Raw genomic sequence first — 72,089 nt, 5'->3', positions numbered from 1 at the left:
CAAAGTAAACGATGCCTAAATGATCGCTTGCAGGAGCATGCCCTCAAAGTAAAAAATAACGATTGTTCTTCCGAATTGGTAAAACACCTACAAGTCTGTAGAGGTTGTGCGCCCAGATGGCACGAAACCTTTGTAATGTCCAGTGAAAGTGACAAAAGGCTTATGAAGGAAACGCTGTCCATTATCTCTGCTGGAACTGTGTCAGCAAGCCTTCCCTGACCTTCCCGTTGGTTTTGGGGATGTTCTTACGTTCTCCTCACCCTTCCTTCTCACCCACTTGAACCCTTTATATGTTTGTTCTGTTAAGTAAACTTTCAGCTGTGTTTGAGACCTTATCTGTGTTTGTCGTTTTTTGTCCCCTAGTCTCGGGTTTTTAAGTTATGGAAACGGAGCATGCAAGCTTAGGGCCGCTCACCCAAAATGAAGCATTTGCGCCTGTCTCCTCAGTGACGAGCAGAAAAGTGCCCCGGCATTGACGACCTCCCAGTTGAGTTCAACAAGTGCTTCTACATAGAGTGTAATAAACTCTTGCATGACTCGGGTTTTTAACATCTGCTTTGCTCAGGGGTTGCTATGCCCTAGCATGCACATTGGTGTTGTTGTCCTCGAGGTCAAAGACAAGTCTCAAAAACTGGACCCAGATGCTTATCGATCGATAACCATCTGGGCTCAGTTTTTCAGCGACTACACCGTTCCTCTTCGTGAGCGACTACACCGTTTTCACATCTCTCGCTCTGACGGTTGCCCATCTTGCGGGATGTGTGTAACCGCAGAGCACTGTTTCAGGCGTTGTCGTGTTCCTCTTTTGCTGTAAAGCAGAGTAACCCAGATATTTCGTCTGTCGCCTGGGCCACCGTACAGTTCCTGGAACCGTTGCCTGTTCCGCGCGTTCAACGTAAACTGTTGGCTTTATTAATTACCGAGATCAACTTTCAAATTTGGATCCGTCGTTGCCAGCTGGCTTTCGGTGGCCTAGACTTCGGGAGACGCAGCTATATTTCAGGCTGTCAGGGCCGGGCTTCGTAGCCACATTGTCCGTGAGCAAGCACTGTATGGTCTTGTGGAGTGCTCTCGCCGCTGGCTGACGTCTACTCGTCTTTTCCGTCACGTTCAGGGTGAGTGGCATATCATGTTCTAGCCAGCTCGCTAGGACCGTACTGCACTCCGCAGCGGCTCTCCCGTGTTTGGATTGTTCGCTTGGTATGGTCAGTACAAAAAGCACTCTCCTAGAGAGTGTTGTTACCTAGCTTGTAGGACTGTAACGTAAGGTTAGTGTCTGTCCAAAGGGGACTACCTCCTTACGTAGCTCTCCTGCTTGATGACAATACACATGATGATGATGATTCGTGTTTTAATGGCGCAGCGGTAACTACGACCATAATGCGCCAAGACCACGATTGTTAGGGTGAACTTATGCTTTATTTTTAAACGAGCACATGGTTACAGAATACACCTGCTTGCGCCATCTTGTCCTTCTTGATGTCGCTGTCACTCTTGCTTCCGCCTGTAGGCTGTTGCCCTAACAAGCCCACTACAGCGTTGAATTGTCCTCAATTCAATTGTCACTGAGGTCGTAGTCCTTCAAGTGCTGGGGAATTTTTCGTTGGCGTGGGGTTCTTATAATCCCGCTGGCTGGAGGGATGGTTGATGGTACCCGTTCTGCATCCTTGATGTCTGTGCATTCCTCGAGGTTGGAATCTGTACCTGTCATCTCTGGTGATGTCGGCTGGTCTGATTCCATATCTCTAATGGTTGTGAAGTCCTTGAAGCTGGAGTTGGTACTTCTGTCGCCGGTGGTTTTGCAGGTTCCAATCCCGCTTGCTCCAGAGCTCTGCCTATAATTGTGTCTGTCAGTTCAGGCGCATCAATATCGCGTTCAAAGCAGTGCTTCATCTGCTCCAGGTTCACGAGCCTTGTTTCACCTCGTCCAGGGGAAGACACAATTCTCTTCACTGTTGCGGTATTTTCGGATTGAAAACTCGCAATCTCAAATGGACCTTCAAAGTATGGGTCCAGCGAACAGCTTCTTCCTCCTATGGCACAGTAGACAAAGTCTCCCACCCTGAAGCAAGGGCGTTTCTTACGGCTATCATACCGAGATTTGGCTGTGTCTTGGCTCGCCGACAGACTGTCCTGTGCATCACAACGGTCTTTTGCCAATTGGTGCAGTCGGTCTGCTTCACTCAAGTCCTCAGAGACTGTCCCGATGTTGAGCTCTCCGGACAACCTTGGATGGTACCCATGCATTAACCAAAAAGCACCGAAGCGTGAAGATTTCTGTGTACTTGTGTTGATCGCAAATATGGCTGCAGGAAGTACAGAATCCCAGTTACGCTCGCTGCTAACTGTTTTCCTGATTACTTGCTTGACAGTGGCCACCATCCTTTCAATGAGGCCATTGGCCTGTGGCCAATACGGTGGCGTCGTCATGTGAGTGATCCCTAGTCTATGATGGATAGCAGCTGTCCTCTTGTTGATGAACCCACGTGCCTGGTCTGTGATCACGACCTCTGGCACACCAAAACGTGGTATCCAACGAATTTGCAGGAAGTTAATGTAGTGCTCTGCGGATGTGGTCGGTACTGGGACACCATCGAGGTACCTTGTGGCATGATCAATGCAGAGCAGCACATGACTGTTGCCGTTTTGCTCGGTAAGGGGTCCAAAATGGTCGAGGGAGACGACACTGTTCGGTATCTCTGGCACACGACGGGGCAAAAGGAGCCCTTCTCGCAGTACCGTCGGTCTGTTCACTTTCTGACAAGTGTGGCACGAGCGAACAAAGTTTCGAATGTCTCTGGACATCCGTGGCCACCAATATCGTCTTTTAACTTGTTTGGTTGTTTTCTCTACATCCATGTGGCCTGTCTTGTCATGACACATGATCATAACAGTTTCTTGAAGTACCCTAGGTACAACGATCCTGGGCACCTTTCTTTCATCAAGGTTCATGAGTCGTACCAGAATTCCGTGTTGCACGTCGTAGGGGCTGTCGTCGTCATCCGCCAAGGAAAGGAGTTTCTGGCACGTTTCGTCACTTTCTTGAAGGCTGCGTAGACGCGAGTCATTGCTTACGATGACTGCTAAGCATAGCTGAGGAGCCTGCCCCGCTGTTATCATTTTGATGTCCTCCTGGACTCCAGTCTGCCCATTTAAACGTGACAGAGCGTCAGCGGCTCCGTTCAGTTTCCCGGCACGGTGGACAATGTCGAACTCGTATTCTGAAAGGTCGAGAGTCCATCGTGCAAATCTTCGGTTTGTTATGCCGTACCTGGCAAGATAAGTCAGTGCTATGTTGTCTGTAATGACAGTAAATCTTGGACCGCCTTTGAGATAGATTGAAAACTTCTCAGTGATGGCCCAGTGTACGGCCATGCATTCCAACATGTTGGAATGTAGCATTGAATCGTGCGCATTCAGAGCCTTGCTAGCATACTCTATGACCCTTTCAGTGTCATCGTGTTTCTGTTTCAACACAGCACCAAGTCCTGATTGACTGGCATCGACGTACACGAGCGTCTGGAGACCGTTAGTGTAGTTTGCAAGAACGGGAGGGCTTTGCAGTGTCTGTGTGAGGTCGTTGACAATTTTCTGATGGTTATCAGACCATGTGAACGCCTGGTCTAATTTCAGCAACTGACGTAGTGGGGCCGTGATTATCGAGAAGTTCTTGATGAATCTTCGAAAGTGGTTGGCGAACTGCAGAAACGAGTAAAGATGTTTTCGGTCTTTCGATGGCTGGAACTTGTTCACTGCTGAGACACGTTCAGGATCGGGAATCCGTCCTTCCTTCGTTATTACATAGCCAAGGAATGAAATCTTGGATCGAATGAACTGGCATTTTCTAAGGTCCATGCGTAGACCATTTGTCACAACACGTTGCAGTGCCTGTTCGAGTAAACAGAGAGCCTCGTTAACTGAGGATGCACCTTGGCCAACATCGTCCATATACGTTGCTGTCCGTGGGAGCCCGTCGAAGCTTCTACGCATCACGGATTGCATGGTTTGCGGTGCCTTGCAGAATCCAAATGACATGCGTTTGTACTCGTATTTGCCATCTGGTGTAACAAAGGCAGTCTTGTGTATGTCGTCGTCCTTGATCCTGATGGTGAGGAAAGCAGATTTGACATCCGTGACAGTGAAGTATACTGCTCCATTTCGCATCACATCATCAATTACATCCTCCATCACAGGCATAGGGTACGGAGTGCTAATCGTCTTTGCATTTAAGCGTCTGTAATCGTGGACCATACGTCTTGGGTTTGTTGGGTGCTGAGGTTGATCAACAACGATGGTTGGAGCGGCGTATTCGCTTTCACTTGCGCGTATAATGTCCTTGTTTAAATACTCCTGTACCTGTGATCTGATGAAATCTCGATCAGCCGGGCTGCATCTGTACGGTCGGGATGCAACAGGGATGTTGTCCCTGAGTTCTATGGAATGCTCTGTGTGAGGGCATGCACCAACGCTGTCTTCGGTCGTTGCAAATGCTTCGTGGTGGGTCGTCAATAGTTCTCTTAGTCTGTTTTGTTCTTCTTCCGTCGCGTCGGGTGTCATATGATCAACTGCTTTGTTGATTTCAGACTGAAGAGCAGGATCAGGAGCGTTGCGTTTGTGTCGTATGCTGACAATGTTAGTGTCGGATGACGAGTGCATTGGCAATTCACGACTGCAGAAGGAGGCTACCAAAGCCTGGGCGGTTTTAGACTGACGAAGTTCACCTTTACTGGATGGGGAGTCACAAATTGATGTTGCAGCACCGTCTTCCAGCAAATGCACAATAGTTACGTCGTTTGAGTTATGGAATGTTACGTCAACATTAGCAAGTTGACGCCAGTCTGATCCCAAAAGCAGGTCAACGTTGTCAGGGAGAGGTGAGACGATAATATTGGGGAGACGTGTTTTCGTCGTACCCACAATGATGTCCAGTTCAGTCACTTTGTCTGGGATTAGTTCTTTGTCGATCACGGTTACACGTTCTTGACTTGACCATGGGGATGTCGCCACATTTGGGGGAATAACACTAGATTTAACGACGGACACATTTGCTCCTGTGTCTATGCATGCGTTCACCAGTGTGTTTCCGCTGATCATGGCCTTGATGAGAGGCAGATTGTTTGAAGTTGTATTGATGAAGCAATTGACTCGTGAAGTGTTGTGCGTGGTATCTCGTCGAGGCTGATGCTCGTTACTGGGTCGCCTTCTTTTTACTTCGGCTCGTAACGTTGCGGCTGACTTTGGCTTTGGGCAGTGCCGAGATATATGTCCGAGCTCCGAACAATTGAAGCATTTTGGTTCTTGTTGTGAACGAGTTTGTCCGTCACTGTTAGGTCTCGGCTGAGAAATGTCTGGATTAGTTAAGTTTGGTGTTGATGTTCGCGATAGATGTACATTGTCTCGATGAGTCTGTCGTCGGCTGTCAAGAGTCGCTGCTCTGTCGATAAGCTCAAGTACTGAAGTGCAACGCTGTGCAGCTAACGGAACAGCCCATCTATCATCTTTGATGCCGTTTATTATCAGGGAGATCCGTTCTTCTGCTGCGAGGGTATACGGGGCCTTTTCAAGCATGGCATTCTTGGCGTAGATGTATTCTACCATTGTTTCGTTTTGTTGTAGTTTCCGCTGAGACTGGTATTCTATGAATTCTTGCAGCGTGAGCTTTCGTTTGAAGCGTTCCGAAAGTGCTATCTTCCAAGTGTTCCAATCATGAAAACGTGTTCCATACACCCTCTGCCAGTTTTGGGCGGCGCCCCGAAGACGTGAAAAGGCGCTGAGCATCGTCAACGATGGGGTCCAGTGCGCGTGAGAGGCAACAAGTTCGACGTTTTGCAGCCAGTCCGTTACGCTGTTGTGTGGATCACCATCAAAGGTCGGGATAGCGTTGGCAGTGTCATTGGTGGAGTGGACTTCCAAAGGCCGTGAGGCTTGAGTAACGGCATCGGCAATTCGGCGCTGAGTATCCACAAGAACCGTTAAAATATCGGTCATCGATGGGGTGAACGCGCTGGCGTGCGTTGGCTCACCCGGCGTTGCCGCGAGCAGTTGTCCCGAAACCTTGGGCTGCTCAACGTTCACGTCGTTGCCAGGTGGTCCGGTTTTGTCGTTGGTCACATTGCAGTCGTTCGTGGTCTCCACCGTTACCATTGTGTCCGAGTTAGCGCGTATATTCAAAGCGTCCATCAGCTTTCGTATCTGCGTCTTCATTTGAGCGATGTCGTTGCGTACGTCGTCCGTCATCTTTTCGGGTCTGTAGCGTGTCGAGTGTTATTTAGGGAGGTTCCACACACCTTCGTTCTGTTGATCCAGTTGCGGCTGCGCCATGTTAGGGTGAACTTATGCTTTATTTTGAAACGAGCACATGGTTACAGAATACACCTGCTTGCGCCATCTTGTCCTTCTTGATGTCGCTGTCACTCTTGCTTCCGCCTGTAGGCTGTTGCCCTAACACGATAAAAAGCATTAACAGTTTAAGAGAAAATGGTCTAGTGATTAATTAAAGGGTATAAGGATTCGGTTAAAACTAGCGCATTACCAATCAAATGGTATAAAAGAAAGCTGTAAAACTAGAGTGCATTTAAAGGACCACTATTTTGGAAGAATTTAAGAACCTGTTCAAATGGTACGAAAGCTTCATCCCCTATAGTAAAAGGGAAGGATGGAGAGGTAAATGGTATGTGTAAAACTCGTGGAAATGACGATGTCGGTGGGTTGTGATGAGAAAGTGAAGGACGGAACTGTATACGCCACACCGTGTGCGAAACGGGGGATCCTCCCTACGGAGGAGGTGACCGTGTGTCAAATGGGTGTGGCCAATTGGGAGCCTGGCGGAAACAACTTCATGCAGGCGATTGCTAAAAACAGACGTTGGTTTCCCTACGGCTGGTTTAACTAGATGGAGTTTGTTTTCATGATGTGTATCCCAATGCTGCTGCCACTTGCTGTTTATGCTTCTGAGAAGCGCTAGGCGGAGGTCATGGGAGGGTACATCAAAATTGATTATTTCTAATGAAAGGGCAACTGTGGCAGCGAGTTCGTTTCCGCGTATACCAACATGACTGGGTACCCAGCAGAAGGTTAAAGAAAAACCCTTTTCCATCACTCTACCGGCAAGGCACTGTGCCCTGCGCACAAGCACATTTTTTGACATCCCCACGTTGCCTATTGCTTTCAGACAACTTAGAGAATCCGTGTAGATGACTGGTGACTTGATATGACATTGTAAGATGTAGTTCAATGCAGTTATGATACCATATACCTCAGCACTAAAAATGGAGAGTACGTGAGGTAGACGATTTGAAAGTGTACATCCGTCGGTTATCATTGCACATGATACGGCGGTGTCTGTTTTTGAGCCATCTGTATAAAAAGCACCGTGTTTGCCAAGACTTTCCTTTAGGAACTCGAACTCCTGCTGGAGTACGACGGGTGGGGTGTCCTGCTTCTTCCACTTCGTCAAGGTATAATTAAAACGTGGAGGAGACTGCCATGGTGGAATAAGTGATGTAGCCTGTACTACCCTGTACTACCGTGGAATCGCAATGACGGAAGTTATACACCTCACATCCTTGAAGGACACGCATGCTGAATGGAGGGACAACGGTGTGCTTATTAAGAAATAGCTGTTTGTAGCATGTGTCTTCGACACAGGGGATGGCTGGGTTATGGGCGTATCCTTTTACCCTAAAAAAGTATTGAACGGACAGGTAAAACCGCCTCCTTTCTAGCGACCATTCGTTGCTTTCAACATAAAGGCTTTCCACTGGTGATGTGCGGAAAGCTCCAAGTGTCAGACGCAAGCCTAAATGATGCACTGGATCAAAGACCTTAAGCACGGATTGCCGGGATGAACCATAAGCAACACACCCGTAATCAAGCTTGGACCGTATTATTGAGGGTAAAGGGTCTGACGGTCCGCACCCCATGATCTATGGGACAAAATTTTGAAGAGGTTCATGGATTTTGTGCATTTGACTTTTAAGTGTTTGGTGTGGGCAAGAAATGTAAGCTTCGTGTCAAAGATGACTCCCAGGAACTTGTGTTGGTCTTTTACCTGGAGGTCACACCCATATAGCTTAAGTGAGAGCGGGGGAACTAATCCTCGTACCCTCGAAAAAAGAACACAGATAGTTTTCTCGGTTGAGAAACCGAACCTATTTTGAGTGGCCCACCTACTCAGCTTGTTTATAGCGACCTGCAGCTGCCTCTCACACACTGTCAAATTCGTCGAGGAGCAACACATTTGGATGTCGTCTAAGTACAAAGAATATGTTATGGAAGGAGGGATAACTTGTGTGGCATAATTTATTTTCACAAGGAACAGGGTGACAGTGAGAACGGAGCCCTGTGGGACTCTTGCATGACCGAACGCGAGAGAAGTTCGCCAAGCCGGACTCTTCTTCTATGTTCTTTTCTGCAAGAAGTCAGCAATACATCTCAAAAGACGACCACGTATTCCAAGGGAATAAAGATCATGCAGGATACCATACCGCCACGTGGTATCTATCTTGCCTTCTACCGATATCTTGGTGTCCACGATTGGTTCCAAGTGCTCAACGCAACAAGTGTTGACAATGCGGTCAATATGTTGACATTCATACCGACAAGTGAAAATCGCCGATAGACGAGGTACCCTGCTTGGTTCTCTAAAGACTTGAAGTTTTATCTACGTAAAAGGGTAACATTTTTACCGCCTGTTTAGGGCCAAGCGAGATGTTTTCTCGTATCGGAATTACAGCGTGTGTCGCGCATTTGTGAAAAGGTTATACGCTCGTGACAAGAATGTACATGTTAGATTGGTGGAAGGCTCCTTGAATAGTGAATCTAAGCGTTTTTGGTCCTTTGTTAAGGCCCACACATCAACCCACAAAAATGTCAACGCTCTAAAGTGTGGCAGTACCTTGTGTACTGACCCGGTTTCTGTTTGCAATCTCTTTGCTGATCACTTTGCCGCTTCCTTCATCAAAGAAAGATCTGGAGCCTGCTCTGGAAATTGTGATATCGTCGTATCTGATAGCATGTCGCGCTGCGATATTGTTATTGACGAGATACTAGTGGCGCTAAAAAAATTGAAATCTAAGATTACTTGTGGTATTGATGGCATACCTAGCTTTCTTGTGAAGGGTTGTGCCGATATCCTTCGTCCAGTTCTGTTGCATATATTTAATCTGTCACTTAGAACAGTTGTGTTTCCTGCTGTCTGGAAGCAGTCCGTCATTGTACCAGTGCTTAAAAGTGGTGACCTTACTGTTGTCGACAATTACCGGCCTATTTCATTATTATGTAACTTTTCAAAAGCTTTTGAGATTGTCATGCACGAACGATTTTATGCGTAGTTTAGAAGAATAGTGGAAACGCAGCATGGTTTTGTGAGTGGAAGATACGTGGACACAAATCTGTGTTCTTTTTTAAATTATTGCTCGCCTGCAGTTGTCAATGGTGGTCAGGTCGACGTTTTGTACTGCGATATGTCAAAAGCCTTTGACCACGTGTCTCATGTGCGTCTCCTTCAGAAATTATCTCGCACTGGAGTTACAGTTACGGGAGCAAATGGATAAATGATTATTTAACGAATCGCACTAATTTTGTTCGCTTCGGCAATTGTCTCTCGTCGGAATAGACGTCTCTTTCTGCTGGGGGGGGGGGGGGGGGGGTCCGCGGGGCTCTAATCTCGGCGCTTTATTTTTCTTAATATTTGTGAATGATTTGTCGTTGGTCGTTCAACACTCGCAGGTGCTACAGTATGCTGACGATGTTAAAATGTATCGGGTTATTTCCACAGTGGACGACTGTGAGCTACTCAAACGGGAAGGTGTTGACGATAAGCAAAAAGAGAAAGCCCACGCATTTTTCTTATGTTGTTGAAAACATTGATATCCAGCATGTGCCCTCTGTTCGTGACCTTGGCGTCATATTGGACAGCGCCCTTTCCTTCGGCCCACATGTGGACACCATTGTGAACAATGCTGTCAGGTGTTAGAACGCAATTTACTCGTGGCTTCACTGGCCCTCGGTGCTTGTTAGTACTGTATATGAGCCATGTCAGGAGCAGACTCGAACATTGCAGTATTGTTTGACTAAAACGCAGTCAGACCAAATTGAACATGTACAACGTAAGCTGGTTACTACTGTTTATGGCAGATATATTGGTAGGAGGTTATACTATGACTATGAGCGCATTCTTGATTATATAGGACTTCCGTTATTGTCGCGTCGAAGACGATGTATTGATTTGCGATTTTCGGAAAAAGTAGTTAACGGTGAAATCGACTGTCTTATGTTGTTATCATTCGTTATATTTTCTGTGTACAACAAGGACAAGGGCACGAAATTTGTTCTACATTAGTCATTCAGACGTTGCTTCTCCTTTGTCTCGGTTACTGAAAGTGTATAATGATTATGGTTCTGATCGTGCGACATTTCGATAGTATAATTTTCTCTTAATTTAGTTATCCCGGAATCATTAATGAGCCAGCATTATGCATGTGTAGTTCCCTGTTGTATATAGAGTATGTATTTTGTTTCGTGCGCCACACTAAAGGCCACGGCTGTTTGTGGGCACATTAAATAAAATCAATCCATCAATCAATCAGTCTTCAGCTATGATCAGGGTGAGTGGCACATTCTGTTCTAGCCAGTTTGCTAGACTTGTACTGTCCTCCGTCGCGACTCTGCCGTATATCATGGATTGTTCGCACGGTATAGCCCGTACACACAGCAATTTCCCTTAGGAGAGTTGTTATCCTGCCTTTCAGCATAGTGCGATACTAGTGTTCCTGTTTGTGTAAAGAAGCCTACCTCCATAGGTATCTCCCCTGCTTGATGACAATACAGCGAGGGACATTGTCTGCGAGACATTCGACCATCCGGAACTCAATTTCATAGACACCGGCTACCGCCATGTGATTATGGAAAGGAAGTCTCGGATGCCAAACTTCATCCGCGTTAGGCCAGAGTCACACTGTTTATACATTATACAGGAGCATCCCGTCATACGTGTACGACGAACGTGTATAGCAAACATCCCTTAAAGGGACTGTCTGGAGGCTATCATGCAAAGTTTGTGGGCGTTGTTACACGATTTCTTATGGTCCCAGGAGCCATCATGCGAAAGCTTTCCTTTGGATTCGGCTCCGGGAATTTTTTATTGAATTTTGAACTTTGGACATTAGCCCCCGATTGAAAGCCGCAGTCTGATCACTGCTGACGTCACCGGTGTCGAGTTCCGGTGTCTCGGAAGTCTGTCGCCCGTCTAGCTGTCGCCTGTCTAGCAGTCGCCAGTGGCATTTCGTACTTTCAGTATTTCAACGTGCCACCTTTTTGCTACTTCGACGTCGCTGAACGCATTGGTGGCAATGAGAGGACACAGGTGTTGTTTTATTCACTGCAAGAACAACAGAGAGAACACAACAGGAGTATCGTTTTTCGGTTTTCCAAAGTGCGAGCGTCTAAGACAACTATGGATCGCGAAGGTTCATCGCCCGGGATGGCAGTTCTACAAATCAAGTACCCTCTGTTCCGAACACTTTACCGCGGATTGCTTCGAAGAGTCTGACAGACTTCAGCGGGAGCTCGGCATATCTCGTCCAGGAAAAAGACGGAGCCACACCTTGAGATCTGACGCCGTACCTCCAGTTTTCAGTGATCTCCCCGTTGGTATCAACGCACCATCAACTTCTTCGAGCTGCGATAACGTAAGTCCCTAACTTTCCTGATCATGTAACTGGTTCACATATTGTTTGCTCCACTTCTTTTATTGATGCGCAGGAGCAAGGCCGCGGTGCAGTGTCACTTCCTTTTGAAGAGACAAGTGATTACGGTGAAGGTCAATTTTCTGCTGTGTAAAAATATGAAAATACGTATTGAGCCGCAATATTTGTCATCGGCACATTTCCTCAAATTACGTGCTCACTGCCGAAGTGACACTCATGAGTTTTCCCGATGAATTGGCGTAGTCAAGATCGCAGGTGAACTGCATAAGCAGTACGGGGAAATCTGTGCTGTGTTTTCTTAGTTCAGTTGACGGAAGGAACATGGAGGAAAAATATACAGAAGAGACAAAGCCAGCGTGCACTGATGTGTTTTGTTTCTCTGTTTCCAAGGTGTACCGCAACCCTCTCCACCTGCTTCCCCAGAGTCTGGTGTGCATTACTCCGCATCTTCAGGTGGTGACAGAGGTTGCTCAATTTCTGTTGATACTGCATCATTAGGTTTGAAACTTTCGAAAGACCCATTGAACATCTTGACTGACTACAATACATTTTGCATTCCGGCCGTCAAATGTATGTTCATTTCACCCTTGCATGTTTAACAATTTTACAAGTGCAACGTGTGCCCTGCTGCGTTCAGCCAAAGCTGGAGCCTGCTGCATCACAAGAGGACACACACGGGGAGAAGCCCTACAAGTGCGATCTCTGTTCTGCAAAGTTGAACCATAGTTTGCACCTGCTGCGACACAAGATGTCAGACACGGTTGAGAAGCCTTACAGCCTTGTTTATTTGTTTACGCACTGATGTTGTACACGTTGTTCATGCCATCTCTGTACCTTATCACTGTGTTTCTGGCGTCCTGCAGGGGTCAAATTTAGGACTTTTATTGTTCAACCTGTTCGTCGATGACATATCGCGTAATGTGAGATATTCAGAGTGTTTACAATATGCGGATGACCTGAAAGTTTACAGGAAGATCGAGCAGACCAGCGACGCGCTATTATTACAACACGACATTAATGTTATTGAATATCGGTGCACTAAAAATGGGTTGCGACCGAACACAAGCAAAACGAAAATGATTACCCTAATGCGAAAGAAAGGCGCTGCGAAGCACGACTACTCAGTAGGTAGGGACAGCATTGAGAGGGTATGCGCAGTGCGTGATCTCGGAGTGTTAAGGGATTCTGCGTTGAGGATGACACCGCATGTTACAAGTATTGTAGCATCAGCAAAGCGCTCCCTTGGGATTATCTTCTGTGTTGCCAAATGTTTTAAAAACAAGGAATGTCTGTTAACACTCTATAGATGCTTAGTTCTAAACTAGACTATACTAAACTAGGTAGGTCTAAACTAGAGTTCGCTTGTGTTGCATGGAACTCCTTAAATGGTATAAACGGTAAACTATCAGCGAAAATCGAAGGAGTTCAGAGACACTTGGTTCGGAAAATGTATGAGAAAATTTTTGATAGAAACTGTTTCTATGGATATAATTGGGTACTGTTCAAACTTGGAATAACCACTCTACGAAGACTTGGGGCTGAGTTTGACTTATGCTTTTGGTTTACTTTTGCTTACAACTTTGCAGAACAGGGATAGCACTTGTAGGGCTTCTCACCCGTGTGTGTCCTCTTGTGATGCAGCAGGCTCCAGCTTTGGCTGAACGCAGCAGGGCACACGTTGCACTTGTAAGGCTTCTCACCCGTTTCTGGTTCTCGTTTGGACTGGTTTCTCTAAAGAACCCTACATTTTTTATCTTGCTTTTCGTATGCAATACTTAAAAAAATTACTGAGGTCCATCAAATCGACATTATCGTGTTCCGAAAGCTGCAATGAAAGCTGCTTTGAAAGCCACAATGAATACGTTGAATTTATTCGAGGGAAACGGCAGGCGTTAGTGAAGAGGTGAATTTAGATGTCCGACTTGAGTGCCATATCATTTCCCAATCTTGACCACTTCGCTGCTCGGAACCCAACTGTCGTGCTCTTTGTCATAACAGAACCAGTAAGCCAACGAAAAACTTCACGTTCTTCTTTTTCAGCTTTCTTTCATTTTTCTTTTTCAAAAACTTCAATACCTGCCACGGCTTGTCAGAATTTCGTTATCCAGGTTGAAAAACATCTGTCCACTTCCTTGCTCTGGCCATCGATCTTCCAGATAGACAATGGGTGTCGCATCGAAGAAAAGTACTCCGCTCGCGTGTTCCGTAAACTTTTGTCCCAACCTGTACTCCTTGGCGGTCTTGTAGAATTCCCCTGCTCTGTCGCAGAAGACATGCCTAGGAACATTACCTCTCAAAAAAGCTACTTCATTCTCAAAGAAACCCTTCTCATTTTGTACATTTGGTCTTTACAGGGAGGGCGCGCACAAATCGAGGCGTGGAATCTGTTAACACGTAACAGTAGTCAGCATTGAAAGGTCGGCAAGGTAAATTTGCCAGACGTCGTGTACCTTGCTGGTGTCTTGACGCGTCTTCGGTTAAACCTTCTCCTCACCAGATGGCAAAAGAGTTGATGTGTCCAAGGTTCTGAGAACGACGAGAGCCGCCTTTTCCTCAAATAACGCAATTCTCAGCAATGTTTCATGTCTTCGAGTTCTCTCTGAGGTTTAACATACCTCGCACAAGCCAACCACGCCATTGTGACTTACCGACGCTAGCCAGATTCAGCAAAAATTAGGTGCAGTAGTTTCAAGGCCTTGTGAAACCGGAACGTTTTTTTTCTCCGTCTTACGTCGCATGAAATAAATGACGAATTCGTAAACGAAGAAGTGCCTAATGGGATTACAAACATGAAGTCAGAAGAATAAAAGGTACTGCCGGGTACACAAAACACAAGAGTAAGAACCAGGAGTAGTGTACCCGAAAGGGGAAAAAAGTGGGAAGACCATACTTAGGATGCTTGTTGTTTCGAGCGGACGCTCTTCATCAGAAAAAGGAGAAAGCTAGTGTCAGAAGATGTTAAACATACTGACCAGCCCACTAGGGGGTGCCCAAGAACGTGTGAACTAGGCCAGCATGTGTAACATCGGTCGTGAGTTGATTAGAAGCCTAAAACCAGCCTTTCGTTTAAGCCCGTTGGACAAACGGGCCTAAACGAAAAGCATCGTAGGCATCCTAAGTGTGTGTTTTCCCTTTTTGGGTACACTAGTCCCGGTTTTACTCTCGCAAACATGGAGATTGCCCCTTTTTTCGTCCCAGGAAATGACCTTTTTCAATTCCATCATTACCCTATGTGCTTCCTCTTCGTCGACGTCTGAAGAATGGAATGAATAGTCAGTCATTTGTAGTGATGTACGCTCTACAACTAACTGCTCACCTAGTATTATATGATTTCTTTGCCCCTGGATCCAATGCCCTCTGGCCACATCCTTCCACTCAGCACGTAATTTGTCTTATTTTATTTGTTTACTTTCATAGTTACTGGGACCAAATCCGTACTCCTTGAGTACACACTAGAGTGCCCGCTGTATGGTTCTGACGTTGACATCTTCGCCTTCCTTCGAGGTCGGGATGTTACCGATAGAGGGAGGTACTTTCTTCGGCATTGGATGAAGCGCATATGATCAACACATCCTAAAATCTAGGACGGCAACAACCGACGAAAGAACGCTTTGTTCTCGCTGCTGCGACAAATAGCACTTCAAATGCCAAGAATTCTTGTGTATCTTCTAGTTCGCGAGCCATCGTAGAAAGCGTTTGTGCTTCTTCAAAGGTGGAAACGTATCTGAAGCCAACGACGCGTTCAGTAAATTCATGCAAATTTTGGAGAGGTGTTTAATGTCGGACGAGGATGAACATCTCAAGATGTCGTGACGACGTGGAAGGTGAGCATGGACAGTATCTTGACTAAGGTGAGACGAGAACATCGTTTCATTTCAGAGCCTAAATATATTGGCGCTCGTCCAGAAAAAAACACCCGCTGTGTAGCCTGTAATTCCCGCGCATGTAATTTTAAATATCCGCGTGTAAATAAGCGATGATATTGCTTCCTTATATGTGTCTAGTAAATAGTCCAATCTTTTTCTACCAAAGATAATGCTGCTGCACGAAATGTTCCATCTGGTCAATGCTGCAAACAGTGCGCCACATCGCGATGCAACTGGCCTTGTAGGATATGGTTCTAAAATTGCTGCTTTTGAAAAAACGTGCGAACCAGTAGGAATATCGATGTATTTTTAATGGTGAGAACCCTCAATGAGAAGACCAGTATCCCCCTTCAAAGAATTGGCACCGTTCACCAGGGAAGGATAACGGACATATTTTGGTTACCGTTTCTATTTTCGTTACTGCTATATTTTCGTTTCCGTTATCTGTTTCTGATACCGGCCCTTCAATTTCGTTTCCGTTACGGTTCCGTTACTGTTTCCGGTAATGGAACGGTTGTTACAGAGCTGCGAGAGGACAGCCCTTGCAGCTCTGTCAGCACCCTGTTTTGCCCAAGTGCCTTCGGTGTCACGCGTACACACTACATAAGTAATTTTACGTCGTTGGGATGCGCACATTTTGCAAAATGTAGGAACATGTCTTCAGTCACTCGGAGTCCAGCAACTCCAGATGGGCGTAACCTTCATTCAGTGTCGCATTCATAAGCAGACGCTCTCAGTAGTAAATGATACTATCATGGCCACGGTGAAATTAAAAAAAAAAGTACAAAATAAGTAACTAAATAGTAGGCTGTCATCCACTTGCTATGGTGGAGTATAGTCATATGTTGATGTCATGGAATTATGAGGACTGGGACGATGTAAGCGACAGATGAACCCTCGAGATCCACTATTGCGCTTTCCTTCCATGCTTTCGTGTAGTATTTAGAGCATTACAGGGAATGGAGTCATCAAAACAAAAACAAAAAATGAAAAGTCACTCAAATGTCATCGCACAACAGGAATAGTCATTACCCGAATTCAATACCGGACGATAAATTCGTTTCCGTTTCTGTTTCCGGTAATGGAGGACCGTGGTATGCGTATCCGTTTCCGTTATCGTTACCACCTCCAATTTCGGTAATATACCGTTTCTGTTTCCGTTACCATTACCGTTACCCTTCCCTGCCGTTCACGTGATAACTGACGACGGTGAATGTAGCAAGTGACACATCCCACGCGCGAAGTAAGTCTTTGGTATATTTCACTTTGTCCCAAAATTCGTCCTGCTAACACGGTGTAGCATATTTCTGTACATAGAATATTTAACAGGCAAAAATGGGAGAAGTCTAGCACTCGCAAGTGAATAAAATAAGTATTTATAAAGAGATTGAAACATTTATTTTACTAAAAAACAAGCTTTCAGACAGACTCCGTCCGAAAGCTTGTTTTTCAGTAAAATAAATGTTGCAATCTGTTTAAAAACTTATTTTATAGAATATTTAATACGTTGATCTACTACGTCGATTAGATTCCTGAGTATGTTCGCTATACGAGGGTGGATTCACGACACATGAGGCGGTCACTTAATATACAACTAAAAGAACGACACAAGCGTTCAGGGGAAGACATTGCATATGTGTGTACACTCGTATGTGTGGAGAAAGTGGAAATTCTCGCTCTTAGAGAGGACAAAATCTTTTTATTTACACATAATCCTCTGCATCCGAATTGCGTTCCCAAGACCGATGTCTGTCAGATGCTAAAATGTGGTCGAGCACCTCGATCTTGTCCATTTCTTGACGCACTTGCAACCATTGCGGCCAATGAAGTTAAAGTTGAACTCCTCCATGAAGATGTGAAATATTTGCCAAGTTCCTCATTTTTCATCTTTTTGCACCGACGAGAAAAGCAGGAGCAAAAGCCACACGTGGTGTTTCCTACATATTCGGTAAACCACGATATCGAGGCATTGGCTTGGCCTCCCTTTATATAGCACTTACAAAAAATTGCAAAGAATGAGACTCGAAAACGAAACATCTCCTTCCCAGGCGGCAGGCTTTCCGAGCGTGCCATAAGCAAAAGGCATATGCTTTTTACTGCTCTATTCGCGTTCTTTTGCCCTTGATTACCTTGTCTGCGATAACCAGTGCATGTTTGCGATAAAAAAGTGTATTTACCTTGTTCTAATTACCAGGGTGTCTGTGTGTGTTCACAATCAGCTTTGTTGCGATTAGCAGAGTGTTTGTGATTAACTTATTGTAATTCTTCTCCGTGCTTGCCTGCACCTGTTCGCAATTATCTTGTTGCGATAAGAAGCGGATAGTTGACGTTTGCCGATACATGTAGGATTACTATTGCAATTATTGTTCATGCACGGCCGCCACCAGCATTTTTATCTGCCTTCCACGATAGCCACCGTGATGACGAGGATGCTGCCCCCTAGTGTGATGCTTTGAAAATATGGCGCCACACGGTGTGACACTCCACAACCATCAAGACGCTGGCTGGCGATGAATATGACTGATGTCGCTGCCTTCTTCCGAATGACGTCTTTGATTTAAATAAATTAAACCTTCGTGTCCACTCTGTCTTGTCTGTCAACTGACCGCTTGTATTGACTCACTGTATGATGCAATATCTTTCAAATTTTAAATGGGCTAAACTGATGGCCAATAACTACTACTGTGCGCTAAGTCGTGGGAGTATGGTACGCTAAGAACAGGCTGCTCAGACGTAGATTGAACAGAGGTCTTCCTTTTTAGCGCCAGAAACGTTTAGCAATAGTTTGAACTTTTAGGTAGAGTACCCTTCAGAATAAAGTCTGCCTAGTTGGAATATTGTACATGCTCTCTGCGCACAGGCACCCACAGGATTTGGGAAGATCCGAAGACAGACTTCACTATACTGTCCTTGGGTCTTTTCTAATGATAGTTGTTGCAACGAGCTCGTCGTGTAACATAAACCACGTTGGGAGACTTAGCTGGAGACGCAGACCGTCCTCGACCGTTTCTTGTTGCTTCGACACGTTCAAAGTCAACCAATATGTTCTACATTTTCTTGCATAACATTACCTGATTTCTTTATGGATTTCCCTCTGGATCTGATGCCCTCTGGCCACATCCTTCCTCGCAGCGCGACTTACCTCAAGTGGGTGACGGCGCTTCGTGTTCACAACACTTAAAATAGACAACTACTCCAGAATAAGAGCGTCCCTTTGCAAAATAAAGCTGCCCGTCCTTTTCGTTGCCTTCAGTGGGTCAGGTGCACTGTCTCTGCGCTAAGTAAGGTTTCCAATCTCTAAATTTTAAGCGGGCGGCATTGAAGGCCATTGACTTCTCTCCACCTGTGTTCCCGAGTAGCAGTTGTTTAAATAACACATTCATCGACATTCTGTTACTTTACAGTGTACACGCACTGCAGTCGTCGCAGACTGTACCTATGCACTCAAATTAGCAACACTGAATTTAGTAATCTCTCCATGTGCCGTTTATTTGTGTGGTCGGTTGACACGAAGAAAAAGAGCAAAACGTCATTTCGAGCTTGGTTACCAGGTGCTTTTATTGTCGCTCGTCACCCTGCAAGATAGAGGTTACAGACTTTAATTTGGACAGGTCGTGCAGTACACGGTTGTAATACAATAATCATGGACGCAATATAAAAACACTTGTCATAGCATATCTAGCACGCAATATTAAAAGATACAAAAGCACACAAAGAAATACAATTTCTGTTACACCGATGCCCCTGACGACCGGATGCTTTGGCATCGACTGCATTCTTTGACGAATTAAAACTGGAAGCCTTTTCTGTGTTTTCCAGCGCTTTATCCCGGAGTGGACGCATACACACATTCTCTCTCTCTTGACAGTACACCGTGCATTATGATAGTTGCTTCACGGTATCAGCAGGGCGGAATGACAAAAGAAGTAGCAGGAGTAGAAGCAGCTCAACTATGGTAACTATAAAGTTGTGTTCAACTTAAGGAAGCACTGAGGTGACGCCTTTGTTTCTTTTTCGATGCAGGGTGTTTTCCAAGGAATAAAATGGGTCCCCGCAAAAGAACAATGAACGCATGTGACCTACGGAGCGAGCGGTAGGACTCTGTACCGCACACCTTTGAAAAATCGTTCTCCTCGTGAACAGAGCGCTTCGCAGAACGAGAGCACGTTGTGACGTATGCTACTCCCCTCACGTGACCAGAAACGTACAGCGGCACAGCTCAATGTATAAAGGTTACGTGAGCTGCGAAGCAAAAAGAAAGAAACAAGAGTCGCGTTTACATGAATACGACACAAGCGTATCGTATCCAGTTGTCGAATCAAATCCACCCATGTAAACGGTTCAATTCGCTAGGAGAGCGTGTCGTATTCAATTCGCTAAACAGAGGTGGATGAAGACACTGAATGCGTGTTCAGATTGTGCATCCAAACAGACGATGCGCATCGAAGGAGGAAGGGAGGATTATGGGAAGTGGCGTTCAGCTGCGGGCTAGCTGTGTCGTCTTCTACTCCTAGACAGGATGACAAAGCTGTGATATTAGGGAGTTCCCAGCCACGCTCCTTTTTGGATATGTAGGCTAGTCTATACTGACAGAAGCAGCAGGGCTTGCAGCCGTAGGGCAGATTTCATTCTGAAATACGCTTGAAAATGGGGCGTAGATGCTACGTTTTCGACGTTTTAATGTTTGGGGCGAAGGTAGCGGGACACCGGAAACAGCAGTAGTTGAGGACAGGGTGTCGATCCGAAACGTTTTTCGTTCCGGTTCTATCATAAACGCTCCGGTACCGGTTCTGCTCCGGAGCAAAAAAATAACGGTTCATACCGGTTGTAACCGGTTCCGCTGGTGGACATATTCTTTCCAGAAAAAAAAAATCAATGCTGCAAAATGTAAACCCGTTTATATGCATACATGGTATTTAATATTAATAGGCAGCTGTGAAATTGGTAGCTCCTGGCTCCTACAGGTGACTGTCTGTTCAAATAGGCATTCTCCTTTCTTGAAGCGCATGATACAGACGGACTTTGTTGTGATGTCATACGTAAAGTACTTTCTTGCTCGATTGGTGCGATCGCGTCCCATCCGAATGCCTGTTTCTGCTTCCTCGCCAGCAAGCATTACCGCACGAGTACGGCGCAAATCGAGGAACACCTTCACTCACAAACGCGCTCGACGGCTCCATTTCCTTTTCTTCGTGTCCTGCCCACAAAAGAGGCGCCACTTCGCACGCGCTTGCCTCGCGGATACGTACATGTATTCAACTTCGCTGCTCTCAAACAAGGGACATGTTACGAGAGATTACCGATAGAGAAGCCGTTTCGCAGCCCCCTTGGGTCGCACATTGATAGAGAGTCACAACCGGTCACGTGTACATCTAAGTCTATGTGCGCGAACGATAAAATGTTACAAAGGGAGCCTAAGGGTCATACTCTACCGACGTACATTGCACCATAACCGTAACCCTCGTGATGTGTCCATGACATTACTTGAGAACACACGACGACTGTTTCATTCGCCTACTCGTAGTCCAAACCGGCGGAGTTTTTGCTTGGACCGAAAACCGTTAAATAAATTTTTTGGTTTCCCTCCTGAGCGAAAAAAACGTATACGGTTTCGATTCCGTTCCGGTTCGCACCAAAATAGCGTTTTTTTTTTCGGTTTTCGCTTCCGGTTTTCGATTCGCTCCGACACCCTGGTGGAAGTGCACCTCTAACTTTCCAATATGACATGGCGTGGCGCCACCTCCGGTCTGGGCTCGATGCGCATCCATGTAAACGGTGTCGCATCATCTTCTCGCCTGTTTGAAGTCGATTCGATACGCTTGTGTCGTATTCATGCAAACGGGGCTAAGGCGTGGAACCTCCAATACTACACGCGAGAAACGTGTCGGCCGTCTGCGGCTTCTGTTTTTTTCCTCTTTTTTTCTTTTTTTGTAAATTTGATTGCCAACCTATAACGCACCGCAGAGAGAAAATATTTTGCATGGTAACTCCTGGTGTGCGGCTTGACAGAAGAGGCAGAATTTCGAACGACGTTAAAAATGTCACCTCACTGCTAAAAGGAAATCTAGTCCGCGTCAACTACATACGCCTTGGAGATAAGGAGTCGAAATAACGAGCCAGGAGAAATACTCCAGCACCACCATGTGGCGTATAGTGTCGTGTGGCCTGTCTTAACAGCCAATACGGACGCTGAGTGAGTATAATGGGCTGAAGAGTGAGCGTGACCTCTCTGTGTCCAGCCATCCTATTTCCAGCACAAGAATATTTTGAGAGCTGACTGGCTCGATTTCTTTCCCTTCTCAAGTTGAGCACGACTCTAGGTTGCGGTTGTTGTAGGTGGGTACCTCTTCTCGAGCAGAATATGACCTGTGCTTCCACAACGGGGAGTCCTTGTTGCGTCTAGTGAGGAGAAAAACGAATATGCTCACCTTTGTGGCCTCTTCTCTCAGCATAGAAAGCAGCGACCTGCTCCCGCGAGTGGAGTAAAAAAAGTGACTCGGAATTTGTTCCACCACACACGTGATGCACTAATAATTCCCCAAATACGCCTACATTTCGAGGCGCTGCAAAAGAATGCACTTGCAATATTTCCTCACAACCCAACTAGTAAAAAGTCAACTGCGGGGACGTTAATATTACAATGACATAGGAGGTCAGCGTTTCTCGGGAGAGATATGCGAGGGAATAATTTCTTGGAGTATCGTCCTTGGTCAATAGGTGGAATCTGTAAGGGTAAAAGAAAACGGGAGAAAAAAACCCAAGTGTGTCAGCGAGTTTAACCTAGGTCATGAACCTGGGCTGCGCATTGGCGACAAAATGGCTGGGTATTCGTTGATCGTGAACTGAAATTTGTGGATTAGGTATGATTTACGCTGTTGTCTGCTGTGGTAGGAAGGGAAAATCGATTGCAAGATGAATCGGCTGGAGTATTAAAAGAATGGCCAGGTTCAGAAGAATTGGTTTGTTTTGTTATGTCCGATTTATTGTTATTAAAACCAATCCTGGAAAGTAGTTTCAGTTTGGTCAGTGCATTGTGCTTTACAGAGATTACATTGAATATAGTGCAAGGGCACATTCGTATTCGTTACTAAAAAAGGCACACCCGCGCTAAAACATTTAAAAAACGTAGAAATTCTCATTTCGGAACCGGTCTGCTTCCATTATCTGAATCAACTGTCAGGGCTGAGCTGCATGTTTATCTTTAATGGCCAGTAACAATCCGAGATTACAATAACAACAACAACAGAGATTACATCCTAACAAAAAAAATGTCTTTGCTTGAGTTGCAGTCGAAATCGTCATTAACTTTAACTCAAAATTTGTGCTGTGGTCAGTGCCTATGGTCTGCATCTGCGTCCCTTGCGAGGCTTGAGAGGGTATATTTATTGGAGTGTAATCTCTGCGAAGCACAATACATTTGCCAAACTGTAGCTACGTTTAGAATTCGTTTTAAAACCCATAAATGCGACATAATGAAGAAAGCAAATGTCCCCATCTCTGTACACTTGAATGAACACCATTCCTTTAAAGTCATTTTGGTATTAGCTTTCCCTTCCCAGAACAGCAGCAGCGTGAAATCATACCCAATCCACAAATTTCCGTCCACCTGTCAACCAGAACCCTGGGGTTTTGTCCACAGTGCGCAGCCGAGGTTCGTGACCTACAGGTTAAGCTCGTCGACTCGCTTCCGTTCTTTTATCTTAACAGATTCCTCCTGATGACTAGGGACAAAGCTCCTGGCATGACAAGCGCCCTACCGCGTGCACAATTCTTATATATCTCACTGGTGTTTATACAGGGTGTTTTTTGTTAGGCGATACAGATTTTTCTGATTCTTTTTCGATACAGATTGACCCCACGACAAAGGATATCTTGACCCTCTGCAGCAGCCAATGTTATATTTCTTTTTGTCCAAGGTATGCCGGTATAACTCATAGATCACTCTATTCCACATGACGACATCTCGGCCCTTTTTTGAGTTTTCTTGGGGGATGTCCAGCGGTTTTTCTTTCTGTTTTTCTGTGGATCGCGTCCTCCTCAAACTGTACAGGGAAACACGGAGGGCATGTACACTCTTAAAATGAACTTCACCGCACAGCACGCTCCTAGCCAACCATAATCTCAAATGATATCGTTATCTGACCTGATTTGTTGAAAACGGGAGGCGTACGCCTTTTCTGTGACAATTATGAGCAGCGTAAGTGTCACAAAAAAGGCGTACGCCTCCGTTTTCAACAAATCAGGGTAGATATTGATATCATTCGAGATGATGGTTGGCTAGGAGTGTGCTATGCGGTGAAGTTCATTTTTAAGAGTGATAGATCGTCTTATTACAGGGACAGCTGTTTTTGCAGGAAGATAGTTGTACGCAGGAACATAGTGCGCGAGCAAAAGTTGCGTCGCAAATACATCGAGGAAATTCCGATTTCAAGATGTTCACGTCACCAGACGTTCGCACGAGTAATACAGATGTCTGTTCCGCAAGGTGTGTTGCCTGAGAGCACGGAGTACATGCTCCGTGATGCTCCGTGCTCCGGAGTTCTTACTCCGTGCATGACAGTAAGGGCTTCTGTAAGACAGCTTCTGATGCTTTTCGCGAGTATATGTTTTCACAGCAGTAGCTTTTTCTTCAAATTTCTTATGTCTAACGAGGCGAATCTCGTCTCTGAATCTCGTAAAGTCCCCAACCCTGTTACAAGCGCAGGCGTCGTCGGTGAATGTCCTGAAGGTCGAGTGCAATAGGGGAGGACGGGAAGGCTACAGACTGGTGAAACTAAAGAAGGTTCATAATAAGAGAACTGATGTTCTTGGGCTGAAACAACGTAGAAAGTACAAATACATACAAAGCCTCAAATTGCCTAAGAAATTAACGATGAAAGATGAAAGTCACTGAAAAGGCTAAACAGCTGCAAGACTGGAACCCACATCACTGTTCGCTTAGCTCAATCGGTAGAGCTTGAACCGCGGTAATCCAGAAGATGTGAGTTCGAGCCCTATAGCTGGCTAACCTTTTCAGTGACTTTCATCTTAGAGCGTTGAGAAGACACATACCATCCACACCTATTACACTCGACTTTCAGTGCATTGTGCTGCTTGGAATACCGCATTCGTTCGTAAACCCCTTGCTATAACGAACCCGAAGCGACTAAGCACGTCCATCTTATTATTGGGCAAGGGAAAGGTGTCTTCCGCAAGCGGACCAACCATTCTCCATGATAGTATTGTTTTCCTATCTTTGACTACACTGTTAAAACAGAACTTCACCGCATAGCACGCTCCTAGCCAACCATCACACCGAATGATATCATTCTGTGTCATGATTTGTTCAAAACAGGGGGAGGCGCCTATCTGGGACAAGATAATCTGCCCCAGATAGGCGCTTCCTCCCATTTTCGACAAATCAATGCACAGAATGATATCATTCGGAATGATGGTTGGCTATGAGCGTGCTGATGCGGTGAAGCTCTGCTTTACCAGTGTAGGGTTATCGCGTCTGATTCAAAGAGAGAGGTGGGCGTACGCCTTTTTGTGGCAATTTGGATACATGAAAGTTGTCACAAAAAGGCGTACGACTACCTCTCTCTTCAAATCAGAAGCGATAACCCTATCATCCGTGGCAATGGTTGACGCACAGCTTGCTATGCGGTGAAGTTCTTTTTTTAGAGTGTGTTAAAAGCGCAGGCGGCGGCGTTCGCAAACACTCGTTCGTTTATATTGGATTCTCTTTTGGTTTCTTATTGGTTTCCCTTGCTAGGTTGTAACGAACCTGAAGCGACGAAGCACATCCATCTTATTATTGGGCAAGGGAAAGGTGTCTTCCGCAAGCGGACCAACCACTCTCCATGATAGTATTGTTTTCCTATCTTTGACTACACTCTTAAAAATGAACTTCACCGCATAGCACGTTCTTAGCCAACCGTCATCTCGAATGATATCGTTATCTGCCCTGATTTGTTGAAAACGGGAGGCGTACGCCTTTTTTGTGACACTTATGCTGTTCATAATTGTCACAGAAAAGGCGTACGCCTCCCGTTTTCAACAAATCAGGGCAGATAACGATATCATTTGAGATGATGGTTGGCTAGGAGCGTGCTGTGCAGTGAAGTTCATTTTTAAGAGTGTAGAGGAGACCTGTTCTCGTCAAAGGTAGTCGCCCAGATTGCATACACCCCATCCTCAACGTCACCCTCAAGGTGGAGCGTCACGCTCCGTCCACGTTGCTAGAGGGGCTTCGAAGCAAGCTCCTGTGTTCACGATGCGTCTTGCACTGCCACTGCTCACTAATGGCGGAAAAGTGTTATCATAAAGGTAGCCAAAGTTATGCTGTGGTTACTTTGTGCTGATTACATTATTCATTTCGAGTTTTTTTTTTTTCTTATGTCCTAAATTACCAAAAGGTACTCTTCGTGTTTTGCAAACATTGCAAGTTCTGCAATATTTACCTGGCTGAATTTGGGCTGTAGTATCTGATTGGCTAACGGACATAGTTTGTGGTATGACCAATAGGTATACACGAAAACGATTCCGTTTCCTTCAAGAGTGTTCAGGAACATGGGGAACGTCATTTTGACATCTGCTGTCCTGAAGCAAGTCTCATTCGTACAACATATTGGATGTCGTGACAACTCAAAGAGGAAGAGACGTATCTTAGACTCGAAGAAAAGGCATCGTCCCTTGATCCAGATTTATTTCGTCGTCTCTTCATCCAGATTACCATCGTCATCCTCATCTTCATGCACATAGAGACACTGACCACTATCGTGAGACCGACTTCCATGGAGGAAGGAAAGAGAGGAGGAGTCCTATTGCTCTGAGAAGTGAAGCCGAGATTGGGGACAGTGACATCACCGCTCGTTTTCCGCTTTCGATTACACACATCTCTATGAGAGACCTCAACGCATAGTTTTGGAATACTTGGAAAGGTGCGGTCTAGCGCGTCAAAGTGCCCCCCAAAGTGTCGTATGCAAAGCGACCCTATTCAGGTAACGTGACCCCCTCGTGCCCCCAAAGAAGCTACTGCTCATGTCCCATCCTCACCTCACTTGCCCCACAATTCTCTTTTCTGAAGAAGAGCATTTTCTTATTCTTTCCTCCATGGCAACTTCAGTCAGCGAACACAGCACCACCACCGCTTAGTCAACGCCACACAGCTGCATGTAACCTAAGACCCTTCGTTCTGTGTTCTCAACATGAGTGTAACGAGCACGCACCACCCTTCTTTCAATGTCCTAGGTTTTTAATCTAAAGGTCGAAGGATCTCTTCTCAGATCCATCATCACAGACACAGAGGCCGTGCCGGACACGATGACGGTGTGCTGACCCTTGTGGTTACCCCGCATATCAGCGTTCGCTACGGACACTAATCTGATGTGGTGACACGAATGTGATAATCGTCTTTATAGCAGGAGACACATTCGGTGTTGATGCGTTGAGCGTTTTAGTGGATCTTAATCTAACGCATTGCGTGGGCTGTGACAAGATGAGTACAACGTCCGACGCAGCAAAGATGTGATTGGTGTAAGCGAAGGGTGGAGTCAACAGACTGAGGTACTTGCATTAAAAGTTGTCCAGCATATTACTATTATTCAACAACAATCGATGCGTTTTGGGAGAGTAAAATGACGTTCTTACCGGGATTCTACGGGCGCAACGAAAAGGAACGCCTAGTCCAAGGTGATCAATTACCCACGATGTAAATATACGAGACGTGAGTAGGAACAACATGGTCTAGTACATCATAGGACAGTCTCGATCCACATCGAGAAAACGCGAGACGGTGCGGTATGACTGTTTTCCATTATTTTAAATAGATAAGTCTGCTGGATAACTTCTTATGGAGCAATCTGTGCTGACTGACTACCCTCTTATGTTGTAAATCTAAAACCACTTGGATATTTCATCGATGATGATGATGATGATGATGATTATTATTATTATTATTACAGGGTGTATACCAAACTGCAGCCTTCAAATTCCATGACTTTTCCAGGTTTTCCCTGACTATTTCAAGCAAATTCCCTGAGAAAAACAAAAGGAAACTTGGTGTGCCTGCTCCTACGTTTTGATACAGATCCATCACAAAAACAGACCATTTATTGAGGCTTTCCTGCCTTTCTGCCTCAGAGCTTGTCGTGCTGGCGAAAAGCTAGTCGGGATAACGTTGCTGCGGCATTGCCGCTCAACCACCGGCATCATCCCGGCACTAATCCGCTGTTTTCCCTGACTTGAGCTTCTTTTTAGCCAAATTCCCTGACAATCCCCTGACTTTGCCAGTAACATCAAAATTCCCTGACAATTGGTGGTAGACACCCTGTATTACCCAATGAGTGTCCTAGACCCTATAAAGGTGGAGTCAGCCGACTGATGTTGTTTCATTAAAAGCTGTCCAGCATATTAGTAGTATTCATCGACGATGGATGTGTAAAATGATGTTCTTAGCGGGATCAGCACTTCTACGAGCCCTCGCAGGCACGTAATAAGCTGCTGCCACTGCAACAGAATTATTACAGCATCGTAAACTTTTGGAAATGTTTCGGAAACGTTGACATGGATACTAAGCGCGATGTAAATACACGGGGCATGGGTAAGAACAACATGGTCTAGTACAGCCTAGGACAGTCTCGATCCACATCGAGAAAACGCGAGGCGGTGTGGTATGACTGTTTTCCTTTTTTTTTTTAATACGTATAAGTCTGCTGGATAACTTCTTATGGAACAATCTGTGCTGACTGACTTATGTTGTAGATCTAAAACCACCTGGATATTTAATCGATTATTATTATTATTACCCAATGAGGGTCGTAGATGAAAGATGAAAGTCACTGAAAAGGTTAGCCAGCTGCAGGAATCCAACCCACATCTTCTGGATTGCCGGTCCAGGGCTCTACCAATTGAGCTAAGCTAACACGCTTTCTCAGCGGCTTCCAATGGTGCGTCATCTGAAGGGAGAAGCGAGCCACTCTCTCTCACTCATCCTCCTTTCACTCTTACATTTTTGCTCACTCATACACACGTTAATACGACGGGATCGACGCAGGCGGAATTGTTGAACATGAAAGAACTGATGTTCTGAGAACTGATGAACTGAGAACATCAGTTCTTTCATGAGGGTCATAGAACCTAGAAAGGTGGAGCCAGTCGGTTGATGTTCTTTCACTAAAACCTATCCAGCATATTACTAATATTCATCGACGATGGATGTGTAAAATGATCTTCTTACCGGGATCAGCACTTCTACGTTTAAGAAATTCTTCCAGCACTGCAACAGAATTATTACAGCGTCGTAAACATTTGGACATGTTTCGGAAACGCTGACATGGATACTAAGCGCGATGTAAATGCACGGGACTTGAGTACACTCTTAAAAATGAACTTCACCACGTAGCACGCTCCTAGCCAACCATCATCCCGAATGACAACGTTCTCGCCCCTGATTTGTTGAAAACGGGAGGCGGAGCCTATTCTGTGCCGTGCATAATAGGTACAAAATAGGCTCCGCCTCCCGTTTTCAACAAATCAGGGGCGAGAGCGTTGTCATTCGTGATGATGGTTGGCTAGGAGCGTGCTGTGTGGTGAAGTTCATTTTTATTAGTGTAGGAACAGAATGTCTCTCGCTATTCTGGGCATGCGCAGAACCATCTATGCTATCCCTTACTTGCGCAAACAGGATAGCACACGACGTACTAAAACTCTGTATTGTTTCATTGGGAATGGCGATCGATGCCTGGAGGAGTCTCTTCAGCTTTCAAGCACGGACAGTTTTCGCGGGTTTGTTACAGTTTCTTATTCCATGTTCTCAACTTTAAATGTTGTATAATTCAACTTTTTTAATGACTGTTATAAGTGGAGGGTGAGTGCGGGTAAGCAAACTTGGATCCGCACTGTACCATCGCGTGTGTGACCCGCTCCCGCACGCGCAAGAATTTAATCCGGGTGACTCGCACCCGCAGTTCTGTCTGTATGTCCGCATACCCGCATTCGGCCCCACAGGGGGAAATGTTCCTCTTCCAGTTTACCGCTGTTTCTATTTTAAAACGAAGGAAATTCTGAGTGTTGGCTACGTGTGTCGGACGGCTTCAATCATATGCCAATGAAACTGCAATCCAACAGAGAGCCATATATGTCTGCATTAGTAACCGAACTCACCCGCCAGCACTTGCCTGCTGTTGTCTGGCACATGGATTTATACGGCCAACGATATGGCGCACTGCTGAGCTCGCGTGCGACAGAGAGGGATTACTTAGTTGGCGATGGAGTGCATTGCGGGTACACCCGCATTTTGCCCACTACCCGCAGCTATCGCGAATTCCTATCCGCAAATCGTGACGATGTGCGGGTAACTGCGGGTACCCGCAGGTATGCCTGCACCCGCGCTCAGCTCTAGTTATAATGTGCCCCAGTCGCTCGTGGACAACGGCTTAGGTAATACACAATACCCTGCTCGCAAGGGCGGAAAACAGTGCAGACACAATGGGGCAAATGAAAAAAAAAAAAGACAAGAAGAAAACGAAAAATTCTAAGTATTGCACAATTGGAGGGCACCAAATGTGGGAACGAAATTTGCATTTTTCGCGGTTAATTCGAGAACAGAATAAGTGAATTCTATTGCAATACTTACAATAGCCAGGAGATGCTTCACGTGCCTTGAACTTTGAATTCTCTGCATGGAATATAGTCATCAGTATATATTGGACTTTGTGTTGGGAAGAGTATATACTACTCACGGCCACTCAAAACATAATCTGAAGAACTAAGTTACAGCTAAGGCTTCCGGGATCTTCAGATTGAGAAAAAAAAGAGGGAAAAAAAGAAAAAACGTACTCCTCTCTTTAGCGTCCAGCAGAGGTCAGCAAGAAAAGTCATATCCTGAGGTCTCGTTAATCGCCTTTATGGCGGCGAGTGCGTTACTCTCCCCCACGACAAACGATATCTTGACCCTTCGCAGCAGCCTACGTTATATTTATTTTTCTCCAAGGTATGCCGGTATAACTCATAGATCACTGTATTCCACATGACGACATCTCGGACCTTTTTCTTTGGGGATATCCTGCGGTTTTTCTTCCTGTTTTTCTGCGTATCGCTGTTCGCGTCCTCCTCAAACTGTACAGGGAAACCAGGGCATGTAGATCGTCTTATTAGAGGGACAGCTGTTTTTGCAACGCAGGAAGATAGTGCGCGAGCAAAAGTTGCGTCGCAAATACATCGAGGAAATTTCGATTTCAAGATGTTCACGTCACCAGACGTTCGCACGAGTAATACAGATGTCTGTTCCGCAAGGTGTGTTGCCTGAGAGCACGGAGTACATGCTCCGTACATGCTCCGTGCTCCGGAGTTCTTACTCCGTGCATGACAGTAAGGGCTTCTGTAAGACAGCTTCTGATGCATTTCGCGAGTATGCGTTTTCCCAGCAGTAGCTTTTTCTTCAAATTTCTTATGTCTAACGAGGCGAATCTCGTCTCTGAATCTCGTAAAGTCCCCAACCCTGTTACAAGCGCAGGCGTCGTCGGTGAATGTCCTGAAGGTCGAGTGCAATAGGGGAGGACGGGAAGGTACAGACTGGTGAAACTAAAGAAGGTTCATAATAAGAGAACTGAATGTTCTTGGGCTGAAACAACGTAGAAAGTACAAATACATACAAAGCCTCAAATTGCCTAAGAAATTAACGATGAAAGATGAAAGTCACTGAAAAGGCTAAACAGCTGCAAGACTGGAACCCACATCACTGTTCGCTTAGCTCAATCGGTAGAGCTTGAACCGCGGTAATCCAGAAGATGTGAGTTCGAGCCCTATAGCTGGCTGACCTTTTCAGTGACTTTCATCTTAGAGCGTTGAGAAGACACATACCATCCACACCTATTACACTTGACTTTCAGTGCATTGTGCTGCTTGGAATACCGCATTCGTTCGTAAACCCCTTGCTATAACGAACCCGAAGCGACTAAGCACGTCCATCTTATTATTGGGCAAGGGAAAGGTGTCTTCCGCAAGCGGACCAACCATTCTCCATGATAGTATTGTTTTCCTATCTTTGACTACACTGTTAAAACAGAACTTCACCGCATAGCACGCTCCTAGCCAACCATCACACCGAATGATATCATTCTGTGTCATGATTTGTTCAAAACAGGGGGAGGCGCCTATCTGGGACAAGATAATCTGCCCCAGATAGGCGCTTCCTCCCATTTTCGACAAATCAATGCACAGAATGATATCATTCGGAATGATGGTTGGCTATGAGCGTGCTGATGCGGTGAAGCTCTGCTTTACCAGTGTAGGGTTATCGCGTCTGATTCAAAGAGAGAGGTGGGCGTACGCCTTTTTGTGGCAATTTGGATACATGAAAGTTGTCACAAAAAGGCGTACGACTACCTCTCTCTTCAAATCAGAAGCGATAACCCTATCATCCGTGGCAATGGTTGACGCACAGCTTGCTATGCGGTGAAGTTCTTTTTTTAGAGTGTGTTAAAAGCGCAGGCGGCGGCGTTCGCAAACACTCGTTCGTTTATATTGGATTCTCTTTTGGTTTCTTATTGGTTTCCCTTGCTAGGTTGTAACGAACCCGAAGCGACGAAGCACATCCATCTTATTATTGGGCAAGGGAAAGGTGTCTTCCGCAAGCGGACCAACCACTCTCCATGATAGTATTGTTTTCCTATCTTTGACTACACTCTTAAAAATGAACTTCACCGCATAGCACGTTCTTAGCCAACCGTCATCTCGAATGATATCGTTATCTGCCCTGATTTGTTGAAAACGGGAGGCGTACGCCTTTTTTGTGACACTTATGCTGTTCATAATTGTCACAGAAAAGGCGTACGCCTCCCGTTTTCAACAAATCAGGGCAGATAACGATATCATTTGAGATGATGGTTGGCTAGGAGCGTGCTGTGCAGTGAAGTTCATTTTTAAGAGTGTAGAGGAGACCTGTTCTCGTCAAAGGTAGTCGCCCAGATTGCATACACCCCATCCTCAACGTCACCCTCAAGGTGGAGCGTCACGCTCCGTCCACGTTGCTAGAGGGGCTTCCAAGCAAGCTCCTGTGTTCACGATGCGTCTTGCACTGCCACTGCTCACTAATGGCGGAAAAGTGTTATCATAAAGGTAGCCAAAGTTATGCTGTGGTTACTTTGTGCTGATTACATTATTCATTTCGAGTTTTTTTTTTTTTCTTATGTCCTAAATTACCAAAAGGTACTCTTCGTGTTTTGCAAACATTGCAAGTTCTGCAATATTTACCTGGCTGAATTTGGGCTGTAGTATCTGATTGGCTAACGGACATAGTTTGTGGTATGACCAATAGGTATACACGAAAACGATTCCGTTCCTTCAAGAGTGTTCAGGAACATGGGGAACGTCATTTTGACATCCAAGAGCAGCATTCAGGGACACCCCCTCTGAAACCCGGCTTGACCTGATAGCAGAGGACTACGCAAGGAAGCTAAGTTTACAGGGTGGTGCGTGAGTACGTGAGGAGGAACAGACCTGGGCAGGGAGAGGAGGACATATCTGAGGTGAACAATTCCCGTTTCGCGCCCAGACCTGATAACAACACCGATAACACGCCCGGGAGCATTCGCGTAAGATAAAGAATAAGACGTGATGTCCCAAGCAGCAAAATGTACTGAAAGTCGGGTGCAATAGGGGTGGACGGGTAGGTGGAAGACCTTGAACAGACTCTTGAAACTAAGGAACATCGATAAGACACATACCGTCCACCCCTATTGCACTCGACTTTCAGTACATTGTGCTGCTTGGGGTATAACTCTGGGAACGAGCATGAGACTTTCCAGATATCGGGAGATTGCCGGATGAAATTGGCAGGTTGGCGCCTGTGATAGCCTTCTGGACGACAAATTCACTAAATGCGAGTTCTAAGAGTGCAGCAAGGACAGCAGCTACGGTCCGCAGACGATACACAGACTACGTAATTTTATGATGATACCGTCAGTATCAAATTGGTATCAAGAGTTATTACGAGCTAAAATAGAGGAAACTGACAAATTGGTGCCAGTGAGTGCCACTTGGGCGACGATTTGGCAAAATGTCTGAAGTATATAGATTGGGCTGGTTGGTGTAAATCCACAAGCGACCAAAGAACAAACACGAAACAACAACAGAGCGACTTGTGTCTGATCTTGTCTCCTGTTTGTTCTTTGGTCGCTTGAAAATGAATGATTTGACCAAACGCTACTTCGCGGGCTCTGGCAAGGGAACCAGGTATGGGCCGCGGACCCATATAGCTATTGAGCATGGATACACAGACTACGGAATTAAGCGATGACATCTTCGATATCACGTTTATATCTAGAGTTATTACTAAATGAAATGGAAGATACGGACAGTTTGGCGTCTGCGAGTGCTGTGGCGATGTGAGTGGCAATAATTTGATCAAACGCGACTTCTTTGGACCAGATATTTTGGAGCAGAACTAAATACCAGATTTGGATATAACGCTAAACAAGTGCTACGCGCCCTCGAGTACATTATTTATTTCTCGCTTAAGATGAAGTAATGCTTAGATCAGGGCAATCAGGGCTCTCACACACGCGGGCCGTATGTGCATGGCTTGCAGTCAGCTATTCTGTGTCCCGAGGGCTCTTGACCACTAAATAGAATAAAGCAGCCCCCCCTCCCACACACACGCGCACACCAATAATGAAGAATTCGGAATGAGACCAGGTTTTCAGGCATTGTTTTTACCCTTGCTCGATGTAGTGCTGCTCCTGTCGACGTTAGGAAGGACATTCACATTCGAGCAGTTCTTGTGACTCATGAATGTCAGCTAGTAGTTATAGCGATTAGCGATCTGGCCTGAACGTGCATTTTGATAAACTACACTGTAAGTAATATGATAATTGAGAAGTTATAGTGGAGACAAGTGCAGAGAATGACGTCATCTTAATTATTACACTACGTTTATGGGCTTCCAGCATAGCAGCAGCCTCTCCAGATATCATGCACCAAAAACTGTATACTGAGCACAGAGAGGCGCAGTGAAAAAAAAAAAGAAAAAAAATACATGGAGTAGTTATGTTCGAGGGTCAATGTGTGAATATTTTTAATTATTTCTCTTTCCATGATTTCCTTTTTCTTTTTCACTTTGAAAATGCAAGCAAAATCAGCAATACAGTGTGTAAACCGACACTTTCAGTGCTCCTGAACGTTGGGATAATCGTTCGTGAAGAACTATGTACGAAGAACTTGCACCGCCTTTCAAATTTTCAATGTCTAATTTGGAAAAGAAGCTCATTTGTCTCTGCTGGTGTGTCAAGTGAAGTTTCTCATTGACGAATTGTATATGCGAATGCCTAATAACTATACCGCTCAGCTGTTCACGCTAAGGTACTTTGCTATAATTGCGGTCCTTTCCTAGGGTCATTACCCCCACCCCCCGGGGAGGTGTAAACTCCCCCTGAATTTTTCCAAACCCCCCCTCTAATTCATGAGATTTCCCGATACAGCTTGGCCACCAATGCATATACGCATAGATATGTATCCATATAGATATACCACCCTATGGTTCTCTCCACTCGAAATCACGCAGACATGTTATCACGCCGGGTACCGCATCTTGGCTTCTATGCGCATTGATGATAGTGCCAGCCGCAACAACAATGACAAAGAAGAAATTGTCGTTCTTCTTCGCTGCTGATACGAGTTGCGCAACGGACCAAAGGCTGATACCTACCGTTTGAATTCAGCGTGAGAGAGCCGCGACGGCAAGGAAAAAAACTTGCCAAGATACGGGGCACAAAAGTGAACTTGCACAGCAAATCGCCGGCAGTCCGAACATTTACACGGCAACAGACACCTACGAGCACTGGTGCTAAAGTCTGAGGAAAAGACATCATAGATGAAAATACATATCCGTTACAACAACAACAACAAATAGTTCATGACTATGGCCTGGGGTGGTTCACCGCTTGAGAGCATATCCGTTACGAAGCCGTTTGAATTTCACTGTTCATGGTAATCAACCAATTTTTCTCGAACTGCAGCACGAATAAACAAGTCCATGGTTTGCTTACACCTCGACCTGCAAGAAATGACCCACAGTGACCCTAGAAGTCTGCCCAGGACGCACATTTCCCCAGGGCGTCAGTCGTGACGCTGCCCATATACGTGAGGCCGACAACGGCAAGCCCTTTCACCATCACCACCACCACCACAGTATCCTTCTGAAACATTGCATCACTTGCCAACTTCTTTGAGAAAAGTAAAAAGTAACCTTTCTGCAACCCCGATGATGGCAGGGGCATCCAAGGAATACACAACAAAGAGTCACTGGTGAATTCTGCATAGCGAAGCCATTATCAACGACTTATACTAGGCCCTTGTACTGGGATTTTGACAGTGGTGACCGCAAAATTTGGAAGAGGCGCCGGCAGAGCCCTCTAAAACGGGCAAAACCCATTGTATCATGCTGTCACAGGCATATTCGAGACGGCTTATGCTATTGCCCTTCCCACTGGGATTGTAACGGAGGCGACCGTACTATCCGTAAAAGACCGCAGCAGAGCCCTTTAGAACGGGCAAAACATCTTTAATCATGGTTCCAAACAGATATTATCAACGGCTTATGATGCTCTTCTACAGGGATCGCAACAGAAGCGACCACCAAATGCGGAAAAGGCAGCAACAGAGTCCTTTAAAAAATACGAAACCCCTTGTATCATGGTACCAAAGGCATATTAATGACGGCTTATCCTGTGCCTTTCTACCGGAATTGCGCAAGAGAAGACTGCATAATTTGGATATGGCGGCAGCAATGCCTTATAAAACGGGCGAAACTCCCTGTATCATGGAGCGAAAAGAAAGTTACCAGTGTCTTGTGCAATCCTATTCTGCTGGAGTTATAACACAGGCGATCGCCAAATTCGGCAAACGTGGAAGCAGAGCCCTCTTAAACGAGCAAAACCCCTTGTGTCATGCTGTCAGTCATATTATCAACAACTTATACTATGTCATTCTACCGAGATCATAACACAGGCGACCGCAAATATCGGGAAAAGGATGCAGCATAGCCCTTCAGAATGGGCGAGACCCCTTGTATCATGCTGCCGATGACATGTCATCAATGGCTTGTGCAATGCCGTTCTACTGGGATTATAACAGAGACTACCACAAAATACGGAAAATGCGGCAGCAGAGCCCTTTAAAACGGTCGATACCCCTTGTATCATAGTTCCAAAGTCATATAAGTATACGCAATGGGTTATGCATGCTATTGCCGTTCTACTGGAATTATAACGGATGCGCCCGCAAACTCCATAAAAGGCTACAGCAGAGCCCTTTAAAACGGACAAAAGCCCCTTTAATCATGGTGGCAGACATTTTACACACCTATAAAGACGCGACGGCTTATGTTATGCCCCTCTCCTGTGATTGCATCGGAAACCACCGCAAAATTTGGAAAAGGCGGCAGCAGGGCCCTTTACAATGACTCAAATGACTTGTATCATTGTGCCAAAAAGATACCATGAACGGCTTGTACTGGGATTGTAACAGAGGATACCGCAACGTTCGCCAGCAGATCGAGCCCTTTAAAACGTGCGAAGCCCCTTTAATATCCTGGTGCCAGGCCGTACATGGAGAGGTCGCGTTTGAAGAAACTGCTTCCGAAACGACACTCCCTAAGCAAAAAGCGTCCTAAGCTAATTTTGTAATATGTATATGTCAAAGAAAGATCACGGGGTTTGAACCCCGTACCTTGTTCCCCTGTTGCACCCTGAGAGGTCGGGTTTGACAAAATCGCTTCCAAAACGGCACTCGAAATGGCCAAGTGGCGAATTTCGTCAACTTCGGGGCTTAATATCATTTGATATAAAATAATATTAAAGATGTTCTAAGCTAATTTCGTAATATGTATATGTGAAAGTAAGACCACGGGGTTTGAACCCCGTATCTTGTTCCCCTGTTGCACCCTGAGAGCTCGGGTTTGACAAAATGGCTTCCATTCCGGCACTCCAAATGACCAAGTGGCAAATTTTGTCAACTTCGGGGCTTTATATCATTTGATATAAAAATAATATTAAAGATGTCCTAAACTATTTTTGTAGTATGTATATGTGACAGTAAGATCACGGGGTTTGAACCCCGTATCTTGTTCCCCTGTTGCACCCTGAGAGGTCGGGTTTCACAAAATGGCTTCCAAACCGGCACTCGAAACGGCCAAATGGCCAATTTCGTCAACTTCGGGGCTTAATATCATTTGATATAAAAATAATATTAAAGATGTCCTAAGCTGATGTTGTAGTATGTATATGTGAAAGTAAGATCACGGGGTTTGAACCCCGTATCTTGTTCCCCTGTTGCACCCTGAGAGGTCGGGTTTGACAAAATGGCTTCCATTCCGGCACTCCAAATGACCAAATGGCCAATTTCGTGAACTTCGGGGCTTAATATCATTTGACATAAAGATAATATTAAAGATGTCCTAAGCTGATGTTGTAGTATGTATATGTGAAAGTAAGATCATGGGTAGGGTTCGTGGTTTTCGGCATTTTCCGAAAAATGCCGGAAAACACCCCCCGAATGATTTTTTTCAGATTCGGAATATTCCGAAAAAATCCGAATTTCTCGTATCCTGACAGCTGCCATTCCTGGAACGGCAAAGAGAAATTCCCTTGGAATCTCCCTTTGTCGACTATTTCTCAAGCGTGGCATTATCTTCGGGCTGTGCTCTTGTTTCGGTTTGCGTTTGTGTGTGTCGGTCGGTGTGTGTTTGTGCGGTCGGTGACCGCCTTTTGGCAGCACACGTACTTAGTGACACACCTACCTTTAGTGAATTTACTATTCAGAACCTTTATGGTATGTTGTTGTCGGGTTAACAAGAGATCACGAGTGTACGGAGCTCCCAAACAGTTTCAAAAGCCGATCGCTCATCCCCTGCCCTAGCCTTCTAGTTAATTTTTGTGTTTTTTCTATTCCTCTATCTACTCCCCTCCAGTTACTACTTGGAGTGACCCCTGTTTCCGTTCCTGAGGCACTTCAAGGCACTTCACTCTATGAGGACTTATTCTTATTTGTTCTACGAGATGAATCTCGTATGGATGATATAAAGCGTGAGTATTACGAATATGCTGTATGCCCTTCCCCTCAGGTGGATATATCTCCTATTCAGTTTTGGACGACCCGTTCCAGCACATGGCCTTTGTTACCCCATTCTCCAAGGTCGAAAATAAAGTTGTTGTTTGGCCTTTGTTATCGCAGTGCGCCTCAAGCATATGGGCTATTCCTGTTTCTAGCGCTAATGTTGAGCGCGCGTTCTCTAAACTGCGTGTTATTAATCGCAAGGAGCGAGCCGCTATGACAGATGCGAGCATGATGATGTGCGCTTGCATCTATCACAACAAGAGGTAGTCTCCTTGTTTGCTGGTTTGGCACAGGCAATAAAAGACATTGGTAATGAAGCCATGAATCGATTCACTTCTTTTCGGTTCGTTAATGTCACTTCACGTGCAAAATAGGCTTTCCTTCATGCGAAATAAATAGATGCCCGTATTCGGGCATTTATTTTTTGGGCGGAATATAGATGCCGAAAAAATCCGATTTATAGTCCCCCATATAAATGCCGATAAACACCCCCCGAATTGGGTTGAAAATAAATGCCGAAAACCACAAACCCTAATCATGGGGTTTGAACCCCGTATCTTGTTCCCCTGTTGCACCCTGAGAGGTCGCGTTTGACAAAATCGATTCCTAAACGGCACTCGAAATGGCCAAGTGGCCAATTTCGTCAACTTTGGGACTTAATATCATTTGATATAAAAATAATATTAAAGATGTCCTAAGCTAATTTCGTAATATGTATATGTGAAAGTAAGATCACGGGGTTTGAACCCCGTATCTCGTTCCCCTGTTGCACCCTGAGAGGTCGGGTTTGACAAAATCGCTTCCAAAACGGCACTCGAAATGGCCAAATGGCCAATTTCGTCAACTTCGGGGCTTAATATCATTTGACATAAAAATAATATTAGAGATGTCCTAAGCTAATTTTGTAATATGTATATGTGAAAGTAAGATCATGGGGTTTGAACCCCGTATCTTGTTCCCCTGTTGCACCCTGAGAGGTCGCGTTTGACAAAATCGCTTCCTAAACGGCACTCGAAATGGCCAAGTGGCCAATTTCGTCAACTTTGGGACTTAATATCATTTGGTATAAAAATAATATTAAAGATGTCGATATAGACGAGATACCTAGCACGTATCAAGCTAAGAGATCTGAGCAGTTTTTAGCCACTAACATTCTATCTAAGTGTCATTACCCCGAGCGTTTCATCAAAGACACGGTCTCCAAAATGTGTTCCGTCTCAGATAACCGACCTGCCCCCGACAATATTGTATGCATTCCTTATGTACGTGGCCTATCAGAGTCAGTACGAAGGCTGTTAAAGCCATTTGGTATTGTAACCACTTTCAAGCCCCGTCAAACATTACGCAACATTCTGTGCCATCCCAAGGACTCTGTGCCCCACATGTACAAAGCAGGGGTTGTATACAAACTGGAATGTCAACAATGCGACACGTGCTATGTAGGGGAAACTGCGAGGAAGAAGGTCACCAGAATGAAGGAGCACAAGGCACAATTGACAAAACCACCAGCAAAGAATCAACGCACCGAACTTGTCGATCACGTGTTAAGAACAGGACATACTTTCAATTTTGACAACGCGACAACATTGACCTTTGAACACAGATGGGGGGTGAGAAAATTCCTTGAATCTTGGCACATTCATAGCGAGATAAATGCCTGTAACAGTCAAAAGGGGCCCTTACCAGTCTGTTACAAGGGTTTAAAAGGATTCCCGTTTTAAGCCCCCGTTTCATTTTCCTGTGCTGATGATGACGCCCGAATAGGTGTCGAAACGTTCACGCTTTTCTTCTCTTTACAACTTGTTATGCAAGCCAGTGTTACTCCATACTATTAAAGAATTAAAGATGTCCTAAGCTAATTTCGTAATATGTATATGTGAAAGTAAGATCACGGGGTTTGAACCCCGTATCTTGTTCCCCTGTTGCACCCTGAGAGGTCGGGTTTGACAAAATCGCTTCCAAAACGGCACTCGAAATGGCCAATTTCGTCAACTTCGGGGCTTAATATCATTTGACATAAAAATAATATTAGAGATGTCCTAAGCTAATTTTGTAATATGTATATGTGAAAGTAAGATCATGGGGTTTGAACCCCGTATCTTGTTCCCCTGTTGCTCCCTGAGAGGTCGCGTTTGACAAAATCGCTTCCTAAACGGCACTCGAAATGGCCAAGTGGCCAATTTCGTCAACTCTGGGACTTAATATCATTTGATATAAAAATAATATTAAAGATGTCCTAAGCTAATTTCGTAATATGTATATGTGAAAGTAATATCACGGTGTTTGAACCCCGTATCTTGTTCCCCTGTTGCACCCTGAGAGGTCGCGTTTGACAAAATCGCTTCCTAAACGGCACTCGAAATGGCCAAGTGGCCAATTTCGTCAACTTTGGGACTTAATATCATTTGGTATAAAAATAATATTAAAGATGTCCTAAGCTAATTTCGTAATATGTATATGTGAAAGTAAGGTCACGGGGTTTGAACCCCGTATCTTGTTCCCCTGTTGCACCCTGAGAGGTCGGGTTTGACAAAATCGCTTCCAAAACGGCACTCGAAATGGCCAATTTCGTCAACTTCGGGGCTTAATATCATTTGACATAAAAATAATATTAGAGATGTCCTAAGCTAATTTTGTAATATGTATATGTGAAAGTAAGATCATGGGGTTTGAACCCCGTATCTTGTTCCCCTGTTGCAACCTGAGAGGTCGCGTTTGACAAAATCGCTTCCTAAACGGCACTCGAAATGGCCAAGTGGCCAATTTCGTCAACTCTGGGACTTAATATCATTTGATATAAAAATAATATTAAAGATGTCCTAAGCTAATTTCGTAATATGTATATGTGAAAGTAAGATCACGGTGTTTAAACCCCGTCCGTTGTTCCCCTGTGCACCATGAGAGGTCGCGTTTGACAAAATCGCTTCCAAAACGGCACTCGAAATGGCAAAGTGGCGAATTTCGTCAACTTCGGGGCTTAATATCATTGGATATAAAAATAATATTAAAGATGTCCTAAGCTGATTCTGTAATATGTATATGTGAAAGTAAGACCACGGGGTTTGAACCCCGTATCTTGTTCCCCTGTTGCACCCTGAGAGGTCGGGTTTGACAAAATGGCTTCCATTCCGGCACTCCAAATGACCAAATGGCCAATTGCGTCAACTTCGGGGCTTAATATCATTTGACATAAAAATAATATTAAAGATGTCCTAAGCTAATTTCGTAATATGTATATGTGAAAGTAAGATCACGGTGTTTAAACCCCGTCCGTTGTTCCCCTGTGCACCATGAGAGGTCGCGTTTGACAAAATCGCTTCCAAAACGGCACTCGAAATGGCAAAGTGGCGAATTTCGTCAACTTCGGGGCTTAATATCATTGGATATAAAAATAATATTAAAGATGTCCTAAGCTGATTCTGTAATATGTATATGTGAAAGTAAGACCACGGGGTTTGAACCCCGTATCTTGTTCCCCTGTTGCACCCTGAGAGGTCGGGTTTGACAAAATGGCTTCCATTCCGGCACTCCAAATGACCAAATGGCCAATTGCGTCAACTTCGGGGCTTAATATCATTTGACATAAAAATAATATTAAAGATGTCCTAAGCTGATGTTGTAGTATGTATATGTGAAAGTAAGATCATGGGGTTTGAACCCCGTATCTTGTTCCCCTGTTGCACCCTGAGAGGTCGCGTTTGACAAAATCGATTCCTAAACGGCACTCGAAATGGCCAAGTGGCCAATTTCGTCAACTTTGGGACTTAATATCATTTGATATAAAAATAATATTAAAGATGTCCTAAGCTAATTTCGTAATATGTATATGTGAAAGTAAGATCACGGTGTTTAAACCCCGTCCGTTGTTCCCCTGTGCACCATGAGAGGTCGCGTTTGACAAAATCGCTTCCAAAACGGCACTCGAAATGGCAAAGTGGCGAATTTCGTCAACTTCGGGGCTTAATATCATTGGATATAAAAATAATATTAAAGATGTCCTAAGCTGATTCTGTAATATGTATATGTGAAAGTAAGACCACGGGGTTTGAACCCCGTATCTTGTTCCCCTGTTGCACCCTGAGAGGTCGGGTTTGACAAAATGGCTTCCATTCCGGCACTCCAAATGACCAAATGGCCAATTGCGTCAACTTCGGGGCTTAATATCATTTGACATAAAAATAATATTAAAGATGTCCTAAGCTGATGTTGTAGTATGTATATGTGAAAGTAAGATCATGGGGTTTGAACCCCGTATCTTGTTCCCCTGTTGCACCCTGAGAGGTCGCGTTTGACAAAATCGATTCCTAAACGGCACTCGAAATGGCCAAGTGGCCAATTTCGTCAACTTTGGGACTTAATATCATTTGATATAAAAATAATATTAAAGATGTCCTAAGCTAATTTCGTAATATGTATATGTGAAAGTAAGATCACGGGGTTTGAACCCCGTATCTCGTTCCCCTGTTGCACCCTGAGAGGTCGGGTTTGACAAAATCGCTTCCAAAACGGCACTCGAAATGGCCAAATGGCCAATTTCGTCAACTTCGGGGCTTAATATCATTTGACATAAAAATAATATTAGAGATGTCCTAAGCTAATTTTGTAATATGTATATGTGAAAGTAAGATCATGGGGTTTGAACCCCATATCTTGTTCCCCTGTTGCACCCTGAGAGGTCGCGTTTGACAAAATCGCTTCCTAAACGGCACTCGAAATGGCCAAGTGGCCAATTTCGTCAACTTTGGGACTTAATATCATTTGGTATAAAAATAATATTAAAGATGTCCTAAGCTAATTTCGTAATGTGTATATGTGAAAGTAAGATCACGGGGTTTGAACCCCGTATCTTGTTCCCCTGTTGCACCCTGAGAGGTCGGGTTTGACAAAATCGCTTCCAAAACGGCACTCGAAATGGCCAATTTCGTCAACTTCGGGGCTTAATATCATTTGACATAAAAATAATATTAGAGATGTCCTAAGCTAATTTTGTAATATGTATATGTGAAAGTAAGATCATGGGGTTTGAACCCCGTATCTTGTTCCCCTGTTGCACCCTGAGAGGTCGCGTTTGACAAAATCGCTTCCTAAACGGCACTCGAAATGGCCAAGTGGCCATTTTCGTCAACTCTGGGACTTAATATCATTTGATATAAAAATAATATTAAAGATGTCCTAAGCTAATTTCGTAATATGTATATGTGAAAGTAAGATCACGGGGTTTGAACCCCGTATCTTGTTCCCCTGTTGCACCCTGAGAGGTCGGGTTTGACAAAATCGCTTCCAAAACGGCACTCGAAATGGCCAAATGGCCAATTTCGTCAACTTCGGGGCTTAATATCATTTAACATAAAAATAGTATTAGAGATGTCCTAAGCTAATTTTGTAATATGTATATGTGAAAGTAGGATCATGGGGTTTGAACCCCGTATCTTGTTCCCCTGTTGCACCCTGAGAGGTCGGGTTTGATAAAACGGCTTCCAAACCGGCACTCGAAATGGCCAAATGGCCAATTTCGTCAACTTCGGGGCTTAATATCATTTGATATAACAATAATATTAAAGATGTCCTAAACTAATTTTGTAATATGTATATGTGAAAGTAAGATCACGGTGTTTAAACCCCGTCCGTTGTTCCCCTGTGCACCATGAGAGGTCGCGTTTGACAAAATCGCTTCCAAAACGGCACTCGAAATGGCAAAGTGGCGAATTTCGTCAACTTCGGGGCTTAATATCATTGGATATAAAAATAATATTAAAGATGTCCTAAGCTGATTCTGTAGTATGTATATGTGAAAGTAAGATCACGAGGTTTGAACCCCGTATCTTGTTCCCCTGTTGCACCGTGAGAGGTCGGGTTTGACAAAATGGCTTCCAAAACGGCACTCGAAATGGCCAAATGGCTAATTTCGTCAACTTCGGGGCTTAATATCATTCGATATAAAAATAATATTAAAGATATCCTAAGCTGATATTTTAATATGTATACGTGAAAGTAAGATCACGGGGTTAGAACCCCGTATCTACCCCTGTTGCTTCCTGAGAGCTGGCGTTTGACAAAATCGCTTCCAAAACGGCCAAATGGCGAATTTCATCAAGTTCGGGGCTTAATATCATTTGATATAACGATGATAATAAAGATATTCTAAGCTGATTATGTAATGTAATGTATATGTGTATGTATATGTGAAAGTACGATCACGGGCTTTGAACCCCGTACCTTTTTCTCCTGTTGCACCCTGGAAGGTCGCGTTTGACAAAATCACTTCCAAAACGGCACTCGAAATGGACACTTTTATCAAGTTGTATAGTTTAATATAAAAGCGATATAAAATACAAAACGGTATCATTTGTATATTACTCACTGAAAATAAAGTTGTCTGTTCTGTCAGCCACTTCGAGTTCTGGAAAAAATGACCGTTCTCGTTTCGAACTCCTTCAGACCGGCCGTACAGTCTCAGCGCATGCGTATTACGATGATACTGGGACTTAGTCCGTCGAGCGCCTAGGAGGGGAACCCTGTCTGAGTCGCAACTTTGAAGGCCCTGGGTGCATCAGGATTAACACTCACACATCGTGCCGTGGTTGGTATGTGGCCTGGAGGACGTACTGAACCAAAATAGGCGATGACATTTGCAGAATTTGACTGCCTTTGTCGAAAAATCGTAGTCTAAACATGGGCGATGTGCAAAAATCGGCGGAATCCCCATAGGCGCAATGCATTAAAATTCATTTGGCCAGGGTGCACTAGGGTTACATTCTGCTGGTGCCTTTCATGTCTCCAGGGGTTCCTTACATGGTGTTCTTCTCTACTAGGCGATGACATCTTAAAAATTTTATTCTGTTTTGCTGTTAATTGGCATAAACGCTGTCTCCCATTGAATTAACATCCTGTAAGGCAGCTTCCCGCATAGCGGCTGAGTATAGTGACGGAGTGCGCCGGCGGGGGGGTGACCGCGAATTTTGGGATTGTGCTGTCCTGAAGCAAGTCTCATTCGTACAACATATTGGATGTCGTGACAACTCAAAGAGGAAAAGACGTATCTTAGACTCGAAGAAAAGGCATCGTCCCTTGATCCAGATTTATTTCGTCGTCTCTTCATCCAGATTATCATTTACCATCGTCATCCTCATCTTCATGCACATAGAGACCACTATCGTGAGACCGACTTCCATGGAGGAAGGAAAGAGAGGAGGAGTCCTATTGCTCTGAGAAGTGAAGCCGAGATTGGGGACAGTGACATCACCGCTCATTTTCCGCTTTCGATTACACACATCTCTATGAGAGACCCCAACGCATAGTTTCGGAATACTTGGAAAGGTGCGGTCTAGCGCGTCAAAGTGCCCCCCAAAGTGTCGTATGCAAAGCGACCCTATTCAGGTAACGTAACCCCCTCGTGCCCCCAAAGAAGCTACTGCTCATGTCCCATCCTCACCTCACTTGCCCCACAATTCGCTTTTCTGAAGAAGAGCATTTTCTTATTCTTTCCTCCATGGCAACTTCAGTCAGCGAACACAGCACCACCACCGCTTAGTCAACGCCACACAGCTGCATGTAACCTAAGACCCTTCGTTGTGTGTTCTCAACATGAGTGTAACGAGCACGCACCACCCTTCTTTCAATGTCCTAGGTTTTTAATCTAAAGGTCGAAGGATCTCTTCTCAGATCCATCATCACAGACACAGAGGCCGTGCCGGACACGATGACTGTGTGCTGACCCTTGTGGTTACCCCGCATATCAGCGTTCGCTACGGACACTAATCTGATGTGGTGACACGAATGTGATAATCGTCTTTATAGCAGGAGACACATTCGGTGTTGATGCGTTGAGCGTTTTAGTGGATCTTAATCTAACGCATTGCGTGGGCTGTGACAAGATGAGTACAACGTCCGACGCAGCAAAGATGTGATTGGTGTAAGCGAAGGGTGGAGTCAACAGACTGAGGTACTTGCATTAAAAGTTGTCCAGCATATTACTATTATTCAACAACAATCGATGCGTTTTGGAAGAGTAAAATGACGTTCTTACCAGGATTCTACGGGCGCAACGAAAAGGAACGCCCAGTCCAAGGTGATCAATTACGCACGATGTAAATATACGAGACGTGAGTAGGAACAACATGGTCTAGTACATCATAGGACAGTCTCGATCCACATCGAGAAAACGCGAGACGGTGCGGTATGACTGTTTTCCATTATTTTAAATAGATAAGTCTGCTGGATAACTTCTTATGGAGCAATCTGTGCTGACTGACTACCCTCTTATGTTGTAAATCTAAAACCACTTGGATATTTCATCGATGATGATTATTATTATTATTATTATTATTATTATTACAGGGTGTATACCAAACTGCAGCCTTCAAATTCCATGACTTTTCCAGGTTTTCCCTGACTATTTCAAGCAAATTCCCTGAGAAAAACAAAAGGAAACTTGGTGTGCCTGCTCCTACGTTTTGATACAGATCCATCACAAAAACAGACCATTTATTGAGGCTTTCCTGCCTTTCTGCCTCAGAGCTTGTCGTGCTGGCGAAAAGCTAGTCGGGATAACGTTGCTGCGGCATTGCCGCTCAACCACCGGCATCATCCCGGCACTAATCCGCTGTTTTCCCTGACTTGAGCTTCTTTTTAGCCAAATTCCCTGACAATTCCCTGACTTTGCCAGTAACATCAAAATTCCCTGACAATCCCCTGTTTTCGAGGTTTTCCAGGTTGGTAGACACCCTGTATTACCCAATGAGTGTCCTAGACCCTATAAAGGTGGAGTCAGCCGACTGATGTTGTTTCATTAAAAGCTGTCCAGCATATTAGTAGTATTCATCGACGATGGATGTGTAAAATGATGTTCTTAGCGGGATCAGCACTTCTACGAGCCCTCGCAGGCACGTAATAAGCTGCTGCCACTGCAACAGAATTATTACAGCATCGTAAACTTTTGGAAATGTTTCGGAAATGTTGACATGGATACTAAGCGCGATGTAAATACACGGGGCATGGGTAAGAACAACATGGTCTAGTACAGCCTAGGACAGTCTCGATCCACATCGAGAAAACGCGAGGCGGTGTGGTATGACTGTTTTCCTTTTTTTTTTTTAAATACGTATAAGTCTGCTGGATAACTTCTTATGGAACAATCTGTGCTGACTGACTTATGTTGTAGATCTAAAACCACCTGGATATTTAATCGATTATTATTATTATTACCCAATGAGGGTCGTAGATGAAAGATGAAAGTCACTGAAAAGGTTAGCCAGCTGCAGGAATCGAACCCACATCTTCTGGATTGCCGGTCCAGGGCTCTACCAATTGAGCTAAGCTAACACGCTTTCTCAGCGGCTTCCAATGGTGCGTCATCTGAAGGGAGAAACGAGCCACTCTCTCTCACTCATCCTCCTTTCACTCTTACATTTTTGCTCACTCATACACACGTTAATACGACTGGATCGACGCAGGCGGAATTGTTGAACATGAAAGAACTGATGTTCTGAGAACTGATGAACTGAGAACATCAGTTCTTTCATGAGGGTCATAGAACCTAGAAAGGTGGAGCCAGTCGGTTGATGTTCTTTCACTAAAACCTATCCAGCATATTACTAATATTCATCGACGATGGATGTGTAAAATGATCTTCTTACCGGGATCAGCACTTCTACGTTTAAGATATTCTTCCAGCACTGCAACAGAATTATTACAGCGTCGTAAACATTTGGACATGTTTCGGAAACGCTGACATGGATACTAAGCGCGATGTAAATGCACGGGACTTGAGTACACTCTTAAAAATGAACTTCACCACGTAGCACGCTCCTAGCCAACCATCATCCCGAATGACAACGTTCTCGCCCCTGATTTGTTGAAAACGGGAGGCGGAGCCTATTCTGTGCCGTGCATAATAGGTACAAAATTGACTCCGCCTCCCGTTTTTAACAAATCAGGGGCGAGAGCGTTGTCATTCGTGATGATGGTTGGCTAGGAGCGTGCTGTGTGGTGAAGTTCATTTTTATTAGTGTAGGAACAGCATGGTCTAGTACAGCCTACACTCTTAGAAATGAACTTCAACGCATAGCACGCTCCTAGCCAACCATAATCGCAAATGATATCGTTACCTGCTCGGATTTGTTGAAAACGGGAGGCGTACGCCCCCTGTTTTCAACGAATCAGGGCAGATAACGATATCGTTCGAGATTATGGTTTGCTAGGAGCGTGCTAATGCGGTGAAGTTTGTTTTGAAGAGTGTAGGACAGTCTCGATCCACATCGAGAGAACGCGAGACGGTGCAGTATAGCTGTTTTCCTTTTTTTTAAATAGATAAGTCTGCTGGATATCTTCTTATGGAACAATCTGTGCTGTATCACTACCCTCTTATGTTGTAGATCTAAAACCACTTGGATATTTAATCGATTATTATTGTTGTTATTATTATTATTATCGAATGAGGGTCCTAGACCCTATAAAGGTGGCGTCAGCAGACTCATGTTCTTTCATTAAAAGCTGTCCAGCATATTACTAATATTCATCGACGATGGATGTGTAAAATGATCTTCTTACCGGGATCAGCACTTCTACCGAAAAGATCAAGTTCCAGCACTGCAACAGAATTATTACAGCATCGTAAACATTTGGACATGTTTCGGAAACGCTGACATGGATACTAAGCGCGATGTAAATGCACGGGACTTGAGTACACTCTTAAAAATGAACTTCACCACGTAGCACGCTCCTAGCCAACCATCATCCCAAATGACAACGTTCTCGCCCCTGATTTGTTGAAAACAGGAGGCGGAGCCTATTCTGTGCCGTGCATAATAGGTACAAAATAGGCTCCGCCTCCCGTTTTCAACAAATCAGGGGCGAGAGCGTTGTCATTCGTGATGATGGTTGGCTAGGAGCGTGCTGTGTGGTGAAGTTCATTTTTATTAGTGTAGGAACAGCATGGTCTAGTACAGCCTACACTCTTAGAAATGAACTTCAACGCATAGCACGCTCCTAGCCAACCATAATCGCAAATGATATCGTTACCTGCTCGGATTTGTTGAAAACGGGAGGCGTACGCCCCCTGTTTTCAACGAATCAGGGCAGATAACGATATCGTTCGAGATTATGGTTTGCTAGGAGCGTGCTAATGCGGTGAAGTTTGTTTTGAAGAGTGTAGGACAGTCTCGATCCACATCGAGAGAACGCGAGACGGTGCAGTATAGCTGTTTTCCTTTTTTTAAGATAGATAAGTCTGCTGGATATCTTCTTATGGAACAATCTGTGCTGTATCACTACCCTCTTATGTTGTAGATCTAAAACCACTTGGATATTTAATCGATTATTATTGTTGTTATTATTATTATTATCGAATGAGGGTCCTAGACCCTATAAAGGTGGCGTCAGCAGACTCATGTTCTTTCATTAAAAGCTGTCCAGCATATTACTAATATTCATCGACGATGGACGTGTAAAATGATCTTCTTACCGGGATCAGCACTTCTACGTCCCTTCCAAGGCAAGGCATCAGCTGCCGCCACTGCAAGGGAATTATTACAGCATCGTAAACATTTGGACATGTTTCGGAAATGTTGCCCTGGATACTCACATCCAATGACGACGAGTAACAGCAGAAGGACCTTCATGATTGGCTGATGCTCTTCACTGTGTCAGCTACAGCGCTGTATTGGAAAGACAGACATGCTAGATATTAACAGAATTTTAGAATACGCCTGGCCAGAGGGAAGTAGGTTGTTCACCCACCTTTCTGTCTTGTTACGGCAAGACACAATTACAACTATGTACCGGGTGTCCCGCCGAAATACCCCGGCTGGATAATTCGTGAACAGGTTGCGCCATCGAAGAAATTTCTTTTCGGTAGAGATCCTTGGGACATCGGCCATGAACTGAGCAGTGTGCGGCTCATTTGCATACACTCACTAATTAAATAAACGTGCTAACTTTTAACTCTTACTTCGCACGGTTACGGTACCTCTGTTTTACGCCTCGGGACCTCCAGCGAAAAATATTCCAAGAAAAACAAAGGCATCGACACTTAGTGATTTTTCAGAGTAATTATTTGGTTTCGGTTTACATATTCCTTGCGCGGAGCTGTACACCAATGCGCTCTTTGGATCAGCTGTGCGGATGTCAATTTCGTGTTCATCCGCCTTGTTCACGCACGGGGGCGATGGAAGATTATAGGAACAGCTGCAACAGACGCTTTGGTATTCGTTCTCAAAGCGACTGATAAACAACGCTGGCGGTTCTGTCGTTCCGTAGGTGAGATAGCGTGCTCTTATCATGGATGATGGCGAATGCGCCGCGAGTGCTGTGAACTAGTGGGGTACACTCTTAAGAATTAGTTAGGCCACATAGCAGGCTCCTAGCCAACCATCATCCCGAATGACAACGGTCTCTCCCTTGATTTGAGGAAAATGGGAGGCATATGGTTTCTTTTTCTTTTTTTCTTTTTTGGTATCAATTATGCCGAACATAAGGACAAAAAGGCTCCGCATCCAGTTTTCAACAAATCGAGGGACAACGTTGTCAATCGGGATGATGGTTGGCTAGGAGCCTGATATGTGGTGTAGCTAATTCTTAAGAGTGTACCCCACTAGTTGACAGCGCTCGCAGGCCCATTCGCCATCATCCATGATAACAGCACGCTATCTCGTCTACGGAACGACAGAACCGCCAACGCAGTCGCTTGGAGAACGAATACCTCTTGCGGCTGTTCCTATAATCTTCCATCGCCCCCGTGTGTGAACCATGCGGATGAACACAGCTCCGCGCAAGAAATATGGAAACCGAAACCAATTAATGACTCGAAAAAATCACTTTTTTTTTCCTTTGAATATTTTTCGCTGGAGGTCCCGATGCGTAGAGCAGAGGTTCCGTAAGCGTACGAAGTAAGAGTTAAAAGTTAGCATGTTTATTTAATCAGTGAGTGTATGCAAATGAGCCGCACACTATCAGTTCACGGCCGATGTCCCAAGGAACTCTACCAAAAAGAAATTCTTCGATGGCGCCACCTGTTCACAAATTATCCAGCCGGGGGATTTCGGTGGGACAACCGGTATACCGAAGACAACAAGACGTGATTTCAACAACACTGAGAGAACATGCTTTTTTTTTTAGGTTTCTTCGCTGACTTAGGAGGCAAAGGCTAGAGAGAAGGTATTCATTTATTTATTTATAGTTGTAACGCCTGGATCAGTTCTAAAGACTAGGTCAGTATAGAAAAACGTATTGTACTAAAATTGTGAACTTGTGTGGAATGAAACTTGTGTTATTGGTAGACTGCAACAAGCAAAAAGGAAACGTCAGATGAGGGAAGCTTTAGTCATTTTTTAGCCGTCAGGGTATTGCGTCAGTGAGGCACCCTTGAAGCTGCCCTTGGTCAGCTTGGCGTCACTTGCCCTTTTTCCCATGGTCTGTACTTGCATAACAATTTATGTGGTCTTTTGAGTAAAAGTCATTTGCTGACTCGAGCCGCTTCGTGTTTGTCTTTTGTCCCTCCATGTAAGCCCAAGCACAGGTCCATTAAAGGTCAGATATGCCGATTTTGAAGTGCCGCAGAACTGAGCGATACTCGCGCTGTGTGTTCATTACCGAACACTGAATATGTGTGCGAAATATCTTGCTCCAACTGTTCGTAGTTTTTTAGAAAACAGTTTTTTTAGTTCCCACGCCCGGCCGACAGACCGTCGGCAAACCCTGCGCACGGGCGCACCGACGTCACTGCTCTCGGTTTATCTGTCTTTGGCTTGGCATGGACTCTTGGCTTGGCTGCTTGGCTTCTTTCGTTTCCTCCTCTGTGCACCGTACATAAGCGAACAGCTGTTATGTTGTTGCTAAGCCGGAAACAAAGCATGTGAATGTTTTTTTTGGCACAGCGTCGTTTGGAAAGTGCACTTCCTTGTTCTGACCTTGCCTTTTATGGGCTGGAGCGATATGATTCGTGAATTTGTCCACGGCGAAGTTGTCGAAGATGCGACGGTGCTACGCTGTTAGAACAATTCATCCGAGCATTCAAGTGTTACCTATTATAAGCTGCCAAAAGACCAAGTAGTGCGAAGCTCTTGGCTGACAGTGGTGCCTGCTAATTTCCACTGCAAGGATTTCGTCCACGAATGTTATCATAGGTTACGCGCGACTCCAGAGGCAATTTGGAATCTCGGCACGAAATCGTCTGATGAAAATCTGAGGTGCCCGACGCATAACATTTTGAACGTGCCACGGAGGATCAAGGCAAAAAACGAGAGCAAAAAAAGGTAAGTCGAGGTTCAGATATAAAAAATAGCAAGCTTAATGAATCGATTGTGCAGCTGTCCTACTGCGCTTACTCTGATATAACCACGATTAACAACACAATAGTACTATTGATAATCTAACTTCTGAATTATCACAGGTACACGCTGAAGACGGAAATGAAGCATGATCTGGCTTGCATCTGGTCATGAAGAAATTGCGGACACGTTAGTTGCAGTACACCTCCACCAACAGGTATGACAATGTGATGTTATAATTTGAGTATTCATCTATGTTCAACTTTTCACGTGCACTCGCATGCAGACATCTTGACACCACTTTTAAATCTGCCCTCAAAGTTACAACCTGTGCTTTCAGGGTGGAAAACAAAGGTCGCCATTCCGATTAGCTGCTATCTCCCAGTTCAAGCACTTTTGTGTTTGGACACTGGTTCCTGTGGATGGCGTGTTACAATCTTCACTGTCTGATATAGAAGGTACGTTACATTAGTTCAGTTAATTTGTCTTTTGCACATATTTTTGTTACTGTTAGCTGGATTACTGTTGGACATACAATCCTTTGACACACCAAAGCTGATGTCGCCTCTGATAACGTTTTTGAATTTTCAGTGTCATCAACGTCCATTGAAGAAGGTGCCTTTACTATCTGTGAATCTTTAACTGAAGAATAGCCCAGAATTCATGTTAACATTGTCTACTCTTATTAATTCACTGTTTTCTGAGAGCTAAGAAAAATGGAAACTATTTATTTGTCACAACTTCACACTGGATACTGGTGTTGTACTGGCTTGACATGTAAGCTAAAATACTTGGATTCTACAATAATTGTGTTCAACTTGGTGCATTACCGTGGGCAATGCCACATTCACTACATTTTTAGTGGGTCCGGTGCACAAATACTGTGTGCATACTGCATACATACATACTGTTCGATAGGCAAAAATACCTGAGCAGTGCTGAGTGAGTGCTGTGTAGTCTTTTTACCCAAAGTCCATACTCTTACTGCAAAGTCACAGTACGTAGAACAGCAATGTGCAGGTATGCTGCGATAGAGATTCACAACAGAAAGAAGACTGTTGAGAGCATCTAAATTTTAATGAGACGAGACTTTCGTGCGCAAGGCTGCTCTTGTTAATGTCTAACATGAAATTACAAAATCCCAGAATATATAAAACATGTTGTAATGTAGACAGCAAGGGTTGGTACACACATAAAGATAATTATATAATCATATATAATAAAATAAAAAGGGGGTACAACTCCCCCCTCAACTCAACTCGACAACTCAATAACTCTACTTATTCTCTACCTTACAACATGTCATATATTCTGGAATTTTGTAACTTGATGTTAGACATCAAGAAGTACAGCCCTCTGTGCAAAAGTATTCTTTCTGTTGTGCACAACATTATACAGTAAATGCGACTATCCATTTCTTGTCATTAAATGCTTTTCCCTTTCTTTCTTTCTTTTTTTCTGCAGTGATGAGCATCCATAAGGACACATGCCAGAAAGGGAGTCTCTTTGGGATGACAAACCCTCATCACCTCATGAGGATACAATGGTTGACGAATGGTTCTCGAGCACATCGAAACTTCCAACGAATAATTCGTGAAAAAGCCAGACACTGCTAGCACCAGGAATTGAACGTGGACCGTCTTGCTACCAGTCAGAGATGTTCAGTGGCGTAGCCACGGGGGGGCTAGGGGGGGCTCGAGCCCCCCCCCTACCTGCCACGGACCGGCCCACACAAATCGTGCAAATCCGAGAACTTAATATATGGGGGGGGGGGGGACCAGTGTGACCATCGCAAAAGTTCTTGCAGTTCATGGTGTCTATCTATGAAGCACTCTTGAATGGTTTTCAAAGTATGAGCTTTTCAAAATACTTCCAATCTCGTGACACCACTTCATTGGTCATGACAGCCTATACATGTAATCGTACTGTGAACGTCTAAATCAACTATTTTCGTTCCCTTTTTTAATCCTCAGTTTGCAGTGTGCACAAGTATGTGTGTTGTCGACACAGGATCAGCGGGGGGGGGGGGGGGCGAGTTTTCGTATCGAGCCCCCCCTACCTTTGAGGTCTGGCTACGCCACTGGAGATGTTACATTTCAGGCGCTCATTGACTTTTGGTGAATTACTTGTTGACTTTGTCCCAAGGTGGAGCTCGCTACAGCTCATTTGCTAGTCTCGGGGTTTTACATATGCATCATCTTCACCAGCTCGCCTGCTTGCAGCCATTTTTTCTGCACATTATGTTCACTCTACTTTTATCGTGTGCTATATAATCTTGTTCAAGTTCTGTCAAACAACCTGTAATGCTATAAAAAAATTCAGTACACTGTTTGTGTGGGTTGAATGGTAGCGCATGAATGCAGGAAGGAAACTGTCATGTTATGGGAAGTGTTTACGTATTGTACATTTAACTACTAATTTTATTGGTTAGCTTTCGCTGGCGTATCATGTCAAGCCATGTTATATTAATTTGGAACATGTTCTTCTTAGTAGCCAGAGCAGCTGATACACAGAGAGAACATAGCCCGTGTGTGTGTGTCTTTTCCACCGCAGCCCTTGGGTTTCCTCCCTGATGGCTACACATGTCAGGGATAGGTTTCAGAACCGGTAGTTCCCGCCGAGTGTGAATTGCTTTTCAGGGGATCATCACGCTGCCAGATGAAACATATGGTTTAAATTATTTGCGGGACAGGAATTGCGCAGCTTGACACAAATACTACTACTACGACGTAAGAGTGGTTTTTTCAAATCTAGCTTTTTTGTGTTCCTGACATTATCGCACAAGATGAAGTATCCACTATGATCCCATATGTGGGGGGTATGTACAGTGCAATCAACAGATGCTATTTACAAATCTGTGTTTTCTACTGTGTTGAAATGGGGTAGTTTGTATCTGAGAGCCATAGTGAAACACAGGCCCTCGAGAAACATGGCAACACATTGCAGGGACTCTGGATGCTGCCTAAATTTCCAGAACACACAGCTCAAGGCAGCGGTTAAATAACAAGTGGTTAGAGAAATCCAAGATAGTTGCATCCGTAAGCAGTCCGCTGTTGGATTTGCTTCTGTCAGAGATACGTTATCTCAAAGGGAACGCACGGACGCACTCATAATGATACTAGGGCTGCCTGTGAAATAGAATGAGGAGAGGGGAAGATATATAACCCTTTTTCTTGTATGTTATTCTAGTGGTTAAATTGTCATTTTCTTAGCAGCATATGTGTGTATATTCCAGAGTCTGCTAATAAATATATCAGTTTAGAGCTAGCAGTCGCATTGTAGATGTCTCATCCTGTCCTTGGTTGCTTGTGATTCACTATGGCCATGCTTGCTATTGCAAAAACAGAAAACAAAAAAAGACAATAGAAAAACACGGAAAGAGCGACCTAAAAGGCTGCCTGTTCTAGTGCTCACATGGAGGCAACGCAATGAGGTAACATGTTCCATTCATGAACTGTGCATAGTAGTACATATCACAACGGCAACCGATTATTCAGATTTTTCTTGAAGTACTTTGTTTTTTTGTTTTTTAGCTTTGTTTGCACAGTCTATTATTGGAGCTTTATGTGATTCTTCTCTTCAGATACTTTAAGATTGCTGATGCTGTGCAGTTTGTTAATTTTGAAACTGTACTGTGCTAAGGTACAGAAACAGAATTGTCATATCTGCATTTGAACACAGGAATAATTTGTAAGTACTTTACTTGTTGACATTAATATTTGCACCAGGTCACAACATTGTTGATTTATGGAAAATGTAAATAAATATATTTATTTGCTTGCCAAACAATGCACAAATGTCTTCTTTTCTAGTGAGATATTCCCTGTTCACCAGACATAAATGTCGAAAAGTTAAAGGGGCACAATGATGGTAGAGTCTAGCGTTGCTTTTTGCCACTTCACATATATGCACTGTTATTCGTGTGCACATGTAGGAATAGGAAGGTAGAGGATGCGCATAAAAAATTTCGTATGCAGCCACACATATGGTTCAGAAGATTCATTAGATGATGACCAAGCATATATAATTGTGCTTCATGTGCAATGGGTATGCTAACGGATTGCTTCCATGAAGCCTTTTTATTTTATTTTTTTAATTTTTTTTATAAATGTTATTTTTTATTTGATATAAACTTCATATTACATATTGTATACTTATATTTTTATAAATTTTATAAACTAAAAACTCAAGTTACACGGCCCCTGTAAGAGTGCCCTTTGCAAATGGTTTGGTAACGTGTCTCGAACTGTAAAGGTAAGAGGCAATCGAGAATGCTGCAGACAAGGTTGCAACTTACATATTGCTTATCACGACATACAAAGTGATTTGTACAATAATTCCTGAGCACGGAATTAATCCCGAGGCTGGCCAGTGATGTCACCCAGGACGACAAGTCACATAATTGCCTTTAACACTTTTACACCCCATGGGCTGAGTTGTGAATTGAAAGAGCACTCTACAGGAGGATAAGGTGCACCTGATTTCTAGGATCTATGTTATGCCCTAACTCTTCAGACACCACATTTCTAAGTGGCAATATGTGCTCTGGTACTTCTTTTGCGTCTGCATAGTGTGCAACCACATGGCTACTGGAGCTTTCGTGTGCATGTTTTTGTGCGACGGTGTTCATTACAAACAATATCCAGATGTTAGACATAAAATGCAGTAGTTTGTAGCGTACCACACAACGCAGCGTGACATGGGAGTGTGTGATTCAAAGAAAGCTTCTGGAAAATGCACAGAATCCCACAAAAAGTTTAAAATGTGATTTGTATTTCGTTTTACGTCTTTCGTCGTTACATACCATCGTCGACGCTGTTGCACATTGATAAATCGTACGTAAAACTTGTCCCATAGCAGTATGCGGTTTCTCAAATACATAGCACAAAAACGCTGTCGGCATTTTCTTGCTGACACGGCTGTCGAAACGTCAGTCTCTACAATGGGCAAGTGCTGTAAAGGGGCAAACGCAGACGCGACTTGATACAAATTGTACGTGCTCACAAAACACAAATGACGAATTCCGGTCACAACATCGCACAGAGGTTGGTTCGCGAATGAGTTCGCAGCTGCTGCACTGTTTACTCATCGCGGAACGGTGGAACCCGGCTGTCCGCCATCTTCAAGCACAGATACGTGAAGCCGCGAGAAGCCGTAGCTGAAATCCACTGACAAGTACGAAGGCGCGTACACGTCACAATGCCCGTTCGGGTGCATCTACGTCATAAAAATGGCTGCGCCCATGTGTGTTTCGGAATGAATTACTTATTACTTATTTTTTTGACATGGTACTGTACCGAACTGAGAGAATGAAGGTGTATTTTGGGGAGACCTGGATGTGGGCTTTCAGAATATCACAACCGTTTCGACTTTTTGGGATATCGGCATAGCTGACCTTTAAATCTGAAAGTTCCTCTGGGGCTCCGAAACAACCCAGCGTTTTGCAATTAGAGCTGTACGATTCCTGACGGACTGGGTTTCTCTTGTTTGACTGCTACTCTTTCACTATAGCAACACCAGCAACCCTCATGTGTTTCAGCAGCCACCACCCCTCCAAATGAATGGGCAAGTCCTCATAACTGTGTCATAAACTGCAGACAGGGAAGTACCCGGCTTCGAACCCCGGCTGTGCTGTCTGGGCTTTCCCTCAGACTCTTTCAGACATCTTAGGAAGTCGGCCCAGGACGTTGTCCACCTCTGTGACAACGGCGACCCCTTTCAACACCTCCTCATAGCTGCGACCAACCTCCATCTTGGCGTATTTTGGCCAAACATATCTCCCCAAATCTCAACATCATCTTAAGTCCCTTTCGTTCACCAGCCTGCCTCTATCTATGCCGTTTTATCAGTCGCACTTTGAAGATTGTCAGAAACATGCGTATTTCTTATGACCTTCACATCCGTCACATGTGCGAATCTGAGAAGCGTCGTTGGTTTACGAATGTTCGATGCCCGAACCCGATTAATTTCTAGGTTTCCGGCCCCGACCAATCTGTAGCCTACCCAGTCCGACCCAATGAAGCGGACTGTAAAAGTTGACCGTGGCTCGCAAAAAGTGGGGTTAGACAGGTTCGAGCTGAATCTAGACCCGGCGATGTGCATGCCCGGCCCGCAAAAAGAAAGCGGGCCGGACGTACCCGAAAGCCCGTGCAGTGCTCCAGGGTGGCCTGCTTAGACTGCTCTTCTGTGCCCTGCATGCCACTCGTTGCAGCTTGACCAATCATCGCGAGGCAAACTGCCACGCTCATAGGTTCCTTCGGATACGGACCCCCTCCCGTTCTCCGAGGGCGCTGCTTTTAACTTTATCCACTCCATCCATGTCCAAAAGTCCCGTTGAACATGGCTTGTAACTAGCAAATGAGCTGGTCAGTCGCCACTGACCCGCGCAACCAGGCATGCATATTGCTTTGTGGGTGGGAGCTCTTCATTTTTCTTCTGCGCCATACTTAACAAATTGCCGGCACTGAGCGCCGTAACTTATACACTGCGAGCAAAATAGGAACATGCTTCACTATCAGACACGAACAGATCGTCAGCACCATACGCGGAGATTTGCCTAAAAAACTCACCTGTCTCAGCAGGCCCAGTAAACGCTCTTGACACAGTTCAATATTGCGGCTAATTCTGTCCACTGCTTTTGCCTGTCTAATAATGTGTAGGACGGCAACAATATGCCCACGAATAAATTGCGATGGTCGATCATGAACTGCAGATTGATTTCATATTGGTTGTGCATGCGTTTGGCGAAAACTGCATTATGCTGTTGTAGGTCTGTTATCTTTAGGGTGTATGATTTTAAAGAAAGGTCTCAAATACTGCGTAACTGTAGCAAATTGAAGGGTACAAGCATTTCTGTGAGTGAGGATTTTTCAAAGAAAATTCAGGAAGCGCGGACACTGTTGTGGAATAGCTGCTCAGATGATAGGAGTTCTGGTATTAAAGCTCGACTTGCCTACGACAAACTGTATCTGCGTGACAAGGTGTACTGCTGGGATTTTGTAGCTAACTCTCGTAAGGAGCTTGTCACGGCAACCGCGACCACGGTTCTGAGTAGCGATATTCTTACTAGTAGACATACTGATTATCTAAATAAAAATTCCTCATGTACTGGGTCTGCCCCTGACGCTCTTTTATACAAATACTCGCAGCATCTGCTCCAATGATAAGCGTGACTGCCTTCTGTCTCACATTGATGATTGTGACGCTGATATTGTGGCCCTCACAGAGACTTGGTTGACACCCCATATAAATAATGACGAAATATTCGCCAACTCATCACTGGTGTACGAGATCTTTCGATGTGATAGGGCACAACGTATAGGTGGTGGTGTACTCTTGGCAGTCAGGCCATGTTTGAAACCTGTTGTCATTAACCTTTCAGTTGTTGATCTTGAAATTGTGTGGATTTCCTTTCGTTGTAAGAATAATAATTTTGTAGTAGGTGTGTGTTACCGCCCGCCTGATTCATCGCCATCTTTCGTTTCATCGTTTCATGATGCACTCAACGAAATAGCTATCAGATTCCCTTCATCAATAGTATACATCGTCGGCGACTTCAATTTCCCTGATATTGTTTGGGATCCGCTACCCGTCTCATCTGCCCGCAATAAGACTTGTGACGACTTTATTCGAGTTGCATCTATTTTTAACTTGTCCCAATTAATTTTGCAGCCCACTAGAATTGGTTCTACTCGTTCGAGTATCTTGGACCTTTTGTTCACAACTCACCTGAATACTGTCCAGTCTATACAGTTGTTAGCTGGCATTAGTGATCACGCTATCGTAGTTTCCTCTATTGACATACCTTACATTCGTGAACGTGTTACTACCAAGACCATCACTTGTTACTCGAGAGCGAATTTCGATGCCATCAACTTTCTGCTTTTTCCGGAGACTTCCTTTCTTGTTTTTCATGGCGGTCATTAAACGAGAATCTCAAGCGTGAAATCAATCCTCTTGTTGACCTTCATATACCTCGGATTACTGTTCCAGCGTGTAGTCGGTCCCCGTGGTTTAACAATGAACTCAAGAGGCTTAGAAACAAGAAAAAGCGGCTGTTCCGCAGGGCACGTAGCAGTAACGATTCCGATCTGTGGGCTAGATATCACCACAGCGCGAATGAGTTTAAACAGTCTGTACGGTCTACAAAAACTAGGTACTTTGAAACAACATTGCCATTACTCCTTCGTACTAACCCTAAGCTGTTTTGGAATTCCGTTCGGCCTCATAATAGTCATACTGTAAACCTCACGGTCAATGATACTGCTATATCCCCTGATTTGTGCGCGTGTGTTCTTAACAACGAGTTCTCCAAGTCGTACACTGTAAGAGATCCTCAGGCTCTATTACCATCCATAAATGATTCATTCACTACAGCTTTTCCTATGGACCCTGTTATGATTGACCCTGTTGGTGTATTTTCACTCATTGACAATCTAAGGCTATCTTCCAGCTGTGGACCCGACAACATCACGTCTAAGTTTCTCAAGAGTACCAAGGAGACCATTGGCATTTTATTGTACCAAATATTTTCGCAATCTATTGAGTGCTGTAGGATTCCGGACGACTGGAGGACGGCGAAAGTGGTTCCTGTCTACAAGTCTGGTAGCAAGCAAGATCCGGGTAATTACAGACCGATTTCGTTAACTTCCATCCCCTGCAAACTTCTCGAGCATATCATTTATTCCAACCTTATCCGTTTCCTCGAAGCTAACTCCTTCTTCTCTAACTTACAACATGGTTTCCGGCAAGGGCTATCATGTGAAACTCAGCTGGCATGTTTTACGAGCGATCTATTCTCCGCCATGCATTCTAAGTCACTTACTGATGCCATATTCATAGATTTTCGCAAAGCTTTTGACACTGTTCCTCATCATCTCCTTCTTCTGAAGTTGTCAGCCCTGAAAATCGATCCTAAAATTGTAGCTTGGATCGGGGACTTCCTTCATAACAGAATTCAGTTTGTGTACGCCAACAATTCATTTTCTCCTTCTACGCTTGTCACTTCAGGAGTTCCCCAGGGTTCCGTCCTCGGGCCTCTCCTATTCCTAATATACATTAACGATTTACCTTCCTCTATATCATCACATATAAGACCCTTTGCCGACGATTGCGTAATATACCGCATTATTAACTCCTCCAGCGACGTATCTGCATTACAAAATGATCTTGACAGCTTATCTTCTTGGTGTGAAACTTGGCTCATGTCCTTGAACGTTAACAAATGCAAGCACGTGGCAATCAGTCACACTAAACACTTGGTTAATTCCTACCTCCTTGGCAACATTAAGCTGGATAGCGTACTTAGTTACAAATATTTAGGTGTTCACATTTCGAGTGATCTTAGATGGGACATCCACATTAATTCTGTGCTCTCCAAAGCCAGCCAAACACTTGGCTTCATTATACGCAATTATTCAAAGGCACCCTGCGACTTAAAACGGCAGCTTTATGTTACATTAGTCCGCCCAAAATTGGAATACGCATCATCTATTTGGGACCCGCACCAGGATTCTCTCATTAACAAATTAGAAGGCTTACAAAATCGAGCTTTATATTTTCCGACTACTCCCGACACTCTAGCGTAACGCTACTCAAGAAACAAGCCTCCCTTCCCCTTCTTTCTGTTCGTCGCAAAATAGCTCGCCTCACATTGCTTCACAAGTTTTACTACCACAACATTCTGCCCAGGTACCTCCTGCTCTCACCACCCCATCATATTTCCAACTACCTCGACCACTCAGAGAAACTACTTGTTCCATTTAGTCGCACAAATCACTTCGCCAATTCATTTGTTCCCAGAACAGCGAACGACTGGAACCATCTTCCCGCCTCCACCGTCATCGTCCGGGACCCTAACAGCTTCCGCAAGCTGCTGGACCAATTACTTTGTATGTAAATTCGTTGTATGTTCCTTTATTTTGCCACTCCCCTCTGTAATTCTCTGACCTGAGGGTAAATAAAGAAAGAAAGAAAGAAATGAGCGGAAGTCATCCCCATATCATCGTCATCATGTATCTATCTCTCTCTCTCTCTCTCTCTCTATGGTGTAAAGCGTGACACTTTTGCTCCATGGTTAACGCTCTAATTTGTCGTCTCCTTTTAATACCATCGGCTTTCCACGTGATTCTCCTCCTGCTGCGTAATTGGCTGAGAGCGCGGCGTCTCGTTCCCGGACGTTTCAACTCTGCATCCAAGTCAAACAACAGCCAACCATCCGAAACGCGCCATCGCAAAGGAAAAAAAAAAAGCTTCAGTTGTCGCGCATGCCACGCGAATGTACGAGGAGTGTTCAAGTCAAACCGTTACTTTCTGTCTCCCTGAGTGTACAAATGGCTCGCGCTACTTCTTTTTCGTCATTTTCACACGCGACAGGCCCCACCACGTGGTGGTCCAAAGTTTGTGCAAAACAGAAGACACGTGCTGGACAAGATGGCCGACAACGCGGTGAGCGCGCACATCGAACAGCGAATTGTCATTAAGTTTCTCGTGAATGAAGGCGTAAAGTCATCTTAAATTCACAGAAGACTTCAGGCTCAGTACGGCCATCTCTTACATCGGGCAACCAGGTTGCGACTTGCGAGATAGTTAGGTGTGCTACTTAAAGTACTCATTGCCAGTCAAAAATTGTTTTCTTTGCGTCAAACCCCAGAGCGCGTTATCCTATCCAGCGATACATGATAACCCATTGGAGTTATGCTCCTACATTCGACTCATATCTGCAAGGCATTACGCACAATTTAAAATTATCCCCGCATTTTCTCAGAAGCTGAACGAAATTACTCCCCGTTGCCCCAGCAGGGAGAGCGCTAATTTTTTAGATAGCCATGTCCATAGCCAAATCGATAGCCAGCTAACACTGGACATGTAGACAAGGAGCAGAATGGGACTTACTACTTGCAGAAGACAGCACAAGTTTCGCAGACGACCGTTGTTTCTGTTAGGCCAGGCTGTCGTTTATAAACCCCCGATACATCCTGGAGGAAGTCTACGTAGGCTGAGCTGATTGGTTAGAGAGAAACAGCTCCTACGATATCCGTATACTGATACGCTTGTGAACACTACGCCGGTTTATGTAACATCGGCAGAAGCCTCGGATGGATGGATATACCAAACAAAATGTGGACATCAGCTTCAGAATGCCACACCTAATGCGTTTTATTGGCTAATGGTACACATTTTTCAGAACTCGCGTATAGAACACAGACCGTTATCTCCGGTATACCAAATATACTCCAAGTCGTAGGTCATTTTAGAAAACACATTCCTGTACTTCCCGCTCATGTTGCTGAACACTCTGAACACAGAACTTGACCGCATAGCACGCTCTGCACCAACCTTTGCCACGAATGATAGGGTTTTCGCTTACGATTCGGGGAGAGAGGGAAGCGTACGCCTTTTTGTGTCAATTATCGTGCGTTTCAAATTGCCACGAAGAGGCGTACGCCCCCCTCTCTCTCTCTTCCCTCTCTCTAACCCTCGTGGAAAGTATTCGAGCTGAGCGTGCTATGCGGTGAAGTTGAGTTTTTAGAGTGAAGACTCTGAAGATCGATGCTCGGTCATGACCCAGAAAAATACTTCTGGGGGGGGGGGGGGGACTTTTTGTGGGGGAGGATTTCCCCTCGGTTGCCCCTCCCAAAAGTATACCAAATGTACCATTCCTGGGGGGGGGATGGAGCACCCATGGACAAGGAAGTTGCCACCGGTCACTCGCCCATGCGCTAGCGCTGTCACAATAAGACTGACAGTTCTGTGTGCTTTCTATATTTTACGACTATCATTTTCTAGAATTTGGGTAGTCGCTGATGTGTTTTGCAAAGGGAAGGAATTGAGAAAAGAAAAGTATCCAAGCGCAAAGAGAATTGACCACTTTTGTGACAGAAAACCCTGAGAAAAAAAAAAAGAGGTCTTGTCTACTGTCTATACAATTTCTATAGAAGGTGCCGATAAAACGTGTATAGAGATCCTAACTGCTCGCTAAAGAACTTTGAATTGACATTCTATACACAATTGGCCGGCCACATCCTACAGAAAGTCTATTCAACCAGTAAACAGACATTCTATACGAAATGTGCAGATTTACTTTAGACGGTGTATGTGTGCTTGACAGTAAGGGTGTGTTCAAAGTAGCAAAAAAATACCTGAGAATCAGTTCTCGCCCGATGGAATATCCGCCAGAGCCAATGAACTACAGGTTTTCAGTAGAAACCAGCATTCTTCCTCCTACCATTTCTTCTTTTAACCTCTGCCACCACACATTTCATTTTCTCATGCAGCGTTTCTTTTTGTTGGTTTCCTGGACTCCCAGTAAAGGAAAATACGCTTTAAAAGGCAAACGGGCCATTCCAAGCTAAGTGATCCAGAGGTGCCGCTCGACCGCCCCCCCCCCCCCTTTGAACTTTGTGATTTTTTTTTGTGTGTGTGTGGTTCCTTATGACACCGAAAGCAACAGAACATTGGTCTTTTCTAACGAAATTGAAATTTATAGGGTGCAGAACCCCTCAAAGATGCAGTGCTTGGCAAAACCCTATGTCGTTCTAAGCAAGCATTACGACCCACGGGGCGTGTTAAAAAACGTCTTATTTGATAGGGGAGCGTTCATTTTACCGTGTGAACCAATTTTCACCACCGCATTCGACGGGCTCCACGCTTGCGGCGTGCACGAAATTTGCAGAGTTTTTGCAAGATTACCAATTTTCTTTTTGTAATATAACGTTCTGGAATTTCTCCTTCAATTTTTTTTCTCATATAGCCCTGGTATTGTACTTTCAACAAAAAAAAATTCAACCCCGCCGGTGCAATGTAAGCCGCATTAAAAAATCGGGAAGTTGTAAAAATTCAACAAAATGCACATTTTTTACCGAAAAATTTCGTGTGAGGAGGTCGGGATAGAAGCGTGAAGAAGGTGTCTTTCGATGCACCGTCTTCCGAGCAAGATGTAGCAAAAAAAAATCTCAGAGGTATTTTTTGTTAAACTGAAATAATATTTTTTAATTGAAGGTAACTTGGGAAACGTGTATGCGCACTGCGGCGCATCGTACCGAATGAACAACTGAGCTGGTCACTCACAAAACACTACACTCTTAAAAATGAACTTGACCGCATAGCACGCTCTGCACCAACAATTGCCACGGATGTTATCGTTATCTGTCCTGATTTGATGAAAACGGGAGGCGTACGCCTTTTCTGTGACTATTATGAACAGCGTACGTGTCACAAAAAAGGTGTACGCCTCCCGTGCTATGCGGTAAAGTTCATTTTTAAGAGTGTAGACGGAAAGAAACCACCAATAGGCAGTCGCATTATTAAAGAGCAAATAACGGTTGAAAACACGTGTTTGCCTCCATAGCGACCCGATGGTTGTGCAGTGAGCGCTCATCAAGCTGGCCATCTTGCTCAACTTTTACCCAGATCGCGGTGCTGGTCAGTGAGAGATAAGGAAAGACACGCACTCTGAAAACAGAACTTCACCGCATAGCACGCTGTGCTCCAACCATTGCCAAGAATGATAGGGTTATCGCTTCTGATTCGAAGGGAGAAGGGGGCGTACGCCTTTTTGTGGCAATTTTCATATATCCAAATTGCCACAAAAAGGAGTACGCCCACCTCTCTCTTGGAATCAGAAGCGATAACCCTATCATTCTTGACAATGGTTGGAGCACAGCGTGCTATGCGGTGAAGTTCTATTTTTAGAGTGTGGAGATAGGTGTCCATTCAGGCTACATGGTACCATATGGCTGATATTTGGCCGTGTGGAATCCGACATCGGTCAGTCGAGTCGGTGACATGACTAGGGTAATCACGACATGAACAGGGATCAAGTATACTGCCTGTACAGAACACAAGCGGAGAATGCTTTCACGAGCAAGTTCTTTGGATGTGCCCATTGTTCTTTTCATTCCTTTTTTCTTTTTTTTTACGTGTGTGTGTGTGCACTCTTAAAAATGAACTTCACCTCATTGCACGCTCCTAGCTAACCACCATCTCGAATGATATCGTTATCTGACCTGATTTGTTGAAAACGAGAGGCGTACGCCTTTTCTGTGACAATTATGAACAGCATAAGTGTCACAAAAAAGGCGTACGCCTCCCGTTTCCATCAAATCAGGGCAGATAACGATATCATTCGAGATTATGGTTGGCTAAGACCGTGCTATGCGGTGAAGTTCATTTTTAAGAGTGTGTGTTAACTCATTCCATTGCTCGGAAGAGAACCTTTTAGCTGTCCACTCCTCTTGCACGTATATAAAACTTACTTAGTAGCTGTGACGTACGATCTTTTCGGTTTGTGCGCCAACAGATGAGACGTATACGTCTTAGAGAAAAAAAATTTTCAGTGATGCACTCCTCTCCTAAAAATGAACTTCACCGCATAGCACGCTCCTAGCCAACCATCATCTCGACTGATACCGTTATCTGCTCTGATTTGTTGAAAACGGGAGGCGTACGCCTTTTTTGTGACACTTATGCTGTTCATAATTGTTACTTTCTCTCGAACGCATTGAATTGAAGTATTTCGATCACGTTTAGCGATCCTTCATTACATTTATTTTCGATTGAAGATTTGTTCGCTTTATGAGCCTGTAGTGCAACGCGCGGACTAGGCAAACGCATCCGGGAAGTCCTCGCCAACGGTGAATGTTATTGAAAGATTAACGACATCGATTTCCTTTCGAAGGGCTTCGGAAACAATTTGTGCCGCTGCATCTGTTTCCTACGAGTCTCATTATTAGAGCCCTGATTCCTAGGCAAATGCCTTTGTGGTTCTAATAGTGCCTTCTCAATACTGGAGCACCAATTGGGTGCTGGGGAACCTGCTATATCGTTTTCATATAGTGGCTTTAAATGCCGGCATTAGTGCCTATTTTCGCGTAGGTATGAGCAGAATAAGAGTAACAGATGTGGCATACGCAGCTTCCGTGTGTTCGTACTTATCAAGCACAATCTTCGCAGAAACTCAGCAGAAACAGCACAAAAGTGGAGAGCCCGATTCATATTCGGTAATTACAACCGCACGGCCAGTGTCACTTCTATATGAGTAGAGCCCGGATTACTGGGCAAATACCCATTGTTTTCGTATGGTTCTAATTAGACATCCGATTAAACATCGAAAAATACCTGTAACGTCAGTGGCGTTACACCGACGTGCAGGAGAAATTGACGTCGGTCGGCTCGCACGTCATTTTGAAGCCATATCGATGACACTTCAAAGAAGCGCGTATCTCAAATGTATACTGGAACCTAAGCTGGGAACTGCACTGTGAGAGAAAAAAGGTATACATATACTAGATAGAGTGTGTAAATTGAAGTTGAGAATACTATAGAAAGGGGAAGAAGAGGAAAATCGCATTAATTAAGAAGAGGAGCGTCGAAGACAGAGGACACGGCACAACTGCTGCTAGCAGCACGCCGGAGCTGCATTTTATGCTGCTGGGCATGATGCATGCTGGGGCAGCGTTTCCCGAAGAAGTTGTCCGAGAGTCTTGGCGAGTTTCTCAGGAAAAAGGGGAGGGAACAACAAGGAAGAAAGAAAACTGCGGAAGGCAGCGTGAACCTGGCAGCACTGCGAAGACAATTGACAAAGTAATTTAAGTAGAGAGCCGAAAATACGGAAGAAAGTATTTTGAAGACAAAATGCTTCTAGTAAGATACTAAATACCGATAAAAGTACATAAAATACATTACCTCAAAATACAACACTTCTACAAGTCTGCTTGAGTCCGACCAATCGAAATAATCGCGGGTTATAAAAAATGCGAGGACTCATACATTTAGTGGCTATATACTTGTTGCGTATTCTCAAAGACCCGTTAAAAGTAACGACACTATCCTTTCTCACCTCAGAACATTGTCCGATGTTCCGAAATTAAAATCTAATATAAAGGGAAGTGGACGTCGATAAACTGTTCCAACAGAGAATGATCTTCTGTTCAAAATATACTGAGGTACTTTCTTCAACATTCTCTTACCGTTTCGTTGGATTTTCTACGCTTAGAATCTCGTCGTTGGTTGTTGATGCATTTTATTTCTAATTTCTAATCCACTGTCCCGCCGTCTGCAGGACATAAAGGTAACGAGGTTATTTCTCAAGAAGGCTGCGCGTTCGCCTCAACACAAGGCTCAGAATGCATGGTTAACTCGTGTCAATGATTTCTTCATTAATAATAACGCGTAAATATTGTTACTTTCTCTCGAACGCATTCAATTGAAGTATTTCGATCACGTTTAGCGATCCTTCATTACATTTATTTTCGATTGAAGATTTGTTCGCTTTATGAGCCTGTAGTGCAACGCGCGGACTAGGCAAACGCATCCGGGAAGTCCTCGCCAACGGTGAATGTTATTGAAAGATTAACGACATCGATTTCCTTTCGAAGGGCTTCGGAAACAATTTGTGCCGCTGCATCTGTTTCCTACGAGACTCACTATTAGAGCCCTGATTCCTAGGCAAATGCCTTTGTGGTTCTAATAGTGCCTTCTCAATACTGAAGCACCAATTGGGTGCTGGGGAACCTGCTATATCGTTTTCATATAGTGGCTTTAAATGCCGGCATTAGTGCCTATTTTCGCGTAGGTATGAGCAAAATAAGAGTAACAGATGTGGTATACGCAGCTTCCGTGTGTTCGTACTTATCAAGCACAATCTTCGCAGAAACTCAGCAGAAACAGTACAAAAGTGGAGAGCCCGATTCATATTCGGTAATTACAACCGCACGGCCAGTGTCACTTCTATATGAGTAGAGCCCGGATTACTGGGCAAATACCCATTGTTTTCGTATGGTTCTAATTAGACATCCGATTAAACATCGAAAAATACCTGTAACGTCAGTGGCGTTACACCGACGTGCAGGAGAAATTGACGTCGGTCGGCTCGCACGTCATTTTGAAGCCATATCGATGACACTTCAAAGAAGCGCGTATCTCAAATGTATACTGGAACCTAAGCTGGGAACTGCAGTGTGAGAGAAAAAAGGTATACATATACTAGATACAGTGTGTAAATTGAAGTTGAGAATACTATAGAGAGGGGAAGAAGGGGAAAATCGCATTAATTAAGAAGAGGAGCGTCGAAGACAGAGGACACGCCGGAGCTGCATTTTATGCTGCTGGGCATGATGCATGCTGGGGCAGCGTTTCCCGAAGAAGTTGTCCGAGAGTCTTGGCGAGTTTCTCAGGAATAAGGGGAGGGAACAACAAGGAAGGAAGAAAACTGCGAAAGGCAGCGTGAACCTGGCAGCACTGCGAAGACAATTGACAAAGTAATTTAAGTAGAGAGCCGAAAATACGGAAGAAAGTATTTTGAAGACAAAATGCTTCTAGTAAGATACTAAATACCGATAAAAGTACATAAAATACGGTACCTCAAAATAGAATACTTCTACAAGTCTGCTTGAGTCCGACCAATCGAAATAATCGGGATTATAAAAAATGCGAGGACTCATATATTTAGTGGCTATATACTTGTTGCGTATTCTCAAAGACCCGTTAAAAGTAACGACACTATTCTATCTCACCTCAGAACATTGTCCGATGTTCCGAAATTAAAATCTAATGTCGAGGGAAGTGAACGGCGATAGACTGTTCCAACAGAGAATGATCTTCTGTTCAAAATATACTGAGGGCCGGTTTCACGTCAGTTCAGGCAGGGAGGTCCCATCGACCCCTTGGATTTTCATTATTTTTTTATATTTAGAAGCTCATCGTACATGATGACCAACAGCGGTAAAATGAATAATTTATACGAAATATTTCTCACGCAAAAAAATCCAGAAAATCCTGCCTTGAATTCGAGTGTTTCAGTTTTGCAGTGTTTGCACGCGTATATTTCCCGAGTCTTAAAAGATACTGCAGTCAAGCCAATCCAGCCAGCAGTCCGAGTGCAAATTTTGGCGCGCAGAAGCAACGCTCTGTGATATAAAAAATGGCGAACATGCTCTCTCGTGCGGTTTTGTTCCAACTTCGACGCGTGATTTCTGTGACTGTAGATGTTTCTCACAACCCTATTTGATATCACTTCACTCAGCTTTTAATGCTCTTTCATCTGGTATTTATATCGTGCGTGTACCCCATACAGGTATCTGCTGACACAGGCAACAACAACAACAATAAATGAAGAAGTGATGATGACACAGGCAAATGTCAAGGTATATTTCGAAAAAACAAGGATTTTGAGCGTCCGTCTCTCGAAAAAGCCCATTTCTATTTCTTTTATATTTTGCCAGGACATGGCCCGATATTAGACCTTCCATCTTACGTTAAAAAATTCTGCTTCAAAAGGCGTACACTGGCGATTAGCACGTTAAAACGCCGCCCTAGTCTGCGTGCGTATTTGTCTGAGCCTGGCTGCCTGTACCGCGGGATGGCGGGCCTCGTGTCGGTGCTCCCTTTGTTTGAGCAAGGTTGTGTGGCCTTAGCCTTACCTGAGCTATTCGTAGGCAAACTTTTGACGTCCTGCTGAAGAAATAATTCACTTCTGGGAGTTAGCGATTCCCAATAAAGCATCATAATGAAATCCTACGTTGCCGTAAAGCCGTATTTCAAAGGCTAGGTCAAACTTAATGGTCAGCGAAGGTAAAACCTCTACTCTTGCAAGCTCCGTACACGGTGATACCAATACTGCACAAATAAATATCGAGTTAGGAATTGCTTTTTTTCAGGGTTCCCGCAAGTTCCTGCGAAGCTTGGTTTACTTCATTTTACGATATTTTTAAGTTATGCAAAGGGCTTTTAGCACGAAATGCGTGTGTGTGCTGAACTTGCAGCAGTACATTCCTTCTCAGAGCTAGGGAAGTGGGCGGGTTCTCGCATTTGTCAGAGTTACATTAGATACATTCAGAGCAGAGCCATACGGGATACGCACCTAATGCACTTCGATTTCGCTCAAAACTGGACAGTATAGCCATACCTAGCGAAATACAAGCGTGCCACTGTGGAAAACAGATTTCCATATTCACATGTGTGGTAACAGCTGGCACGGAAACACACAGTTTTGGTGTGGTGAGCGAAGACTTCTGTCACGATTCAGCACAGTCACTGTTAGCTTCCATAGCTATTGAAGAATGTCTTGACGAGAATGTTCCTCTTCCAGCTAATGATTTACGTGTCAGATGGAGCGGCGAGCCATTTTAAAAATCGGCATAGGCTGTTAGAGCTCTGCA

General features: G+C 44.5%; 1 protein-coding gene across 5 annotated transcripts; it reads right to left on the bottom strand.

Annotated features, from left to right (window-relative positions):
* Positions 1-19,037: 19,037 nt before the first annotated feature.
* Positions 19,038-63,893, bottom strand: LOC135374099 (uncharacterized). 5 transcript variants are annotated; one of them, XM_064607098.1, is made up of 10 exons: positions 63,826-63,893; positions 50,250-50,322; positions 50,130-50,180; positions 49,217-49,255; positions 48,304-48,342; positions 30,192-30,233; positions 28,794-28,832; positions 28,014-28,063; positions 22,003-22,040; positions 19,038-19,149 (listed from the first exon to the last, which is right to left on the bottom strand). In XM_064607098.1, exons 2-9 carry the CDS (start codon positions 50,284-50,286, stop codon positions 22,020-22,022), a joined length of 318 nt encoding a protein of 105 aa, XP_064463168.1. In that variant the 5' UTR covers positions 50,287-50,322; positions 63,826-63,893; the 3' UTR covers positions 19,038-19,149; positions 22,003-22,019. The 5 variants fall into 5 exon arrangements, with proteins under 5 accessions (XP_064463168.1, XP_064463172.1, XP_064463171.1 ...); XM_064607102.1 differs by lacking the exon at positions 28,014-28,063 and having other exon boundaries at positions 22,003-22,039; XM_064607101.1 differs by lacking the exon at positions 48,304-48,342.
* Positions 63,894-72,089: the final 8,196 nt, after the last annotated feature.

The sequence above is a fragment of the Ornithodoros turicata genome, unplaced genomic scaffold (genome assembly GCF_037126465.1).
Source record: "Ornithodoros turicata isolate Travis unplaced genomic scaffold, ASM3712646v1 Chromosome44, whole genome shotgun sequence".
NCBI classification, from domain to species: Eukaryota; Metazoa; Arthropoda; class Arachnida; order Ixodida; family Argasidae; genus Ornithodoros; species Ornithodoros turicata.
This window is presented reverse-complemented; position numbering and strand designations above follow the sequence as displayed.

Excerpts from the sequence above, each read along its gene's own strand:
- LOC135374099 (XM_064607098.1), bottom strand. The coding sequence starts at position 50,286 with ATGAAGGTCCTTCTGCTGTTACTCGTCGTCATTGGAT. Across the intron at positions 49,256-50,129 it reads ACGTAGAAGTGCTGATCCCG|TGCTGGAACTTGATCTTTTC; the intron begins GTAAGAAGATCA and ends ATTCTGTTGCAG. Across the intron at positions 28,833-30,191 it reads TGAAGCATCTCCTGGCTATT|TGCTGGAAGAATTTCTTAAA; the intron begins GTAAGTATTGCA and ends ATTCTGTTGCAG.